The sequence below is a fragment of the Pistacia vera genome, unplaced genomic scaffold, assembly GCF_008641045.1.
Source record: "Pistacia vera cultivar Batoury unplaced genomic scaffold, PisVer_v2 Contig51, whole genome shotgun sequence".
Taxonomy (NCBI): Eukaryota; Viridiplantae; Streptophyta; class Magnoliopsida; order Sapindales; family Anacardiaceae; genus Pistacia; species Pistacia vera.
Genome location: NW_022196346.1, coordinates 1484248 through 1550527, shown reverse-complemented (window position 1 = coordinate 1550527; position 66280 = coordinate 1484248). Strand labels below are relative to the sequence as shown.

At 34.4% G+C, this 66280-nt stretch overlaps 2 protein-coding genes, 2 long non-coding RNA genes and 1 pseudogene across 6 annotated transcripts; 3 read left to right on the top strand and 2 right to left on the bottom strand.

Moving 5' to 3' along the window:
* Positions 1-9040: 9040 nt before the first annotated feature.
* On the top strand, positions 9041-9738 carry LOC116106153. The gene is made up of 3 exons (XM_031392498.1): positions 9041-9190; positions 9270-9455; positions 9547-9738. The coding sequence occupies exons 1-3, from the start codon at positions 9041-9043 to the stop codon at positions 9736-9738; spliced, it is 528 nt and encodes a 175-aa protein (XP_031248358.1).
* Positions 9739-14953: 5215 nt separating this feature from the next.
* On the bottom strand, positions 14954-16950 carry LOC116106087. 3 transcript variants are annotated; one of them, XR_004124257.1, is made up of 4 exons: positions 16694-16950; positions 16247-16490; positions 15774-16167; positions 14954-15576 (listed from the first exon to the last, which is right to left on the bottom strand). It is a non-coding gene; the product is annotated as an uncharacterized LOC116106087 (long non-coding RNA). The 3 variants fall into 3 exon arrangements; XR_004124256.1 differs by having other exon boundaries at positions 14955-15576; positions 15774-16153; XR_004124258.1 differs by having other exon boundaries at positions 14956-15576; positions 15774-16149.
* A 7924-nt stretch (positions 16951-24874) lies between these two features.
* LOC116106101 lies at positions 24875-25607 on the bottom strand. The gene is made up of 2 exons (XR_004124283.1): positions 25519-25607; positions 24875-25356 (listed from the first exon to the last, which is right to left on the bottom strand). It is a non-coding gene; the product is annotated as an uncharacterized LOC116106101 (long non-coding RNA).
* A 17769-nt stretch (positions 25608-43376) lies between these two features.
* Positions 43377-48522, top strand: LOC116106152 (receptor-like protein 13). Its single transcript, XM_031392496.1, has 10 exons — positions 43377-43476; positions 43961-44035; positions 44239-44391; positions 45103-45255; positions 45471-46653; positions 46838-46914; positions 47142-47164; positions 47515-47534; positions 48035-48095; positions 48421-48522. Exons 1-10 carry the CDS (start codon positions 43377-43379, stop codon positions 48520-48522), a joined length of 1947 nt encoding a protein of 648 aa, XP_031248356.1.
* Positions 48523-58651: 10129 nt separating this feature from the next.
* On the top strand, positions 58652-63908 carry LOC116106202 (annotated as a pseudogene).
* Positions 63909-66280: the final 2372 nt, after the last annotated feature.

Below are 66280 nucleotides of genomic sequence, written 5' to 3'. Positions count from 1 at the left end.
GGAAGTTCTCAGTAAACAGAGTGATGAAAGATTTGATAATAAAGGGGCTGGCACTGCTAAAATAACTCACCCAAAAAAAGCATTCAATTGACTGGCACATTTCATGTCTATGTAGTACATGTAGTTTCAGACTTGTCACATCTTGTTGCCATATGGTATATATTTCCTCCAGAAGATATTGTGCGGTCGTGAGATAACATGACAGAACTTTAGAAGGAGATTACAAGTATCATACAGAAAAATCAAAATATCTTGTATTTGAAGCAACACAATTTTTGCGACTATGGAAACGTGATCTGAAATATATCTACAAAAATGCAAACATGAAATTAATTTCTACTTTCAAACGAAGGACTTGAAAGTTTCATTCTTTATGGAAACAGAGAATATGATTAACTAATAAAACTTATAGAGCAAGTTTATTGTCATATATACAGTGATTTCTCATGAAAAAGATTCAGGATCATTGTTCATCAATGTGTAGTACAACATTGAAACGAAGTACCTAGGCAGGATTCTGCAAATAATCATTCATAGAACTCTTCATACAGGCAACCCTTGTTGAGTAGGTTGAAATTCTGGACTGAGTGCTTAATTGGATACACCTTGGTTACATCCACAAAAGGTTGATATATAAATCATCAAAACCAGATAGAAAAGATGATAGAATCCAAAAAGATTAAAATATGTTTCTATTTCCAATGAGCAACATGAAATTTCATTCAAATTTCTTTATCAGTGAATTCACAATAACAACTAACTGCGTTACTACTTCTCTTACCTACTTGCAAGTCTCCTATCTCATTCATGCTTTTGCACTCCATGGTCTGCTAGAAAAACCTGAGTATGTATCTCAAGCATAGTATCTTAAAGCAGAATTGACTGTCCCTGACTATGAGCAAAACAATTGAAAGGTGAAATACCTAAACATAGTCAGAAGTCATTGACAGGTCCTTTAATGCAACCAGAACTCCGAATGAAATTCAGGGTTAAGATGCATTGATAACTTATTGATTGCATTTATCTTCCCAAGAAATACAAGGACTAATGATTTCAACAAATCTGGACTAGGCTGTCATAATTTATCTATAGCCGCACAATCAAGAAAGAGAAAGGCTGCACACTTAGATACACACACTACCTATATGATAAAGCAATAGCCAATGTAGTTAATACCTTCAGTTGCAAAGCATGGCCAAAGCAGTGTAACCTTTAAGCCAATTTTGACACTCTACAGAACAATGACTGTGATCCATCAAAACAACTCCCCGGAAAACGTCCCACATAAGGCATCAGCGATTCTGCCAAAACCCTCTCCGTCACATAAGAGTAAGCAACTATTTACAAAGCACACCCTTGCAATAACTTAGATTCCTAATATACCAATCTCGAGCCACAATCAATCCATAGAGACTATGCTTCTCCACATAAAATAGCCAGCACTTGCATATGCTTATAAGAGAAAAAGCCAACATGTATTTAATGAAGAATTACAAATTTGAGCCAATATTCAACCACTTCTCGGTTTCGTGACACAATTTAAGCAATATCTGTAAGTTACGATCCCTCTTTAACAAATATTAATCACCACAGCTAATGCTAAGGTACCTTGTTTTCTCTTTAAAATGTATTGTTATCTTATCTTCACCATACATCAAACTCTTGACGACATACAACATCAATGTGGTCAAACTGAATAGTTAATTTTCAAGAGCATCTTGTCACCAAAACAACAACAAAGAAAGGACCTGTTGACAAACGCCATTGTGTAGACAAAAGGAAAAAGGAGCTAATTCTACCAAGCTTGTGTGGTACACCATTGCTTGACATTGACTCTTGAAGAAATCATTACATGTTGAACTTGCTTTGCTGCATCAAGTGTGAGATATCAAAAAGGTTTCAATTATAGGAAAAAAGCCATCCAATAACTTAATAACCAAGGATATTTGGAACAAACCATCATTAGCATAAAAGAATTCTACTTACTAGGAAGGAGGAGCTAGACTATCATAATCGGCAGAAGGGTCAGCAATAAGTTGAAGTCTAATTATAAAATGTTTATCATCTCAAAGTTGCTCTGTTCCAAATGATTTTCAAAAAATAATAATAATAATTTAAATCTCTCACTATAAGTTGGTCGATTATTGCGATTTAGGAGTTGTTTATGACAAATTTAATAATTCATGAAACTACAGTTTGTCATGTAAATTTGTGATGTAAAACATGCTGATCAAGTAAATTAATTGCAGAAGAGCAGCTAAAGATCTTACTCTTACTTTAAAAGTGACACCTCTAATCACTTGTTCTTTTTTGCTTTCATGTCACAAACGCTAAATCTGTCACAAATCAAGTAACTACTCCTGTAACATTATTGTGATACTTAGGAAGAATAACAAAAATTTAAATGCTGGTTATATAAATACCATTAGCCCAATTCTCACATCAACATATAAAGAGTCGCTTGAGAAAACCATGCTAGAGAGCTAATGGACTTTGCACACCTGCTTGCATGAGTCAAGAACAGAACATATCATGAGATAATCCCAAAGGATAATAATAAAGGAATGGTGACACCATGAAAAAAGAAATGTAATATGCTGTTAATAATACTGAACTTTTCTTTCAAGGTAGTTGTATGGAAAAAGATTTGAAAGTTTTTGAGCAAACGAAGATTTATTTAATGAAAGAAAATGCTACTTGGAATTAAATTTCAATCTAGTGCTGCTAGTTCGTAGCATGTTTTTAATTATTCCAAATCTCTAACAGCAATTTCTGAACTCATGTATAGTTTTGTGCATGTTAACTGCTTGGAGAAAAGCTATTTTTGTTTGAATCTGATGGCACCATTCCTGCTGTAGCTTAGTTTCCGGCATCAAAAACCATGAGCTACATCCTGATCAAGCTAAAAAAGCCCATGTAATATACTAGTTAGAATACTATAAAATGCAAAAACTGTTGAGTTTGCATTCCACAACAAGAAGCTGAAGAGAAAATTGTTGCACTGACTGATGAAAAGAAACTAGGAGGTGCTATGAGAAATTTTGGTTTTGGTGGTAGAAAGTGATGCTGACATAGACAAAAAAGAGATGATAAAATGGTCTAGATTCAAGATTTTATAAGAATTCCTATGGCCTTATTACCTGGTCCAATTCAGATCCAACAGCAAACAATAACAATTACTTAAAACTCTGCAATTGTGCCGAATATTCAGCACTTCTTTCACAAGATGTCTCCAGTGCATGATTTCCTGATTGCTGCAGCTTGAAAAAAAAAAGAACTTTAGCATGTGTCACTTCAAAAGAACAACTTTAAAGAACAACACAAAGTCCACTTAATGAAAATGAAGAAATAATTATCATTCTCTTGAAATAGGATGTAAGACCATTATAAGTTAAAATTTCCATACTGTGCAGGGGATGTTAAAAACTGATCAATTTTTATGGTCAAGAAAGACCAAAGGTATCTTTCACTTGGTGAGAGCAATAGCTTGGTTTGATAAATCAACGAATGGAGGAGCATAATGGACCGTATACTTCAGAAAAATTGAAGCTAAGACTTGAGAGATGTTGTCAAAACTGGAGGTTTGACCTATAAGGAGAGAAAATTACCAGTGGATTGATCACGACTGTAGCATTTTGAGAATTCAAAGGATGTCTTTTTGCAAAATCAAAGTTAAGTTAAGACTTGAGAAATGTTGGTCAAAATTGGAGGAGATGATGATGAGCTATCATTTATCAATTCACTCAAGTTCTTTCGGTAACATAACACCACTAATTCTGATTCAAAACAAACAAATTAAAAGGGAAAAGAGAGGAGATTACCTGTGTTTTGAAGGAAAATCATTGTTGAGTTGATAATTTTAGAGAACTTAATCAGAGGAAGATGACGATCAGCTATTGGTTCTCTGTTCTTTGAGAAGAGGACATCTCCCTATTACCTTCTTCAACTGTCATCTGATGAAGATGGTTCGGTAGAGACTTCAATTTGGGGCAGTAATGGAGTTCCAACGTCTCAAGAGATGGCATGACGGCAATATCTTTATCTCCTCTCTTTGTACTCCCGTAATTCACTCTTCCCATTTTTCCATGTACCGGAATGTTAGAAATTTCAGTTTGGGAAACGCAATAATGGATGAAGATGGTGACGTGGCACCATTCTCTACCCAAAAAGTCATTACCCAGTCTTTTCACACTCTTCATTCTTATTAGGAAAGAACTTCAAGAGATATACTTACCCAAAGGAGGTAGATGTTCACAGTTTACACAACCCAAAAGAATTAACCTTCTCAATTTGGTCAATGACATCATCCAATTAGAGAAATATTGTTGCCCCTATAATTAGCTAGCGCTAATAACTCTAAAGTTGGATGTGGTTGCAACTCCTCAAAAGTTGTTGATTTTGCTCCTCATCATCCGCCCCTCAAAGTCTACATCCAAACACGCAAGTTCTTCTTATGTTTTAATTCTATTCCCTTAACTTCATCCACATCCCTCAAATTTCCCAATCCTTTTATTACAAATACTCGAAGGTGTTTGAAGTTTTTTAGACATTCAATACGACATTCTTCACTATCATATTGCCCTCACTTAACAAAATCTTTCTAATGTTCGAAGATCAGTTATCTCTCCAAACTTTTTGGCATGTAACGTATCTATCGTCCCCCAATTTAACAAATGTCTCAAGTTGATTAAGTTTCCAATCCCTTGAGGCAGTTTTTTGATATTTTCAAAAATCTTATGTCTAAGGTTTTAGATTATATAATCCACACAGTGTCTCAGGCAATTCTTTTATATTTTTATTCCAAGACAAGTCAAGGTACCTCAAGTGTATTAATTTTTTTATTTCTACTGGAATTTCTTTAATTGAGCACCCAATCCAAGATAATACCTTAGACATGTAATTGATCAACTATTTGGACAAATCTATCTCAGATTCAGTCCTGAACTACAATCAACCACAAGCTACGTAGAAAAGTATTTCAGTATAAATAGAGCTAGGAATAAGGCCCCTCCTTGAATCTCTATCATTGAATGTCTAACTTTATCATAAGAAGATTCTAATTCAATTTCTCCTTTACCATCACCTCTATTGTATAACATTCATTTTGGGAAGAAAATTGAGCAAAATCATGTTACTAACGTGCATCTTACAAACGTATATCAATATCATATTCCCTTTTTGAAAATCTTGGAAGAATATGCATTGCTAACGTTTCAAAATACTCCTCACCAACTAACTCCATATCCTTATTTGCCTCTGACCTTAGTAACCTGGTGCCATCCATAACTTGATCATACATCTTTCTTTTTTATAATCCTTTGGAAAATAGCACAATTGAGAAACACTTCTTCAGTCTAGGGGACAAATCATAGTAGCTAAATAATAGAGGTGGAAAAATCTTCTGTTCTACCTCTTTAATTCCCATATTTCACTTTTAAGACACTTTCCCACTCTTCAGATGTTCTTTTAAAGCGCAAAAGACTACCTAAAGTCTTTACAGCAAGAGGCAAACCTTTACACTTTTCACAATTTTTTTACCGATTTCTTCAAACTCTTCATTGGTTTTTCCCGAAAATGCAAGTTGACAAAACAAGGACCAACATTCCTTCTCAGGAGTATCCCTAGTGAGATTATGTTGGTGGTTCCAATGGCATTTGCAACATTCTCCTTACTGTTGGTCACTAAAATTCTACTTTCTAATGATCCCACTTTAGTGTACATTTTAATTTTCCCAATTTTCAGAATTTTCGGTCCATATACATCTAAGACAAGAAGAACCTTCTTCCCTTCAATTTGTTGACTATGTTTTGCATTACAGTTTCTAGTTCAACTAATTGGGATGGACTATTTGTGAGAGATTCAGGATTGCCTTTGCAATCCTAAGCTCATCAAAAGGCTCAGAAACACACACCCATATTTTTATCAAAATGGTTATTCACCTTATAATCATTAAAAGCTAATCGAGCAAGAGTTGTCTTGCCGATTCCTCCCATCCCTACTATAGAGATTATAGAGGAACTTTGTGTTGACTACTTGACTCAAAGTAAACCGAGTAATGAATTCTTATCTTTATCTCTTCCATGAACCTTTGTGAAATCAATAGCAGAGGTGATTTTTGCCGTTCTACTTCTTTGCTACTCTCGTTGATTGTTCTAAAGTTGAACCTCTCTCTGCACAGCAATAATACCAGTTTCTATCAAGATCTTTATCTTGACGCCAATGTCATAACGCATACCAATGGCCTACACTGAGTAGTGAAGAATGAAGGAACATACCGTTTTCAGAGAATTAGAAGCATCTTCAGCTTTCTTATCTTCAATTTCTGAAGCTTGGTGTTCCACTCATCCAACACATCATCAATGTCATAGGACACGTCTTTCAGCTCGGCTAACCATGCTCTCACAATATTTTCCTTCACCTGGCGGTTCTCAGCATCAGCCAGCACAGCTTGAATTGCCCGAAATTGATTTGAAGGTTCTGAACTTCTTGCTTAGCACCTGCAATCAAACTTATCCTTTCTCTCTCCTGTTGACGAATGATTGAAACAAATTGTTGCAACACAACCTCCACAACGCTTCAGCCATAGTGAAAGATTCGTAATTGATGAAAACAGAGATTGAGAAATTGAAATGGTTGTGTGTTTTTATTTCTGGTAACTGATCAATGTTTATAGTTAGAGAAAGACCAAAGGGATCTTGACTTCAACAATTTTGGTGAGAGCAATAACCGGTTTGATAATAATCACAAATGGAGGGCCCTCCACTTCTGAAAAATTTATACAAATTTTGGCTCACCCTGTACTTTTGACTAGCAGGTCATTTATTAACTCTTGCATTTATGACTAATGAATTATTATACACGTCGTGGGGACCCTTTGAGTAGAAAATATCTTTATGTGGTGGCGTTTTTCAAAATATTGAACGGTGATGACGCATTAATGGTGGTAACTGAGATCACAGCCACTTGTTCGTTACAATTTTGGAATTCAAGTGAGGTGAAGAATATCGTATTCAATTATTAAGATGAGAAAAAACACACAGCTAGCAATAAAGAATATGGGTGAACGTTGCCATCACTGAAAACCACTCAAATAATTCCAATTTAATTACAACCACCCCTTGAATCAAGTGAGAACATTAACATATTAATATAATTGAGGCAATGATGCCTTAATGGAGTACAATTGCGGGATCACAACCATTTGATCAAACTTTCACTTTTAACAACTTTTTTTTGTGAGAGCAATAATTTGGTGGTGGGGACCCATGTGTGGAAAAATATTTTTTATGCGTTGGCGTTTTCTAAAATAATTGAGGTGATGATGGTGATATCACAGCCATTTGTTTTGTTACAAGTTTGCAATTAAATGGGTGACATTGTAGCCTGAATGCGTGTTGACGTAAGCTTAGAATTGCACGAAACTTTCATGACAAATCTAGTTAATGACAACACGCAATTGGGAATCATATGAATTTCCTAAATATAATTTCTCTAAATCTAGAGGTGATTGCATTAATAAATAATAAATTTAGCTTAGGGCATTAATTTTCCTTATACAAGTCAGAAAAGGCCGGAGCAAAATGGGCTGCGGATTTCTAGTTTTTAAGGCCCAATCCCATCATCTTTTTTTTTTTTTTTTTTTAAATTTCTTGGGAAAAAAAATCTTAAACTTTTTATTTTTTAAATAACAAATATTGCTTGAATTTCGAAATAAAGATTTTCTCCTTAGGTAATTTTTATAGGTTGGAATTTTTCAATTAATTTGTATTAAGTCATGAAGAGTGACTAGTTGACCGTGTTTTGCTAAATATAAATGAAGGTGAAGATGTAAGTGTTTTTCAACTTTGTTTTCTGAAAAAAATTTAAGATTCTAAGTTTGATTAAAATTAGTTACCTTAAGAACATAAAGTAGTATGATTTTTTGTCACGTAAACTTTTATGTAAATGTATATAAAATTATTTCGATTCAAATACTTCTTATTTAAATGAGTTTTAATTCTTTGATGCTCATAATATTTTGTTTGTTCTTGGTTGAACAATATTTCATAGCTCATTTGTTGATTGACTAAAGGGCTTTTTTTTTTTTTTTTTTTTTTTTTTTTTGGTTAATCTTTAAGTCAATGTAAATAATTTTAATAGATTAAGATGTTTTAGGTTTGTTTTTTTTTTTTTTTTTAACTTATGTCTTATTTTCATATATATATAAGTAAAAAAACTAAATATTTTGTTTTTATCTAAATACAAAAACATCTTAATCAATAATTTTTTCATTGTCAACAATATCCCTATTTAATTTATAAATTATGTATTTTTGTTCTTCTATTAACTTTTTTTTAGGTATTACATTAAACAATTAGGTATTTATATTTATATAATTTTTTTTTATTTCACATGTTTGATAATTTAAAAAAATAAATTAAACATGTAAAATATAAAATTACATTATATTTAATAAGGATAAATGTGTCAAAACCACCATATTGTTTGATAATTTTTATTTTTTATTATTTTACTTATGAGGTAGGGGTATTAAGTCTTTTATCTACTATTAATTATAGTAAATAGCATTATGATTTAAAATTCATAACATATTGCTCACTATTATTATAGGGGTATTATTGCCATTTACTGCCTATGTCTATCCCTCATGCACGTTTCTCCTTTGTACCGCTATCTTCTTCATGCTTATATATATTTTTCATGCATATTTTTTCTCCAAAATCTATTCAGATTAACTGGAATAACACTTCTTCTTCTTCCTCTTCATGCGGATAGTGTTTTGATGGTATGCTTTCATTCTATATATATAATCCATTAAATAATCAAAATTTAAGCACAAATTCAAATATAAAAACAAAAAATACAAATCAATTGGCAACTTTTGGGAGCTCAGAATTAGTGCCATACTAAAAGGATGTAACAAATTGCAAATGCTAGATGGTTCCGATCTTGAATATCCAGAAGTGTATATAAATGTTAGTAAAATAATTAATGTCAATTTACATTTTTTTAGGTGCGGTGCTGCAGTTGTTCACACGTTATGGAAGCTGATGTGGGCAGTCATAATAGTTTCCTGGGCATTTTTTATCCCAATGACAGCTCGTATGCCAATGACGACCTTACTGATCGGGAGAGGGAGACATTCAAGGGGCTCGCTTCGGAAGAGTGCCGCTTTTCTTTTGCCGACCATGTAAGTTATTAATAATAAGAACGTTTTGATATTAGTTATATCTAATAATATTTTACTTTGTTTTCGGTTTGATTTGTAGTGTTTAGTCTCCTATCGAGTGATGTTGATTGTGTGGTATGCTATGGGTCCGCCGCTTGCGACACAAGGCGGAGATGGAGAGTCGACTGGTGACGGTCAACTGATAATGCTTTATATGCATGGTATGGAACCATCTGAAGATGATTACGACTTGTCTAAGATATCGCAATGGAAAGTTGAGAGGACGGTAAGAAGTTCTTTTGATCCTAAGACTTTATCACGTCAATATTATGATAAAGTTTCTTTCTTAATCTTTCAAACTTTTTTGATTAATTTAGGTTGATGGTAAACTATTCGATGATATTGTAATTGTCGCAAGCTCCCTTAATGGTGATAATTCTTCTATCAATGCTGCTATCGATGATGATCCTGACAACAATGACAATGGTGGTGGTGGTGGTGACCGTTCATGGGAGATCACATCAACTCGTGCTTATTTTATTAAATTGAATGATTATGATGTGATATAGGTTATACTAGATGTATTAAAAGGTTATTGTTGAATTTCAAGATGAATTTGCTTTTGGGTAGAATCTCTTTGAATAACAATCAAATGGTACTATTTTGATGATATCCAAAATCATACAATGCCAAAATTACAGGGGCATGAAGTTTGAGCGAACAGCACTTAAATTCCTAGCTTCCCTTCCATCTCTGGTGCACAATAACACCACAACTTCTCAGAAAATTTTCATGCACGACTTAACTATGGCATGTTACATGTTGCCCATCTATTCACTTTGTCGCGATCATGCAAATCCTCTCGACTGTTGCATATTCGAGTGAGACGCCACAAACAGCAGGACTCAGCAATTAACAACACAACCCATATCATAAAACAACACAAAACGCAATTCCTTAAACTATTCATTATGTTTTGGAGCAGAAGAACACCATTACCTTGAACTGGACCCTTGAGAAGGTCAGAAACTGAGAGGTCTTTCCGCTTAGTTAAAGTGACATGTCGAACGTTTAGTTGGGTCAGTGTTAGTGTTAACGTTGTCGCTCTTGAGTTTTCTTGGAGCGTTGGGGTTGTAAGAAAGTCTCCGTTGGGTGTCGTAGGAAGCTCTCAATCTTAGTAACGGAGAAGAAACAGAACACTACTCGGCATTTTTGTTCGTGCTGTTGCAGCCCTGGTGGGATTTGTGAGAGAAGATTTTATGAAGAAATAAATGTGATAATTCTTGAAGACGGTCAATTTCAGAATGGTTTCTTCTGAAAATTTGTAATTTGGAAATTGATAATTGTAAATATTTAAACAATACTAGACCTATATGTAGTAATTTATTTTAAATGGTTATTACCGAAATTTGAGATTTTCATGGCCTATTTTTTGAAATATAAATATCACCTAGACCCCTAGCGTGCTTCTATGATATTATCCAAATAGGGTCGTATCAAATATTATCCATTTTCGTGAGGTAAATATTATTTAGAACCATGTTATTTACGTTTTTATCCTTTAACCTCTACTTGTATACAATATCCTATTGACCCCTATTCTTTATATCGTTTTATCATAATTTTATTGTTTCTTAGACCCTGTAAGTTTCAACGATATTAAATAAGCCCAAGGTGTTCTAGGATCTAATTTTCCCCTTTTAGCAAAAATTATACTCTGATTTATTGAATCTCTTTCATATCAACCATGAAAGAAACCAATTAATTATTTCTTTGATATCAACCATGAAAGAAACCAATTAGTTATTATAATCATTAACTTAAGGTCTAAAACGAAATGACATAATCAGCCCCTAGATAAAGTGGCTTGATAAACAATCAACAATTTATATAAGCAAAGAAAATAAATAAAACAGATAAAAGTAAATGAGGCACAACGATTTATGTAGTTTATCCATTTGGGCTATGTCCATGGTAATAGTATGACAGAGATTTTTCACTATAAATCAAAAGAATAGAATGATACAATCTCTAACAAAGTTAGACATATAATAATATGAAAAAGCTGTTGACTGAGATAAGTAGCCAAAGTTGGAGAGATTATTGCTTCAATTGAGAGATGAAATGAAACAAAGAAACTGATGGTCACATATACCTCATTCCATTTTCAGCAGTATCCACTAGAGATGATTAATTAAAGTGACACTAGATTCCTGGTATGTTCTTCCATCACCTGACCGAGAGCCATCAATAGATAAAACTGTAGTTTCTTCTTTTGACCAAAATGCATAGTTACGTGTTGAAGCAAATGACTATTGAAAAACAAAACTGTAGTTTTAAATTGCAAAATACACTATTATTTCAGTGAAAAAAGCATTTGCATTTGCTGACTGAGAATACTTTAAACTTGAGAATGAAGTGAAAAAAGCATCAATAGATGAAGATCATGTTGACTGAGACTGAGTTGCATTTGCAATCGATTTTTGCTTTAAGCAATACTATGCCTATAGATGAGTTATACAACTGAATCATACAAACAGATAAAAAATAAAAGACAGATTAGTCATTTTACATAAATTTTGTGCAATTTTTATCTGTTCGTATGACTCAGTTGTTAGCAAATCATTATTGTTTTGTTTTTGACATGCGGAACGATCCCGCTTAGGATAAATTACCTTACATTCTAACATCATGTACGTGGCCCATATCCAATTGTTAAAAGAAGAGTTGCAAATCTGATAACGGGCCAGCCTTAGAAAGCCCAAAAATTCTTTATAAGGGCCCGATTCTCAATTACAAGGGCCCAATTTCTTGTTCCCATTAGATGTGACATGCAATTGATTTTACTTCTCTTATATGGGTGAATGTGATGCCTAATTAACAAGTTAAAGAATAGGTATAATGTTCATATATTAGCTAATTGCTCAAAACTTTGTGGCATGTAACCTACACCATTATGCCTATTTAACAAATGTCTCAAGTTGATTAAGTTTCGCATCATAAGTTCTAATTTTTTGATATTTTCACAACAACAGATATATAACTCACATAGGAACAGTTAAAACATTATCTATACGAAGTAAAACAGTTAAAAAGATTAAGCAACATTTTAACTAGAGTTTGTGAGTATAGAAGGCCAATAAAAGGCAATACTTTGAGTGATTTATGTTAGGAGAAGATCTTTACTCAAAGAATAACTTTTTATTTCTTTTTTTTTTTTTTTACACTTTTCGCTTTACGCATATTTAAATGATAACTATTGATCAAACAGAGATTGAGAAATTAAGATGCGTGGGGTGCTCCAAACATAAATGCCAAGCAGCCGCCAAAATCGATATCAGAAATCAGAAATCTTTTCTCACTAACATAAAAATTGCATTTTCCAGGAGAGTAAAAAACGGAGTGATAACGCTATAAAAATGCTCTTGCTGAAGTAAAAAACAGAGTGAGAATGTTATGAAAATGCTCTTGCTGGGAGCGCCATAAACAAGGAGAATGTTAGAAGATCTTTGCAGAATTGTTCATTGAAATCAAATTTAAATATTTGATCAATAGTCATCATTCAAATATGGCATTAATAATATTTGGCTGAGATGAGAGCATTCATGTTCTTTAATACATCCACGGTTATTGTAACCTTTAGATCATATTTGATATCTTCTAAAGAGCTACTGATTTTTCTGTTTATTAACTGTTAGAGTCATGAAAATGACTCCATTTTGGTGATAAAAAGATCTCATATGTAATTGAATTGAAGTTATATTGAGACTATTAAGAGAAATTATGAATTTATGTATAAAAATCATATTTTGAGTTTTTCTTACTAATTTAGCATATTTGGGATAAATTTGGAAATTGTGTGAGTTGATATTAGGTTGTGGTTTATGGATTATGGGTGATTTTGTCTCATTTATGCTGTTCAGGGGGTAAAATATCATGTTTCAAGGGGCTGATTTTGTCAGGTTTCAATCATGCAGGGACCAAATTGAAATTTGCCAAATTTTGTATAAAACTACAGTGCAAGTTCGTAGATTGGGTGGCTGCCACCCACCAAACTCTTCACCTTCTCCGATCAAGCTCTGGCGACCCTTCAGCTCCTTTTCCGATGACGTTTCGGCTTCCCCTTGCTCCGGTCACCATCATCCCTTCATCACCACCGTGAAACACGCACACCACCGTGAGCTTCATCTTCCCACCACGATGTTTCATCTTCCCGGCCAGATGTGGCCATTTTCCGGTGACGTTTCAGTTCCCCAAGAATCGATCTCCCTTCCCCACGGCTGGATCTAGCATTTCCAAGCTTCAGCCGCCGCAAAAACCAATCCGCGATTTTGCCGCCGCGCCTCTTCATCTTCCAGCCCAGATCCTGCTCATTTCTGGCAACTTTCACCTCCCCAGGACCAGATCTGAACTCCCCATCACCAGAGCTTTCCATCGGTATCATCGGATCTCATTTCCGCCACCGTTTCCCGGAAGACCCGTCGGAAAATTAATGTTTTCTGGCGAGTGCAGCTGTTCGTATTCCGGGCTATCCGTTGGTCGTTTTCGCCCCTTTTTCGCATTATATCGTTGTTAGTTACCTCCTCTCTACCATGATCAGCTTCGTTCCCACCGTTTTAGCCTCCGTCATCACCACCATGAGCGGCTGAGTTCCCGGTTGTCTGTTACGGTGTAGGCGAGATCGAGATTGACTCCATTGATCTCCTCATCAGCTCTTGACTAGTTGGATGAGCCCGAATGTTGGACATTGGTTAAGTTTCTTGTATTCAGATTATATTTGTTTTCGTTTTAGTTTGTTTGTGATGCTTTACTATTATTCTGATGCTCGACGTGTTGAATTGATAATGTCCATTGAGAACGTTTATTGATATATAACTTTTCAGATAATTGAATGTCGGTTTGAGATTATTGAATGTTGATTATAACTTTAAATTGCTTCGATACTGATTGCAATCAAGTTGTAGTAGCGTTTAATATCATTTCTACTAGGATGCATTTGTTGTATAATTAGTTAATTGGATGATACAGGTTGATAGATTGTACTTGTTAACGTTGTACCAACTAGTGGTGTTTAAGGGTTTAGCGTTTTTCGGTTAGTTGATAATAGTCTTTAACCAATCGATCTGTAACTAAGACGACGGGGAGACATGATAGATTATACCTAGATTGCCGGAAGTCATTTTATTTATTTGTCTAACCTTATAGGTTTAGAAAATTGAAGAGCGAGGAGAGGAATTGTGAGAGTTGGTCTTGAGTCAAACCGAACCCGTAGCGACAACGCTTTTAATATTGTGTTTTAGTTAGCAATTTATTTGATGCTTTTAATTTCCTGCAAGTAATTAGTTTCCTTAGTTTTAATCAATCATTTTGCCAACTTCTCTTTCGTTAACTCCAATATACATTAAGTTATTAGTCTTACTCTCTGTGGATTCGATCATGCTTACCGCTAACTACGGTATTTAGGTTTAATTTTGTGACCGTGACAACCGGTTCAACATTAACTCCCATGTTTCTTCTCTGTTTCATGAGGACTAGGTGGAATGATAATGAATGAAGGAATTCCTAAAAATTGAGGTGAAAAATCAATGAAAAAACCCATTTGTAAAAACTTTATAACTAGTATCAAAACAACATAAAGTTTCAATGTCAATTCAACTTAAAATTCAAATGAAATTAATTCATTGGTGTCTCTCAATCTTTCTTTTACCAATGTGTTAATCAACCCAAAAGGAGCAAGAAATTTCGATTCAACATTCGGTTCACTGTTGCATGACTAAAAAGGAACATGGCTTCCAACAATTCCTTTTCTTTCTTAAGTGAATATAATCAAAAGCTACAAATATTTGCAGAAAATTAAAGATCAATGACACCCAAATTTTTACGTGGAAAACCTCCCCGATGTGAGGAGTAAAAACCACGGGACCGTAGTCCGATTAAAGTCTTTCACTATCATCAAAAATGGGAATACAGAGTCTTCTCCTGTGCAAACTAGAGGCATACAAACATCATAAACTTCAAAAATCCATCACAAACAATCTCAGCAAAAACAAGTTCAAAATATCACGATTTATGGAGAGAATAATCCCGAAAGACACAAAAAACTGCAGTTTCGGGTTTACCCACAATTAATTGCCTTACAGTTCTTGGATTTCAATCTCCACCATTCAGAAAGTAGAATTGAGTTTCATGAACAACATATCCAAAAATCAGGACAATCGGACGGCAAATGAGCTCTAGATCACGATTTGATGATGTACTGTTCACAGACTCAAAAACTCATATTTCCTCTCCGTTTCTCTTTGTTTTTCCCTCTCCCTCAAACATATATGGTGGTGGAAAAAGGCTGGATGGTGGCTGGCGTAGAATGGACAGCAGCTGGAGTAGAACACACTTCTCGTTTTTTGCTCCTACATGATGAAAAAGAAGATGAATGGGTTTTAGTTTGCAAACACATCATGGGCCTTATATCACACCCTCATATGGGAGGAAACGAAGTAAAGCCCAACCCAACATGTTGTACAGTTTTCAATCCATGTTAATTAGGGGAAATTAATTGCTTTAAACAGCTCTGAGGATATATATATATATATATATATATACGCACCATTCAATCACTGAATGCCGATAGAGATGACAAGGAGGTGTCTTTTTTCATTGAGGCCGATAATTGCACTTACTCTTGCTACGAGTAACCACTTTCCTTTGATATTGGATTCTCCATCTTATATGTTCAACTATTGTTCGTTTGCATTCAGGATATGCTGTCCCAGAAGCAGATTGAGATGAGGGACAATGATCGATGATAGAAAGGAAGAGATACGGAAAGCTCAATGTCAAGCAGCTAGCTGAGTTTAAGATAGGATACACTCTGCCCATTCGAGACTGCTGTTGCTATAAATCATAACTTTCATCCCATTTGACTCTCCATCTGCATGCATTACCACCTCTCTCTGGATTTATATCATTGCAAGACCAAGTTCCTGTCTATGCAGTAGACGCTGTTTAGGAAGTTCTCAGTAAAAAAAGTGATGAAAGATTTGATAAAATAAAGGGGCTGGCACTGCTAAAATAACTCACCCAAAAAAAAGCATTCAATTTGACTGGGCACATGTTCATGTCTATGTAGTACATGTAGTTTCGAGACTTGTCACATCTTGTTGCCATATGGTATATATTTCCTCCAGAAGATATTGTGCGGTCGTGAGATAACATGACAGAACTTTAGAAGGAGATTAACAAGTATCATGATAGAAAAATCAAAATATCTTGTATTTGAAGCAACACAATTTTTGCGACTATGGAAACGTGATCTGAAATATATCTACAAAAATGCAAACATGAAATTAATTTCTACTTTCAAACAAAGGACTTGAAAGTTTCATTCTTTATGGGAAACAGAAGAATATGATTAACTAATAAAACTTATAGAGCAAGTTTATTGTCATATATAACAGTGATTTCTCATGAAAAGAAGATTCAGGATCATTGTTCATCAATGTGTAGTACAACATTGAAACGAAGTACCTAGGCAAAAGGATTCTGCCAAATAATCATTCATAGAACTCTTCATACAGGCAACCCTTGTTGATGATAGGTTGAAATTCTGGGCTGAGATGCTTAATTGGATAACACCTTGGTTACATCCACAAAAGGTTGAATATATATAATCAGTCAAAAACCAGATAGAAAAGATGATAGAATCCAAAAAGATTAAAATATGTTTCTATTTCCAATGAGCAACATGAAATTTCATTCAAAAATTTCTTTATCAGTGAATTACAAATAACTCGATTCACCGTTGCATGACTAAAAAGGAACCTGCTTCAACAATTCCTTTTCTTCTCGAGTGAAATAATCAAAAGCTACAAATATTTGCAGAAAATTAAAGATCAATGACACCCAAATTTTTACGTGGAAAACCTCCCATGTGAGGAGTAAAAACCACGGGACCGTAGTCCATTAAAGTCTTTCACTATATCAAAAATGGGATACAAAGTCTTCTCTAGTGCAAACTAGAGCATACAACATCAAAACTTCACAAATCCATCACCAACAATCTCAGCAAAACAGGAACAAAATAACAATTTTGGAGAGAATAATCCCAAAAGACACAAAAACTGCAGTTTCGGGTTTACCCACAATTAATGCCTTACAGTGCGGATTTCAATCTCCACCATGTAGAGTTGTGTTCATTAACAACATATACAAAAATAGAACAATCAGACAGCAATCGAGCTCCATATCACGATTTGATGATATCTTCTGCATGCTTTACCACCATCTCTAGATTTAAATCATTGCAAGACAGGTTCCTATCTATGTAGTAGATGCTGTTGATATCTTCTAAGAACTACTGATTTTTCTGTTTATTAACTCACCTGTTTCTTCTCTGTTTCATGAGGACTAAGTGGAATGATAATGAATGAAGGAATTCCTAAAAATTGAGGGAAAAGTCCATGAAAAACCCATTTGTAAAAACTTTATAGCTAGTATTACAAAACAAAATAAAGTTTCAATGTCAATTCAACTAAAATTCAAATGAAATTAATTCATGGGTCTCTCAATCTTTCTTTTACCAATGTGTTAATCAACCCAAAAGGAGCAAGAAATTTCAATTCAACATCCGATTCACCGTTGCATGACTAAAAAGGAACCTGGCTTCCAACCATTGTTTTAAAAACCGAACCGAAGGGCAAACCGCTTTGATGGTCAGTCACGGTTCAACCGGTCCAATCGGTTGAACCACTGATTGGACCGATAACATCATCACACATCATGATGACATCAACACATTTTTAAAAAAACATTTTTTTTTTTTAGATTTCTATTTTTCAATAAGACAATAACAACTTAATTACTGTCCAACATGATTCAAAGTTCAAATTCAACAACAATCCTAACATAATTTTAGTATTAACAACAATTCAAAGTCCAAATCCAAACATGATGTTGTATTTACATATCAAATGACAAAATAATAATTAATAAAAAAACATTTGATACAAGTGTTTTTTCTTTGATCCGTCTCTATGTTGAATGAGCTTCACACACTAGACATCAAAATTCATCACCATCATCACCATCATCATCATTTAACCATCACCACCATCTACGCAAATTTCAGAAAAAATAAAAATCATACGTTAAAACTGTAATTTAATTAAATAAAGATACTAAGTTGCTTAAATAATTGAAACCAACCGTACTACAGCTTAATTATTAGGGAAGCAAAGAGCTGATCACAGAAAGTTATTTGAATCAATCAGTTTTCCTGAGAACTTCATATCAACGATGCAACTCAAACTCTCCCATAAAGAAAATATGAAACCTAAGAAGAAGAAATATAGTAAAAAACCATGAATTGTCCAAAATAACAGAAAAAAAAAATCAGAATAGAACATGGCAATGGAATCACAGAGATTTCAATTCAGAATCCAAGATGAATAATTAAAGTTTCAGCAGCACATAAAAAGGAAACTCACCAAAAAGAGAAGAAAGACAAACAAATACCATATAATCCATTGTCACAGAGAGATATACCTACAAGAAGCTTTCAAGGTTTTGGAAAGAACAGCATACTCCACATTAAATTTGTCAACACAAGCACATTTCAAAAACACAATGGAACACATTGGGCAGTGACCACAAAAAGAGGGACCTTCAGCGTTTAATCCAGCTGTGTGCTCAATCCAATGAAGATGGTCCAATGGATATCAAATCCCACCCCAATTTGAGTAATACTAAAAACAAAAATGACAGGTTTGAATGCTGCCTATGCAAGCAATGATAGTATGAGATCTTACACGAGAAAAGATTTATCAAGCTGTGCCAATTACTTTAGAAAATTAAGAATGTGGTCACAGTTAAACAAATTTCACCACAATGTGGGACGTGGGGCTACAAACAAAGGAGCTAAAAATCAACACATAAATCAATCCAACACAAACAAGATTCAAGAAATCAAACTTGCCGAATCAGAGCAATGTTAACCCAGCCTAATCACTCAATAACTCTCTATAACCTGCAAGAAATCAGAGACCTATCCTAGCCTCAAGAAGGAAACGCAACCCTCTCACAAATCTGCCCAGATTACAACGAGAAAGACCCCAGCAAAAAGCCCAAATCATTGCTCATTCAACACACAAGAACCCTAACAATTTCAGACTAAAAAACCCGATAGCTATAACCTTCTAGCTAGGTTTGCCTTTAGGTTCCGTTTGGGGCCAACCCAATACATAGTGACCCTTCCTTTCATCAACAACAAAAAGCACTTTGAAAGACAACTGATTCTTAAAATTGAACAGCATTACAATACGAGTTGTGAACCTGGTGAGACTCAACTCAACTCATTTTAATTCCATGACTCAACAAATTTGGATAGTGCAACAGATTGAAAAATGTAAAAGGTGTTAACTTAAATGTAAAGAGAGCGAGGAATGGTGTTACCTAGATCGAGGAATGGAGCTATCGTCAACGAATGAAGTTGTCGCCGTCGATTTCCAGCGAGGAACGGAGCGTCGTCGTCGATTTCCGGCAAGGGAGGAAGACGTCATCGATTTCAAAGAGTTCAAGTGCGATTTGGGTGGGATTTCAGAGAGAACAGAAGACAGAGCCGAAACCGTGACAATTTTCGTAGAGAATAGAGTGTTGCTTATTTCGTGAGAAAAAGGAGAAAGATGAAAGAGAAGAACTGAAGATTGAAGAAGACGAGAAAGGGGCGTGACTGCGTCGCGTTAGGATTTAGGGATTGTTAATATGTGGACCGGTTTTCTGTCGATCCAGTTGGACCGACGGTTTACTGATATTATCCGGTTTTTAACCAGTTAAAACGGCTCAATGCATAGTAATGGTTTTGAGAGTGAACCGAATCGAACACGTAACCGGTTCACTGTCCAACCAGTTGGACCGACCGTCGGTCCGGTTTTTAAAACAGTTCTTTACAATTGGAACCCGAAACGGTTCTCAAGAAACGGAAACTGCTGAATGGTCAGTGGGAGGTATTAATTCAGTGGAAAGGGTTGCCCTCTTATGAAAATACGTGGGAAGATGCAGACATTATTCAGCAACAATTTCCTTCTTTTCACCTTGAGGACAAGGTGATTCTCCTTGGGGAGGGTAATGATGAGCACCCAATAAAGATAGTGTACCACAGGAAGCATGGGAATAGGCAGTAGAGGAACATGGCCAATTATCTGCAAGGCTGGAAGTTAGGATCTGTTTTGAGTTTGTTTTAACAAGAATATTGATAGGACAGATGGCAGGTGATGGGGAACGTAGGTGGAAATTAGTTAGAATAAAGGATGACAGGAGAGAATAAAAGGAGGGGAATGAAATAGGAAAAGGCAGTTTTTGAGAGTAAAGTAAAAAGGGAGGCTACTGACCCTCGAAGTCAGTAATTGGGAGGTGTCTGACCCTCGAAGTCAGTCTTGTGATTTTCTTTTCTGATAGTATTTTTGCATTCTGTTTTTCTGAGTTATTTGCTTGAAATTGAGGATAGGACTAGTGGACTCTGACGTGTGGCTTAATCTGTAATGCTTGTTGAGGTTCAATACACTGGATTCTATTTCTATTTTGGGTAAACTTAACTTGTGAGTGCAGATTGTTGTGGTGTTTTGTTTGAGTTACAGGTCAGGTCTTATCATGCTCCAAACATAAATGCCATATAAAAATGAATTTTATGACCATGCCAAGTAGCCGCCAAAATCGAAATCAGAAATCAGAAATCTCACTAACATAAAAGATTGCATTTTCCGGGAGAGCAAAAAACAGAGTAATAATGCTATAAAAATGCTCTTGCTGAAGTCAAAAACAGAGTGAGAATGTTATGAAAATGCTCTTGCTGGGAGCGCCATAAACAAGGAGAATGTTATGAAGATGGTTGCGGAATTGTTAATTCAAATCAAATTTAAATATATGATCAATAGTCATCATTCAAATATGGCATTAATAATATTTGGCTAAGATGAGAGCATTCATTTTCTTTAATACATCCACGGTTATTGTAACCTTCAGATCATATTTGATATCTTCTAAGAGCTACTGATTTTTTTGTTTATTAACTCCCCTGTTTCTTCTCTGTTTCATGAGGACTAAGTGGAATGATAATGAATGAAGGAATTCCTAAAAATTGAGGAGAAAAATCCATGAAAAAACCCATTTGTAGAAACGTTATAGCTAGTATCAAAACAACATAAAGTTTCAATGTCAATTCAACTTAAAATTCAAATGAAATTAATTCATTGGTGTCTCTCAATCTTTCTTTTACCAATGTGTTAATCAACCCAAAAGGAGAAAGAAATTGTGCAATTCCACCATCGATTCACCGTTGCATGCCTAAAACGGAACCTTACTTACAACACTTTCCTTTTCCTTCTCGAGTGAATATAATCAAAAGCTAAAATATTGCCGAAATAAAGATCAATTGACCCCAAAACATTCTTTACGTGGAAAACCCCTCAATGTGAGAGGTAAAAAACCAGACGGACCGTAGTCCAGGCATTAAAAGTCTTTCCACTATAATAAAAATGGGATACAAGTCTTCTCTAGTGCAAACTAGAAGCATACAACATCATAACTTCCACAATCCATCCACCAACAATCCTCAGCAAAAACAGAAGCGCTGGGGCGAGGTTCGTCCAATTTGTGGAGGAGAAGAATCCCAAAAGACAAAAGAACGTGCAGTTGGTACGGTTTAGCCACAATTAACTGCATTACATGCTGGGATTTCAATCTCCCCATGTAAGGTTGTGTCTCAATTACACCATATACAAAACATCATACACTCGCTACAGCATCGCGCCCATATCACTATTTTAGATATCCTCTGCAGTCTTTCCACACCTCTTAGATTTAATCATTGCAAGCCAGGTTCATCTATCTAGGTAGTAGATGCTGTGTTGGATATCTTCTAAGACTACATGATGTTTTGTTTATTAAACTCACCGTTTCTTCTCTGTTTCAATGAGGACAAGTGGAATTTATAATGAGATGAAGGAATTCCCTAAAAATTGAGGCGAACAGTCCATTCCAAAACCCATTTGTAAAAAAACTTTTATAGCTTTATCAAACAACATAAAGGTTTCAATGTCCATTCAACTTACATTCGAAATGAAATTTAATTCATTGGTGTCCTCTCAATCTTCTTTTATAAACCAATGTTGAATCAACCCAAAAGGGCGAAGAAATTTTCAATCAACATCCAGTCCACACCGTTGCAGAACGAAAGAAGGAACCTGGCTTCCAACATGGTTTAAAAACGAACCGCAGGGCAAACCGCTTGATGGGTCAAGTCACGGTCAAACCGGTCCATCGGTTGAACCACTGATTGGAACCGATAACTCATCACACATCATTCTGACTCACACATTTTTAAAAAAACAATTTTTTTTTTTCGATTTCTATTTTCATAAGACAAATAACAACTTATTACTGTCCAAAGGCATGAATTCAAAGTTCAAATTCACAACAACTAACATACTTTTTAGTATTTACACATTCAAAGTCCAAATCCAAACATGAGGTTGTATTGTTACATATCAAATGACAGAAAAAAAAAAACACTACATAAAATTAATAAAAAAACCATTGATCCAAGTGGTTTTTTCTTTGATCCGCGTCTTGTGTTGAATGAGCTTTCATCACACTAGCAAGAATTCAACACCACTCCCACATCAGCATCATAAGACCACACCACCCACTGACCAAATTCATACAAAAATAGAAAATCATACGGTGAAAACGGGAGGTAATTTACAAGAACTGAAGTCTAGAAAGAACCACCTAGTACTTACAGCTTAATTATTAGGAATGCAAAGAGCTGATCACATGAAAGTTATTTGATCAAATCAGTTTTCCTGAGAACGTCATATCAACGACTAGCAACGTCAACATCTCCCATAAAGAATATAAACCTAGAAAAGAAATTAGTAAAAAACCATGAATTGTCCACAATCCAGAAAAAAAAAAATCAAGATAGAACATGGCAATGGAATCACAGAATTTCAATTCATGAATCCAAGATGAATAACTAACAGTTTCAGGCAGCACATAAAGGAAAACTCACGCAAAAGAGAAGAAAGACAAACAAATACCATAGATCCCATTGTCAAGAGAGATCTAACCTCCAAGAAGCTTTCAAGTTTTTGAAAGCACAGCATACTCCACATTAAATTTGTCAACACAAGCACATTTCAAAACACAATGAACAGCATTGTGCCATGACGCACAAATAAAGAGGGACCATTCAGCTGTTTAACTCAGACTGTGGTGCTCATCCAATGAAGATGTCCAATGGATATCAAATCCCCACCCCAATTGATTAATACTAAACATCAAAAATGTGACAGGTTTGTGAATGCTGCCCTATGCAAGCAATGATAGCATATGAAGATCTTTAGCCGAAAAAAGATTTATCAAGCTTTGCCAATTACTTTAGAAATATAGAATGATGAGGTCACAGTTAAAAAAACATTTCACCCACAATCGTGTGACGTGGCCCTACAAACAAAGTGAGGTCTAAACTAACTCAACCATAATCAATCCAACACAAACAAGATTCAAGAAATCAACGATTCTGCCGAATCATAGCAATGCTTTAACCCAAGCCTAATCACTCAATAACTCTCTATAACCTGCAAGAAATCAGAGACCTATCCTAGCCTCAAGAAGGAAACGCAACCCTCTCACAAATCTGCCCAGATTACAACGAGAAAGACCCCAGCAAAAAGCCCCAAATCAATTGCTCATTCAACACACAAGAACCCTAACAATTTCAGACTAAAAAACCCGATAGCTATACACCTTCTAGCTATGGTTTGCCTTTAGGTTCCGTTTGGGGCCAACCCAATACATAGTGACCCTACTTCCTTTCATCAACAACCAAAAAGCACTTTGAAATGACAACTGACTTTCATAAATTGAACCCAGCATTACAATACGAGTTGTGAACCTGGTGAGACTCAACTCAACTCATTTTAACTTCCATGACTCAACAAATTTGGATAGTGCAACAGATTGAAAAATGTAAAAGGTGTTAACTTAAATGTAAAGAGAGCGAGGAATGGTGTTACCTAGATCGAGGAATGGAGCTATCGTCAACGAATGAAGTTGTCGCCGTCGATTTCCAGCGAGGAACGGAGCTGTCGTCGTCGATTTCCGGCAAGGGAGGAAGACGTCATCGATTTCAAAGAGTTCAAGTGCGATTTGGGTGGGATTTCAGAGAGAACAGAAGACAGAGCCGAAACCGTGACAATTTTCGTAGAGAATAGAGTGTTTGCTTATTTCGTGAGAAAAACGGAGAAAGATTGAAAGAGAAGAACTGAAGATTGAAGAAGACGAGAAAGGGGCGTGACTGCGTCGCGTTTAGGATTTAGGGATTGTTAATATGTGGACCGGTTTTTCTGTCGATCCAGTTGGACCGACGGTTTACTGATATTATCCGGTTTTTAACCAGTTTAAAACGGCTCAATGCATAGTAATGGTTTTGAGAGTGAACCGAATCGAACACGTAACCGGTTCACTGTCCAACCAGTTGGACCGACCGGTCCGGTCCGGTTTTTAAAACAGTGCTTCCAACAATACATTTTCTTTCTCGAGTGAATATAATCAAAAACTACAAATATTTGCAGAAAATTAAAGATCAATAACACCCAAATTTTTACGTGGAAAACCTCCCTGATGTGAGGAGTAAAAACCACGGGACCATAGTCCGATTAAAGTCTTTCACTATCATCGAAAATGGGAATACAAAGTCTTCTCTAGTGCAAACTAGAGCCATACAAATGTCATAAACTTCACAAATCCATCACCAACAATCTCAGCAAAAACAGGTTTAAAATATCACAATTTATGGAGAGAACAATCCCAAAAGACACAAAAACTGCAGTTTCGGATTTACCCACAATTAATTGCCTTACAGTACTTGGATTTCAATCTCCACCATTCAGAAAGTAGAATTGACTCTCATGAACAACATATCCAAAAATCAGAACAATCGGAGGGCAAACAAGCTCCAGAACACGATTTGATGATGCACTGTTCACAGACTCAAAAACTCATATTTCCTCTCCGTTTCTCTTTGTTTTTCCCTCTCTCTTCAAAACATATATGGTGGTGAAAAAAAACTGGATGGTGGCTGGCGTGGAAGGGACAGCAGCTGGAGTAGAACACAACTCTCTCGTCTTTTGCTACTACATGATGAAAAGAAGCGAATGGGTTTGTTGCAGGCTCATATCACACCTTCATATGGGAGGAACGAGTAAGGCAACCAACATGTTGTACAATTTTCAATTCATGTAAATTAGGGGAATTAATGCTTTAAACAGCTTTGAGGAATAAATATATATACGCACCATTCAATCACTGAATGCCGATAGAAATGACTAGGAGGTGTCTTTTTTCATTGAGGCGATAATTGCACTTACTCTTGCTACGAGTAACCACTTTCCTTGATATTGGATTCTCCATCTTATATGCTCAACTTTGTTCATTTGCATTCAGGATATGTGTCCCAGAAGCAGATTGAGATGAGGACATGATCGATGATGAAAGTAAGAGATACGGAGCTCAATGTCAAGCAGCTAGCTGAGTTTGAGATAGGATACACCTGCCCATTCGAGACCGCTGTTGCTATAATCATAACTTTCATCCCATTGACTCTCCATCTGCATGCTTACCACCTCTCTCTGGATTTATATCATTGCAAGACCAAGTTCCTGTCTATGCAGTAGATGCGTTTAGGAAGTTTTCAGTAAACAGAGTGATGAAAGATTTGATAAAATAAAGGGGTGGCACTGCTAAATAACTCACCAAAAAAAAGCATTCAATTGACTGGGCACATTTTCATGTCTATGTAGAACATGTAGTTTCAAGACTTGTCACATCTTGTTGCCATATGGTATATATTTCTCCAGAAGATATTGTGCGGTCGTGAGATAACATGACAGAACTTTAGAAGGAGATTAACAAGATAATGATAGAAAAATAAAATATCTTGTATTTGAAGCAACCCGATTTTTGCGACTATGGAAACGTGATCTAAATATATCTACAAAAATGCAAACATGAAATTAATTTCTACTTTCAACAAAGGACTTGAAAGCTTCATTCTTTATGGGAAACAGAAGAATATGATTAACTAATAAAACTTATAGAGCAGTTTGTATTATAACAGTGATTTCTCATAAAAAAAGATTCAGGATCATTGTTCATCAATATGTAGTACAACATTGAAATGAAGTACCTCGGCAAAAGGATTCTGCCAAATAATCATTCATAGAACTATTCATACAGGCAACCCTGGTGATGATAGTTAGGTGAAATTCTGGGCTGAGATGCTAAATTGGATAACACCTTGGTTACATCCACAAAAGGTTGAATATATATAATCAGTCAAAAACCAGATAGAAAAGATGGTAGAATCCAAAAAGATTAAATATGTTTCTATTTCCAATGAGCAACATGAAATTTCATTCAAAAATTTCTTATCAGTGAATTACAAATAACAACTAATGCGTTAACTACTTCTTTACCTACTTGCAATTCTCTATCTCATTCATGCTTTTGCACTCCATGGTCTGCTAGAAAAACCGAGTATGAATATCTCAAGATAGGTATTCTTAAAGCAGAATTGACTGTCCCTTACTATGAGCAAAACAATTGAAAGTGAAATAAAACATAGTCAGGAAGTCATCGAAGGTCCTTTGATGCAGCCAGAAACTCCAGATATGAAATTCAGGGTTAAGATGCACTGATAACTTGTTGATTGCATTTATAGCTCCCAAGAAATACAAGGACTAATGATTTCAACAAATCTGGACTAGGCTGTTTAATTAATCTATAGCCTGCAACAATCAGAGAAAGAGAAAGGTTGGGCCACACTTAGATAACCAACACCAAATATATGATAAAGCAATAGCCAATGTAGTTTAATACCTTCAGTTCAAAGTAATGGCCAAAGCAGTGTAACCTTTAAGCCAATTTTGACACTCTACAAGAACAATGACTGTGATCCATCAAAACAACTCACGGGAAAACATCCCCCATAAGGCATCAGCGATTCTGCCAAAACCTCTCCGTCACATAAGAGTAAGCAACTATTTACAAAGCACACCCCTTGCAATAACTTAGATTCCTAAATATATCCAATCTCGAGCCACAATCAATCCTATAGAGACTATGCATTTCTCCACATAAAATAAGCCAGCACCTTGCATATGCTTATAAAGAGAAAAAGCCAACATGTATTTAATGAAGAATTAGTCAAATTTGAGCCAATATTAACCACTTCTCGGTTCATGACACAATTTAAGCAATATCTGTAAGTTAACGATCCCTCTTTAACAAATATTAATCACCACAAGCTAATGCTAAGGTACCTGTTTTCTCTTTAAAATGTAATTGTTATCTTATCTTCACCTACATCAAACTTCTTGATGACATACAACATCAATGTGGTCAAACAAATAGTTAATTTTCAAGAGCATTTGTCACCAAAACAAACAACAAGAAAGGACCTGTTGGACAGACGCCATTGTGTAGACAAAAGGAAAAGGAGCTAATTCTCCCAGCTTGTGTTGTACACCATGTGACATTGACTCTTGAAGAAAATATTACATGTTGAACTTCTTTGCTGCATAAGTGTGAGATATCAAAAAGGTTTCAATTATAGGAAAAAAGCCATCCAATAACTAATAAACAAAGGATATGTGAACAAACCATCTTAGCATAAAAGAATTCTACTACTAGGATAGGAGGAGCTAGATCTATCATAATCTGCAGAAGGGTCAGCAATAAGTTGAAGTCTAATATAAAATGTTTATCATCTCAAAGTTGCTTGTTCCAAATGATTTTCAAAAAAAAAAAAAAAAATTTAAATTCTCTACTATAAGTTGGTCGATTATTGCGATTTAGGAGTTGTTTATGACTAAATTAATAATTCATGAAACTAACAAGTTTGTCATGTAAATTTGTGATGTAAAACATGCTGATCAAGTAAATTAATTGCGGAAGAGCAGTAAAGATCTTACTCTTACCTTTAAAAAGTGAAACCATTAATCACTTGTTCTATTTTGTCTTTCATGTCACAAACAGCTAAATCAGTCAACAAATCAAGTAACTACTCCTGTAACATTTAATTGTGATACTTAGGAAGAATAACAAAAATTTAAACGCTGGTTTATAAAATATCATAGCCCAATTCACACATCAACTAATAAAGAGTCGCTTAAGAAAACCATGCATAGAGAGAATGGAGCTTTGTCACACCTGTTTGCATGAGTCCGAAAACAGAACATATCATGAGATAATCCCAAAGGATATAATGAAAGGATGGTGACACCATGAAAAAGAAATGTAATATGCGTTAATAATACTCAATTTCTTCAAGGTGTTGTATGGAAAGATTTGGAAAGTTTTTGAGCAACACAAGATTTATTAATGAAGAAGAATGCTACTTGGAATTAAATTTCAGTCTAGTGCTGCTAGTTCGTAGCATGTTTTTAAATTATTCCAAATCTCTAATAGCAATTTCTGAACATGTATTGTTTTGTGCACGTTAACTGCTTGGAGAAAAGCTATTCTTGGTTGAATCATGAATGGCACCACTGCTGTAGCTTAGGTTCCGGCATCAAAAACCATGAGCTAACATCCTAATCAAGCTAAAAAAGCCCATGTAATGAGCTAGTTAGAAACTAAAACATGCAAAAACTGTTGAGTTTGCATTCCACAACAAGAAGCTGAAGAGAAAATTGTTGCACTGACTGATGAAAAGAAACTAGGATGTGTATAGAGAAATGGTTTGGTTTTGTGTAGAAAGTGATGCTGACATAGACCAAAAAGATGATAAAATGGTCCAGATTCAAGATTAATAAGAAATCCTATGGCCTTATTACTAGTCCAATTCAGATCCAATAGCAAAACATAACATTACTTAAAACTGCAATTGTGCGAATATTCAGACTTCTTTCACAAGATGTCTCCAGTGCATGATTTCCTGATTGCTACAGCTTGAAAAAAAAAAGAATTTAGCATGGGTCACCTTAAAGAACAACTTTAAAAGAACAACACAAAGTCACATTAATGAAAATGAAGAATAATGATCAAAATTCTCTTGAAATAGGATGTAAGACCAGATTATGAAGTTAAAATTTCCATACTAAGTGCAGGGGATGTTAAAAACTGATCAATTTTTATGGTCAGAGAAAGACCAAAGGTACTTTCACTTGGTGAGAGCAATAGCTGGTTTGATAATATCAGAACGAATGGAGGAGCATAATGGACCGTATACTTCAGAAAATTGAAGCTAAGACTGAGAGATGTTGATCAAACTGGAGGTTTACCTGTAAGGAGAGGAATTGCCTATGGAATGATCACGATGTAGCATTTTGAGAATTCAAAGGATGTCCCTTTGCAGAATCAAGTTGAAGTTAAGACTTGAGAGATGTTGGTCAAAACTGGAGGAGATGATGATGAGTTATCAATTCACTCAAGTTCTTTCGGGAACATAACAACTAATTTCTGATTCAAAACAAATAAATTAAAAGGGAAAAGAGAGGAAATTACCTGTGTTTTAAAGAAAAATCGTGTTGAAGTTGATAATTCAGAGAACTTAATCAGAGGAAGATGACGATCAGCTATGGGTCTCTGTTCTTTAAAGAAGAGGACATCCAGATATTACCTTCTTCAACTCGTCATCTGATGGAGGTGGTTTGGTAGAGAATCAATTTGGGGCAGGCATGGAGTTCCAAGGTCTGAAGAGATGGCATGACTGGAATCTTCGTCTCCTCTCTTTGTACTCCCGTAATTCCACTCCTCCCATTCTTTCATGTCCGAGAAGTATAAAAATTTAGTTTGGGGAACGCAATAATTGACGAAGATGATGACGTGGCATCACTCTTATTCCTAAAAACCATTACCCACTCTTTTCACACTCTTCATTCCTCCATCCAAAGAAATTCAAGAGCTGATAACTTACCCAAATGAGGCAGATGCTCACATTTACACAATCCCAAAGAAATAAGCTTCTCAATTTGGTCAATGACATCATCACATTAGGAGAAATAGGATTACCACTGTAATTTTGTAGCCAATATCTCTAAATTTGGATGTGGTTGCAACTCCTCGAGAAGTTGTTGATTTGCTTCATTCATCCTCCCCCAAAGGTACCCACAACCACGCAAGTTCTTATTGTTTAATTCTATTCTCTTAACCTCATCACATCTCTCAAATTCCCAACCCTTTATTCCAAATTCTCGAAGGTGTTTGAAGTTTTTTAAACATTCACACGACAATTCTTCACTACCATAATTGCCTCACTATAACAAATTTTCTAATGTTCGAAGACCATTAATCTCTCCAAACTTTTTGGCATGTAACTATACTATAAGTCCCCCAATTAACAAATGTCTCAAGTTGATTAAGTTTCCAATCCCTTGAGGTAGTTTTTGATATTTTTACATCTAATAGTCTAAGGTTTGTAGATTATATAACCACACAATGTCTCAGGCAATTCTTTTATGTTTTATTCCAAGACAAATCAAGGTACCTCAAGTGTATTAATTTTTTTATTTCTACAGGAATTTCTTCAATGAGCACTGTCTCAAAGATAATGACCTTAGACATGTAAATTGATCAATTAATTTGGACAAAACTATCTTAAATCAGGATTGTAATTACAATCAACACAAGACTACGTAGAAAATTTTTCTAGTATAATAGAGCTAGGAAGAGGCTCTCCTTGAATCTTTATCATTGAATGTTAACTTTATCATAAGAAGATTCTAATTCAATTTCTCCTCTACCATCAACTCTATTGTATAACATTCATTTGGGTAAGAAATTGAGCAAAATCAGTACTATACATGCATCTTACAAGAATTTAATTAATTTTGAATTCTTTTTGAAAATCTTGAAAGAAAGAACGCATTGCTAACGTTCAAAATATTCCTCACCAACTAACTCATATCTATTTGCCTTGACCTTAAATAACCTTGTGCCATCCATAAATGATTATACACCTTTTTTATCATAAATCCTTTGGGAAATAGCACAATATGAGAAACATTTTTTCAATATAGAGGACAAATCATAGTAGCTAATAACAGAGGTGGAAAAATTCTGTTCTACCTCTTTTAATTCCCATATTTCACTGTTTACAAAACTTTCCCACTCTTCAAATTTTCTTTTAAAGCGCAAAAGACTAACTAAAGTTTACAGCAAGAGGCAAACCTTTACACTTTTTAACAATTTTTTTACGATTCTTCAAACCTCGTATTGGTTTTCCAAAAAATGCAAGTTGACAAAACAAAGACCAACATTCCTTCTCGGGAAGTATCCTAGTGAGATTATGTTGGTGGTTCCAATGGCATTTGCAACATTTCCTTACGTGTGGTCACTAAAATTCTACTTTCTAGAGATCCACACTTGAGAGTACGTTTTAGATTTTCCCAATTTTCAGAATTTTCAGTCCATACATCATCTAAGACAAGAAAAAACTTCTTCTCTCGAATGTTGACCTATATTTGCATTACAGTTTCAATCCAACTAATTGAGATGGACTGTTGTGAGACATTCAAGGATTAGTTTTGCAATCCTAAGCTCATCGAAAGGCTCAGAAACACACACCCATATTTTTTCATCAAAATGGGTGTTCACCTTATCATCATTAAAAACTAATCGAGCAAAGATTGTCTTTGCCGATTCCTCCATCCCTACTATCGAGATTATGGGGAGGACTTGTTGTTGACTACTTTGACTCAAGAGCAAATCGACTAGTAAATTCTTATCTTTCTCTTTCCACGAACCTCTGTTAAATCGATAGCAGAGGTGGCGATTTGCCGTTCTACTTCTTTGCTACTCTGGCGATTGGTCTAAAGTGGAATCTCTTCTCTCACACGCAATAATATCAAGTTTCTATCAAAGTCTTTATTCCTGATGCCAATGTATACGCATAACCAATGGCCTACAACCGAGATAGTGAAGAATGAAGGAACGTACCTTTTTCAGAGGATTGAAGCATCTTCAGCTTTCTTAATCTTCAATTTCTGAAGCTTGGTGTTCCACTCACCAACACATCATCGATGTCATAAGACGTGTCTTTCAACTTGTTAACCAAACTCTCACAGCGTTCTCCTTCACCTGTCGGTTCTCAGCATCAGCAAGCAGAGCTTGAATGGACAGGAAGTTGCTTTGAAGCATCTCAACTTCATGCTCAGCACCTGCAATAAGACTTATCCCTTCTTCCGCCTGTTGACGAATGATTGAAACAAATTGTTCCAACACTATCTCCACAAGGCTTCAGCCATATTGAATGGTGAACGTAATTGATGAAAACAAAGATTGCGAAATTGAAATGGTTGGTGTGTTTATTTGTGGTAATTATCAATTATAGTTAGAGAAAGACCAAAGGAATCTTTCACTTCAACAAACTTTCGGTGAGAGCAAAATTGGGTTGATAATAATCAACGAAGGGAGGAACTCCACTTCAGAAAAATTTATACAAGTTTTGGCTCAGTCCTGTGAATTTTGATTAGCATGTCATATTATAACTCGTGCATTTCTGAGAGATGAAATATTATACGTAGTGGGGACCCTTGAGTAGAAAATATTTAAAGTGGTGGGTTTTCCAAAATAATTGAACGGTAATGATGCATTAATGGTGGTGAGATCACAGCCATTGTTCTTTACAATTTTGAAATTCAAGTGAAGTGATTGAAACGGAGAAATGGTCAATTACTTCAAAATGGCACCAAACTGAATGGTGTTTTGAATTTTTTTCATTATACCGGAAACTTTTTTTTTTTTTTTAATACATGAAGTCAGCCAGGTTTTGCTTTAGTACTAACCGACAGAGGCAGAGGTAATAACTTATAAATTTGCTTAACTTTATAGTGCCCTTTACTTTTTATTTTTCTTTACTTTTGAAATTTTGCTTTAACTTTTTGTAGTTTCCTTTACTTTTTTTTTTTTTTTTATATAACTCATGAATTTAAACATATATTTTTTTATAGGAATTCTAATAAACTTTTGACAAAGAGAGTTAATTGTTGCAAAATTGAAGTGATGATGCATTGATGGAGTACAAATGGTTAGACTACAGCCTTTGTTGTTTACAATTTTGGAATTCAAGTGGGGGTGGTGAATCATGGGTTAAATCCTGTTTATGTAAACGGATTGAAACGTGGATAAATGGTTAATACTCCAAATTACACCAAACTTTTAGAAATCAAATGGATCGCATGGTGCCACATCGTCTGATCATCTAGAAAATTATTTTTATTATATTAACATAATCTTAAACTTTATACCAACCACGATTTAGAAGCTATGTTTGCCAGTTCGAGATTTCTAGTTGAATGACTTCAAAATTGTGATTTCAAGTATTTGTTTCTTAAACTTTCTTTTGTATAGCTTACAAAAATGTATAATATGGTTTGAAATTAGTTATTGTTCACTAACCTATTGTCTAAAAACAAATGAAATAAAACTAATCAATAATATAAAGAAAGACTAAAGAAACCTTACACCTGGTGAGAGCAATAATTGGTTTATATAATCATTAATCAACAATGGAGGAACATAAGGACCCTCCACTGGTGAAAATATTATAGTTACAAAGGACCAAAACTTTTTATAGTATCAAAGCAAAACTAGTCAACAAAGGCAGGCTCAAGGGTGTCTCTGGCCCCGTCTTCCATAATTTCGCTATAACTTTTGAGAGTACGCCTTAATTTTCGGAAACTGGGTTCCCACTGTCCCCACTGTCGGCCACCTTAAAGAAAAACTATGGAGAGCCCTGTTTTCTCTTTTATTATGAGATGGAAAAGATGTAGGCTCGTTGGATATATTTAGTGATTATGATCCTTAACTTAATTACTCTAAAACAGGTCTCGTATTGCTGAATGTTGGACTTTCAATAGTATTGGGACAACATATGGCCGTTTATCAAGAGTTATTTTAAATTCCAAATGCATGTTCCGAGGACTTTTTCCTGTATTTTTACTTATACATAGTAACATTCATAAGCTGATATATTTCAACGGCGGTTATGATAAATTAATTTTCAGCATCGATCAGCAAGCAGAGCTTGAATGGACAGGAAGTTGCTTGAAACTTCTCAGATTATATACATCTTAAACTTTATAGCAACCCAAGATTTAAAAGTTGTGTTTGCGGGTTTCCAAGATTTCTAATGAATGATACAAATTTGTGATTCCAAAGTATTATTTTTTAAACTTTCTTTTTAATTGCTCACCCAAATGTATGATACTAGTTTGAAATTTAGTTATTATGATCACTAACCTGTGGTTTTAAAAAAAGAAAAAAACTTATTTATCAAGCGGCTTCATAAACAATCAAACTATTATTAAGCAACAAAAATAAAGAAAATGGATAAAAGTAAAAGAAACACAACGATTTATGTGGTTCATTATTTTGATTACCAGTCCATGTAATGAAAATGGCTAACAATGGCTAATTACCTTACGGTGAACTTATTGACGACGAATGAGTGCCACACCATCGGCACCATGAGATCGACAACCGCCGATTCCACAATGATGCCAACTATTTGTCAAAATTAGGTTGTTTTAATCCACCAAAAATTGGAAGAGTTTGGCCTAAACTTTATCAGATTTATGCGGTATAACAATGCCATATTACAATAAACCTCTGACACCATTGCGTTAGATAGTCAATTGGAGGTCCTAATGGTGCCGAGGACGTAAACTCACTTGCTGGAAGCTGGCTGGCGTCTCCATAGGTCAGTTCATGTATTTCTATATTTTATTAATCTAATTTATAGATGATTAGAATTTGTATTTAATTTTAGGGTATTTTGGTAATTGTCTTTCTAAAAGCTGATTTTGAATTCCAAAAGCTATAAATACCTACTTTTAAATTCATTCAATCAATGAAAAAAGTAAATTGTTCAAAAATCATTTTTGAAATGTGTTTATCAAATACATATTGGATTATTGTTTAAGAAATAAGTGATTATGAGAGAAGCTACAACAATCTCAAATTAAACCTAAAACTATTTTATGTATTATTTATTCATTCTTGTTGTTGTGTAAGAGTTTCGTCAATGAAACAAAAGCCATAACGTATGTATATGTACAGACATTTTTGCTGCAATTCTCCCTCATCTAAGGTAGACCCTCTGATTCACCCGTTCACTTCGATCACTGATTTTTACCTGCTTAAGAATTCATAGAAAAACATACCGAACTTAAGAGCCATTTCAATTATAAACGACCGAAAAAAAAAAAAAAAAAAAGGGGTTTCAAAAGTAAATACATGCGAATTATGAAAACATCTTTGAAACCATGACTAAGAGAGTATCACTTGTATGCATATATAATGGAATGTATAATTTAACTATTTCAACAAAGGCAGGCTTAAAGGTTTCCCTGGCCCCGTCTTCCAAAAATTCGCTACAACTTTTAAAGAGTGTTAGAGAATCTTCATCTCTTTCTCCCCAAACTCAAGTGGTTCAGCAGCAGTTGTTTCAACAAACTCACGATTCTGCCTTGTCTCCACAGATCTCCTCTAATTAGTTTAACATTCAAAAGTTTGTTCGATCTCTTCCTTGTATTTAGGCATCTCTGTTTTAGTAAAAGAGTTCAGCATCAAATATACAATCAATATTTTATACTCTCTCCTTGTTAGAGAGTACCCCTTCATTTTCGGAAACTGTGGTTCCCTTGTTCCTACTGTCGGCCACATTTAAATAAAAGACTATGGAAAACCCCTGTTTTCTCCTTTATTATGAGACTTGGAAAAGATGTAGGGTCGGTGGATTAATTTAGTGATTATGATCATTAACTTACTCTTAAACAGGTCTCGATATTGCTGAATGTTTGGGCTTTTCAATAGTTTCCAAATTCAAGTTCCGAGGTCTTTTCTCCTGTATTTTTACTTGTACATGGTAACATGCATAAGCAAGCAGGTATATTTCAACGGACTGTTATGATAAATTAAAGTTCAGCATCAGCAAGCAGAGCTTGAATGGACAGCAAGTTGCTTTAAAGCTTCTCAACTTCTCGCTCAGCACCTGCAATAAGACTTATCCCTTCTTCTGTCTGTTGACAAATGGTTGAAATAAATTGTTCCAACACTATCTCCGCAAGCGCTTCAGCCATATTTAATGGTGATACGTAATTGATGAAAACAGAGATTGAGAAATTTTCTTTTAATTTGGGCTACGTTCATGTTAATGGCTGAGATCACAGCCGTTTGTTCTTTACAGTTTTGCAATTAAGTGGGGTGAAATCATCGCGTGAATCCGTGTTGATATAAGCTTTACAAATTGCATGAAACCCTGGTTTGGAATTTCTAGTCAAATACAAGCAAAGAAAATAAAGAAAATGGATAAAAGTGAAAGAGGCACAATCGGTTCACCCATTTAGGCTACGACCTTGTTAATAAGATGACACATATTTTTCATTATAAATCAAAACAGTAGAATGATTCAATCTCTGATCTATGTAGCATTAGTTGAGGTGATGATGCATTAATGGAGTACAAATGGTTAGATCAGAGCCTTTTGTTCTTTACAATTTTGAAATTCAAGTGGGGTGGTATCATGGGCAAATTCCTTATCAACCTAAGCTGATTAAAACGTGAGAAATGGTCAATTGCTCCAAATTGCACCAAACTTTGAGAAAATCGCATGGTGCCACTGTTGTCTGCCATCATCTACAAAATTATTTCCATTATATTATATACATCTTAAACTTTATAGCAACACAAGATTTAGAAGCTGTGTTTGCGAGTTTCCAAGATTTCTAATCGAATGACTACAAATTTGTTGATTCCCAAAGTACTTATTTTTTAAACTTTCTTTTGAATTGATTACCCAAATGTATGATACGGGTCTGAAATTTAGTTATTAAGATCACTAATCTATGGTCTAAAAAGAAATGAAATAATTATTTAATCGGCCACTTGATCAAGCGGCTTCATAAACAATCAAATTATTATATAATCAATAAAAATAAAGAAAATGAATAAAAATAAAAGAAACACAACGATTCATATGGTTTGCCAATTTTGGCTACTACGTCCATGTAATGACGTGAAAAAGATTTTTCACTATTAAACAAAAGAGTAGAATGATCCAATCTTTCTCACAAAGTTATTAGAAAATCAACATTTATAGGGTTTTGAAGTTAGATGTGTAAAGGTAATAGATAAAGTTAAGTCATAAGAGATGTTTGTTAAACTTTGAACTTGACAATGAATGAACATTGAACTACGTCCATGCGAAGTTGGATGAACTTTGAAAATGAATGCCAAACTTCACAGCTCAAATCACCTGAGTCAGAACCATTAGTAACTATTATCTTCTTAAAACTTTGAACTTGACAATGAATGAAATTCTTGAAACAGAGCACTTCCTTCATGCCAATCAATATCTACAATACAATCTGGCTGGCTAGTTATTCAGAACCGATTTCTACAGTTCATTCTCTCACAAAGGTATTAGAAAATAGGTATTCATGGGGGTGTAACGTCTGTAAACCTGATGAACTTGAATCATAAAACATGTTTTTTTAACTGATTCCCATCAAAAAAGAAACTTCAAAGTCATCAAACAACTTTTGGATAATCTGACTTGTTTCTGCTGTAGCTACGACTCTGGGAGCGACTCCCACTCTGGAATTTGACGGCTTGGGTGAAAAATCCACGAGCTGACTCAACAAAAATTCTACTATTCTATTCTTCTCTTCATCTCTTCCATAAACCTCTGTTACATCAATGGTAGATGTGGTCATTTTCTATGCTACTTCTTTCCTACCCTTAGTAACTGATCTAATGTTGAACCTCCCTTTCTCTACAGCAATCATGCCTAGTTTTTATATCTAGATCTTTTATCTTGACAGCAATGACATAACGCAAAACCAATGGTCTACCACTGAGATAGTAAAGAATGAGAAACCTTACCTTTTTCAAAGGCTTGGACGCATTTTGAGCTTTCTTAATTCGTAATTTCAGAAGCTTTGAGTTCCACACATCCAACACATCGTCTATGAGCTTGTCTAACCAAACTCTCACAGCGTTATGCTTCACTTGGCGGTCCTCAGCATCAGCAAGCAGAGCTTGAATGGCCAGGAAATTGGTCTGAAGCTTCTCAACTTCTGGTCCAGCTCCTGAAATCAACCTTATCCCTTCTTCCGCCTGTTGAACAGTGATTGAAGCCAGTTGTTTTAAGAGAATGGAAACAATTTAACTATTAAAATTTGACATCATTAAACTTAATTTAATTATTAAATACATAATTAAGAAAAGAAAATAGAGTTGATAATGCATCCAATTCAATAAAATTATCTTGAATACTAATACACGAGTCAAAGGCCCATTTTAGACATTTGAACGGCTGCAACTTTAAACCCTTGATCTCAAGTTCCCTCTCCTTGCTTCTTACAGATAAACCCTGGTTTCATTACTGGTCTGGATGGTGACGAACTTTACTGTGCTGATTTTCATGTCGGTAGGGTGAACCTGCATAATAACGGCAAATTGTAAAGCGATTTGGCAATGGGAGAAGCAGTTTGATAAAAAGTCTTCACAATCTTGGTATGTCTTCATCTTTTAACGCTGACGGATCTTCAATATGAACGTTTTTGTTGTCTATTTTACTCCACAGTAAACGTTAAAATCCGTCTGTTCCGTTTTGACTAACTCCGTCCACAAGAACTCGTCATTACGTCACGTCCGTTAGTAACGCCGATACTAATAGAAGTTATTTAACGTCTAACACTAACGACTTTTTTCATTTTTTTTTATTACAATTCAATAATTTCATAAAAAAGATGAAAATTAACTATTGAATGATATTATATCTGTACGGACTTTCATATTACAAGAAACTGATTAAATATTATAAAGTTATATGATTTCTTGTATGTAAACTTTGTTATATACACTGTCACAAGAAATCTTAAAATTTTCGTCTAATTTTATCTTATGTGATGTTGATATAATATTAAATCACTTCAACTCTATATCTATTCTTCAAAATCATAAAAAAGGATATATCATTTGGGATGAAAATTTTCATTAATTTTTGTAACTTACAAGCAATTTCGTGAAATTTATGAAAGCGAAATTGATTGATAACAGGTAGTTATTTAGGATATGAAGCCAAATTAAAGTTATACTAAAGACAATCTTTGAATTAATTTGTACACATGTTGGGACTCATATGAAAGAAAAATATTTGTATGTGCTAGCTTTTTCAAAAAATAATTGAATGTGATGATGCATTGATGGAGTACAAATTGCTGAGATCAAGAGCCACTGTGTACTTACAATTTCGCTTTCAAGTGGCTAAAACCGTGCTTACATAAACTGATTGAACCATCAGAAAATGGTCAATTTAACTCCGAATTGCACCAAATTTCAGAAAATGGTGAATTTATTATTTATGTGAGATGGGATACAAAACTATATAACATATTCATAAAATTATCAAGTCAACGTACAATTTTAAGACCGAAAATATGAGACAATCTTGCAATGTTATCTTATGACGATAAACAAGCTACAGCAGCTAGGGATCTTACCATGAAACAATTATTTCTGATCCTATTTTCACCATGTAAGACAACTTCAAGAGTGCTTGGCAAAGAAGATGCTCTGCTATTAGTATCAGTTCTCTGTTTTTCAAGAAAGGGGACATTCATCAATTTCTATCTTTAACGTTGTCATCTGATGAAGTTGGTTAGACAAAGACTTCAATTTGGGGCAAAATTGAAGGAATGACATCCTACCCAAAGGAAGAAGGTGCTCACATCCTACTAGTTAATAACAACACCCAATTAGGGATCATAGTGAATTTCCTAAACATAATGTCTTTAAATTTAGAGGTGGTTGCATTAATAATATTTGGCTTAGAGCATTAATTTTCTTTAATACAGGTCAGAAAGGGCCGGAGCAAAATGGGCTGTGGATTTCTAGTCTTTAAGGGGCCCAATCCCATCATTTTTTCTTATTTTAAATTTTCTTGGGGAAAAAAATCCTAAACTTTTTATTTTTTAAATAACTAAATATTGCTTAAATTTTGAAATAAAGATTGTGTCCTTAAGGTAATTTTTATAAATTATAGATATAATAAGCTTTATTTATATAAATGCTATAATAAATGTTAATTGTTTAACAATTGAACAAATATAAAACCATAGTATTAATCGTGTGCATAGATATGAGTAATATCTATATTGAATTACATAGTTTTAATAATTAAATAAGATAAAATGATTATGTCAAAACCTATTCTTATGTTGGATTTGTTTTCATGAAATTGACGTCTTTGAACAGTGATAATTGATTTTTCCAACCTTTCTTCCACAACTTGGCCCTAAATTAAATAAATTTTGGGTAGACTTCTTGCCCTATTGGAAAATCAAGTATGGAAATTGCATTACATTTCAGGAGTTAGGATGCTTGAGTCAGTCTTTATAAAATAGATGTTTATGAGTCGTGACAATTGGTTTTACAATTTTGAGATTCAGAATTTACGATGTGTACCATTTTGTTTTTTTTTTTTAAAAAAAAAAAGATCTGAAACTAAGGAAATTTATGAAAGTTAAAAAAGAGATTAGTTTTTTGATACTCATACACAACTCGTATTCGTCTTTTGAGTCTTAAATGAACACCTAGATTCTATCAGATAGAGAAGGTTGGGATGAGTCATGTCAATATATTGTTTACTTGAAGCATTTTATAAATTATAGATATAATAAGCTTTATTTATATAAATGATATAGTAAATGTTATTTAACAATTGAACAAATATAAAACTATATTATTCATCATGTGCATATAAATGAGTAATATCTATATTAAATTACATAGTTTTAATAATTAAAATAAGATAAAATAATTATGTCAAAGTTTATTCTCATGGTGGATTTGCTTTCATGAAATTGATGTCTTTCAACTGTGATAATTGGTTTTTCCAACCTTTCTTCCACAACTTAGCCCTACATCAAATAAATTTTGGGTAGACTTCTTGGCTCATTGAAAAATAAAGTATGAAAATTGCATTAAGTTTCAAGAGTCATGATATTTGAGTAAGTCTTCATGAAATAGATGTTATAAGTTGTAACAATTGGTTTTTTCATAACTTGAACATTTTTTCCAGAACATGGCCCTACACGAATAAAAAACCATTTAGAAATTGAAAATTATAAGAGCCAATACCCAAAAGAACAAAAAGCCATAAAATTAAGCAAGAGAGAATAAGATAATTTAAGCTTACTTCATACACAATGGAAACAAGTGTATAAACTTATAATAAATCTTTGAAAAAAATAAGCGAAAGATCTCATGAACACTAATATGTCTAATTTAATAGGATTAAAAACCTATATTGAATTTTTCATCAATTATAATTGAAGAAAACGTAGAAAAGACTTCTAGCAATAATATATAAAGATTCTAAGAAACTTGTTACTTTGGTTGTGCTTGACTCATAAAAAATATTACCCAGCATTATTTTCGTAATTTATCTTCAAAAGTAATTAATAATTAACTTCATTTAAAAAATCGTACGACATAATTTTTTTATTATAAATCAAAAGGATAGAATGATTCAAGTGGGGGTGATATTATGGGCTGAATCTGTGTTTACGTAAGCCGATTAAAATGTGATAAATGATCAATTGATCCAAATTACACAAACTTTGTGAAAATCGAATGGATTGCATGTTGCCACGTCGTCTGCATCATCTAGAAAATTATTTCCATTATATTATGTACATCTTAAACTTTATACCAACCCCAGATTTGGAAGCCGTAGATGATGAGCAAGGGATGATTAATTTATATACGTGGTGGCATTTTCCAAGATAATTGAGGCAATGATGCATTAATGGAGTACAATTGGCGAGTTCACAGCCATTTGATCAATCTTTGCACTGTTAACAAATATGTGTGGAAAAATATTGTTTATGCGTTGCCGTTTTCCAAAATAATTGAGGTGATGATGGTGCGATCACAGCCATTTGTTTTGTTGCAAGTTTANCTTCCACAACAGTGGGGGCCAGCATTAATTTTGCCCTTATTGACCTCTTCTATGTCCTACAACAAATGAAGTGGGAATTTTCCTTCCACAACAATGGGGACCAGCATTAATTTTGCCCTTATTGACCTCTTCTATGTCCTACACCAAATGAAGTTGGTAGTTATGGTAGAGGAAGCAGTCTCAAACCGCGTAATTTGATTTTTCCAAGCTAGTTGCAGTCAATGGGAATTTTCCTTCCACAACAGTGGGGACCAGCATTAATTTTGCCCTTATTGACCTCTTCTATGTCCTACAACAAATGAAGTTGTTCACTGAAAAGGCAATACTTCTATGTTTTTAGTCTATACAATATTGAGATCCAATAATATTATAAATAGCACAAAGCTAATCTCTTAGTAGTCACAGAAGCAGTGCAATTAGTGTGCTATTAAAAGATGGGGTTAAAAAGTGTGATGATGTGGCTGATGTTGATTTTGATGTTTATTTCTTTACAAGGATGGAGGATTGAGGGGTGTTTGAAGCAAGAGAGATCTGCTCTCTTTCAACTTAAACATTTCTTCAATGATCCTACTCGTCTTCCAAATTGGTTTGAGGGAAATGGAAATTCAAACTGTTGTCATTGGGAACGTGTTATTTGCAATAACACAACGGGTAGAGTGATCTCTCTTGATCTTGAATCTACAAGAAATCAAGAATTAGGAGAGTGGTATCTAAATGTTTCTTTGTTTTCTCCATTCCAAGAACTAGAGACACTTTACTTAAGTGACAATCTCATAGTCGGTTGCGTTGAGAATGAAGGTTATTCCATCCTCACTTTTAAATAATGAAATTTTACTTCCATGTCTTTATTAACAAGAATTGTTTTGTAGGTTTTGAAAGATTATCACACTTGACTAATCTCGTGGGTCTCTACCTCAGTTCCAATATGTTTCATGACAGTCGCATTTTATCAGCTTTGAGCCAACATTCATCTCTCAAGAATTTAAGTCTAGAGTATAATCAGTTTAGAGAACTAAACCATTTTAATGGTAATGTTCTTTTATGTGACATAACTTTTATTATCACTTTTATATTTAGATTGATACACAAAACTATGTGCGGTTATTATTATTACTATTATTATATGTGCCGATTTCAGTTTCAAGGTTGAGTAACTTGGAGTTTCTGGGCTTAAGCGGTAACATGTTCAACAATAGCATATTATCACATGTGTCTACTTTCTCATCATTAAAGGGAATATATCTGAATAACATCGGATTAAAAGGCGTCGTTGATCTTCAAGGTAAGCTTGTTTCTCATTTTAATTTCTCTAATGTATAACATTTTATTCTATATTGAAGGTTCTCTCTCTTTGCTTTGTCGAGTAAATTAAAAGCTCTAAATAAGATTCTTTCGGAAACTTCAGTTTACTCAGTCCAAACATCTTCTTCATTTTCTCATGGTTTTAGTTGACTGTATAATTAAACTCTTTGAACAACACAAAAAAGGTAGAGTAGTTGAGCATAATGAGATTTTCAAAAAGGGATAAAACTTATATTCATTTAGGAAGACAATATTGAAGGCTATGGATATCTAGAAGTAATTAATGTTGACTTAAGGAAAGTTGTTAATTAAGTTTTGATGATAAAATTGTTTTAATAGCATCTTATCATATCTCTAGTTTGTCTTTCCTCATTAAAAGACTTTCTCATTGTCTTCAACGAAATTAAAAGTCTTCTTAAATGCTCTTTGATTAGTTTTAATCTCTCTATTTTAACTCTTGCCAGAATTGGACTCCTTGAGCAACTTAGAGGAGTTGTACATGGGTGGAAATGAGATTAAAAAAATTGTATTCTCCAAAGGTATTTATTGATGGTTAATAATATTTAAACTTACATTTCTCATCCCTTACCAATATTTCTCAGCTTTATGAGACGCATAATAGCACACACGTACTAGGTATTTTTATTCTAATTATTAAATCAAATAAATTTAAAGAACTTTGTTTTTCAATACGAGAAAGCATTGAAAATATTTGTGTTTGAATATTTTCACAAACTCACAGGTGAAACAAGTTGGAGGAAGTTGACTTGGCTTGGACTAAGCAATATGAGTATTAGTGATGGAAATAGTCTCTTACAGACATTGGGCTTATTCCCATCCCTAAAGTCTTTTGAATTCTATGATACCAACTTTAGTGGAGCAGTTATTACTAATGGTAAGTTTCAATAATATTGAAAGTAGGTACATTAATTTGTTTTGCCTTTAAATTATTGTCATAATTACACAATAACTTTTCTTAAATTTGTTCTGCTTTTCAACAGAGTAGTAGACTTCAGCTTCTATTATTCTACTTTCCATAAAAACTTTCTTCGAAGCATGGGAGCATTTACGTCACCTGAAAGTTTGCATAATTTGTAAATGATGATCAAGAAAACTGAAAAGTAGAATTAAAACTCTAGTCTAATTTTCATTGACAAAAGACAATTTTTAGGATTCATTCCATATTATTTACAATTTCCACAAAATAAAATGAAAAAAATTGAATTTTGTTTTTTATTAAAGGATTTGACGAGAATTGATTAGTTGTATGAATTGAAAATTGATTTATAGATTTATAGATCATTCATTTTTTGAAACACTAAGGATGTATTAATTAAAGTTATTTTTTAGTCTAACATTTCTCTCTTTAAACGTACATTTTATTGTTTTCACACTTATTGAACTTAAAACAACTTTATTTCTCTTCTTTCTTTATTAATGTAATTTTATCTTCTTTTATTTTTGTATTTAAGATTTTATTTAACCTTGCTGAATTTTTTTTCTAGTTTAGCCCCTATACCATATTGAATATTCTTTTCAATTTAGAATATTAAATAATTGGTGTAGATTATTGAACAATATTTTATCTACTTTTGTTCTTTTGTAGAGTTACCTTCGTTCAAGAATCTGACACATTTAACTATTTCCGACACTGTTTTTAACAACAAATTTCTTCAAATGATTGAGGGTATGACTTCTCTTCAATCTATTGAAATTTCAAGTAGTAACCTCAACATCAGCGACACTCTATTTGACAAAGGTTAGTAGCTTTTCTCTCTCCTTACAAGTAAAATTTATAATTTATGTATATAATTCTATTAAAAAGAAAAAAAAGAAATAGCACACATAGCTAGTATATTTATTAAATTTGTGCACTACAATAATTATTAAGCATATTGATTAAGTAACATTTGCATGACTATTATTACCCTTGTGCTTCATATAGTAACTATTAAGGAACATTTTTTATTTCAGGAATTTGTAAGATGCTTCATCTTCAGCACTTAGACATGTGGGACAATGATTTTATGGGTACCTTGCCTTGTTGTCTTGCAAACTTGACTTCCCTTCAACACCTAGATATCTCATCAAATCATTTTACGGGTACCTTGCCTTGTTTTCTAGCAAACTTGACTTCCCTTCTATATCTAGATATCTCATCAAATAATTTTACGGGAAATATCTCCTTATCTCCCCTTAAGGTACTGACATCCATCCAAGACTTACGGCTTTCAGACAATCATTTTCAAATCCCTGTTTCCCTTGAACCATTTTTTAACCACTCAAAGCTTAAGAAGTTCTATGGTTATGGTAATGAAATATATGCAGGAATTGAGTCACAATATCTGGCCCCAAAATTTCAATTAAATGACATCTCATTATCCAATTGTGGATATAATGGTTCATTTCCCAAATTTCTCTACAGTCAGCATGACTTACAAGTGGTTGATCTCTCTGACTTTAATTCGAAGGGAAAGTTTCCAGTTTGGTTGTTAAACAACAATACCAAGCTAGAAGAACTTTATCTAGTTAATAATTCTCTTTCAGGGCCTTTGCAATTACCAATTCATCCTCACATGTCTTTGCAAGAATTAGATATATCCATCAATTCCTTCCATGGGCATATTCCAACGGAATTTGGAGCTTATCTACCAATGCTACAAACTTTAAACATTTCTAGAAATGCTTTAAATGGTAGCATTCCCTCTTCGTTTGGTGACATGAAGTTGCTAGAGTATTTGGATCTGTCTTACAATTTGTTGACAGGAGGAATACCTGAGCATTTGGCCATGGATTGCGTCTCATTAGAAGTCCTTGCATTGTCAAACAATAGTTTGCAAGGTCAGATATTCCCTACAAATTTTAACTTGAAAAGCTTGTTATATTTACAATTGGATAACAATAATTTCATTGGAAAGATCCCAGATGGTTTGTCCAATTGCTCCTTGGAAGGGTTGTATATAAGTGGTAACCATCTTGTTGGCACATTACCGAGGTGGTTAGGAAATCAGTCATCTTTGGAGGAAATTATCATGTCAAAGAATCATCTTGAAGGTCCAATCGTCGTGATTCAATTTTTAAGTTCAGGTGAATGTTTCTATTTCATTGAGCAACAATTACTGCATCGAGGTTGTTCTTCGCTGGTTGGCAGTATAGGGTGATGGCTTCGGGTCTGATGACCTAAATGATGGTGGCATTCTTGTACTGTTGATGGCAGCTGGCTTTATAAGTAAAGAATACTACTGAGCTACATTTCTGGCAAGCATGCATGTGGTTGCAACTGTGCTTGTTTTGTGATGGTATTATTTAAGTGCTTATTGAACTTGTTATCATTTATGCAGGGGAGCTTGTTCGGTTTCCAACCGTGGAGTTACAACGGAGATTGTTCGATTGAATGCCTGGTATTCAAGTGAAGATGGTTCTTTGGAAGGCCCAGCACAGCTATATTATACGGGGACTTTGTTGTAGTGTGCTGTCTCTCTTCATTCTATGCAAGTACAGCTTTTTCACTCAAAGAAGTCCCTTATTTTATGTGTGTATTTGACTAGTTTAATATATAGAAACATTTTCATAAATTATATAATATATTTTTTTTTTTAATTTCTTTCTGCAACTTTAGCATTTTGATTATTCACTCTCTTGCAGGTTTCTGTTCACTTGTGGATTCGGTAATGACCTGAACGCCAGATATTGATTGAACTAGTTTTGCTTCCTCTGAGACCGGGTTTCTGCTTTGTTTAGTCAGCAACAATTGCAGGTAACAATATTAGTTCTATTATTTGTGCACTCACAACCAAAGAAAAAAAATTTCAGCTTGAGGTTTTTGACAAAGCTAACTTTGTCCTACATTGACATACTGTTTACTTTGTTTTGTCTGATTACTGATGGAGCAGTGTTTTCCAATTTGTCAGCCACCATCTAAATCTTTACCTGCATCCTGTAGATTAGTTCCTTCTTATTAGCTAGCATGCCCATCAAGATGCATGCTTAACTTTTTCCTTAACTGTTGTGTGTACAGATCCCCGAACCTGTTGCCGGGTTTGTGAAAGGATGACCCCAAAATTATAAGAGCTGACAATGCTGAGTGTCCTTTCCTCATTTTTCAGGAGTTTTTGTTGTTCGATAGGGAGTATGCAATATGCAAAATGAATCTCAGGGAAGAAACCTTCTTTTTGAATCATTCTACATTTCGGAAACAGAATCTCCAATGCCTTCTTTGAGTGCTTAACTCTTTCCCGGCTTAATTTGAATATTGATGAAGAGCTGCATATCTGCTTTCCTTTTCTCTTCTTGGAAGCATTTTGTTTTGTTTAAAAGCTGTAAATGATGAAAAAAAAAAAAAAAAGAAAGTAATTTTATGTTTTTCTTTATGAGGTACATTTGTCATATTCTCACCTCTCTTGTAAGGACTTATCTGTAATTGAATTTGGAGCAATTTATGACTTCTATGACTTGATACTTTGAGAAATAGTGAATCCCCCGAAAATAATGATGTATTAATATGAGAGTTGTGATTGTCATGAAAATTTTTAATACAGGATAGTGACTTCTATCGACGGAGTTTCGAAGTCCAAGCAAGCTCTCGACTCGGGGCCAGAGGTAACTCTCACTGAAATTGACCAAGTCTTTGAAATTGATTTGAATGAAAGGGACGAAAACAAATATTTCTGTTCAGGATTTACCGCTTTAATTTACTTTTTTTTTTTTTTTTATTTTTTTTTAGATAATACATGTTTCATTTTACTAATGGGTTGTGCCTAACTGCTAATTTTATGCCCTTTTTTTTTTATATGGGGATGGTGCGTTTCCACATTGTTTTATTGTCCTATTTATTTTGGCATACTTATTGAATTCTACATAGTTATTTGTTTATATGTTTCTTCGAATCATGAGCATTAGATGTCACGATTGTGTTCTACCACAGCTGGAACGCAGTGACTTCTCCTTTTGTGCTGCAAGTGTAGACGATGTATCAACTGCTCCAAAGCATGGTCCAATTGAACCACCCGGAAATTCTCCAATTTAATGGATAATGGAGACTATGCAAGCCTCTGAAGAAAATATTTGGGTACAAGATTAGATTTAAAATTCGCATTGGGTTCTTTGGAGAACAGTGGAGATATAGTCTTGGATTTGTTATACATATTTGACTTTTGGCTACAGGTGGAAGTTCCGGATGTTGAAGTTCTACCACCCCCAATTGGGAAGCTTTCTTACTAATGGTTTGACTTGCCTTTAAACAGGTTGAGACAAACCAATAGATTTTTGGGCAGAAATGCACTAGGTTTCCTCAGGCCTGACCTTTCGGAATAAGTTGTACCCAAGAATCCAAGCAAAACAAATTTTGTTTATCCAAGTTAAGACTTGCTGCAGGATATATCCTTTATTTGTGAATTTTGTATCAATTCAATTTAAAAAGATAGGTTGATGATTTCTCATCGAAACCTAATTTATTGTGCTCAAAATCTATTAGTTGTCTCAACATGTTTATTGATGATGACTTTTAAAGCATTGGATTACTTATGATGGCGTATGAATATTTGAAAGTCTTTAGTTTCAATTTTGTAAACGTCGAAATGTAGTTTCTTTAACTCAGCTTTAGTCGATATCGAGCTCTGAGCTCGAGCTCGAGTATCTTGCGTGTGGAGGTCGAGCCAAGTTTTGAGGCCTAATAATATCTTGATTTGGAGCAGTTTTGCAAACTTATTTGAGCAGCTCACGAACTTACTGCAAATTTACATATTATATACTATTTTAATTTTATATTAATATTATATACATAAATTAAATAATTAAACTAAAATTTCAGACCCCAAATTCCTAATTGACATTTTCTGTTTCACATTTTACCTCGATATAACCGATTGAGCTCAGCTTGATTTTGACTCGGTTATAATCGTTGAGCTTGAAGCCGATCAATTTATTGAGCTCTGCTTAGCTTGACATTGAAGTTCAATTGACTCAAGCTTGAGCTTCAACGTCTTTCAACCTAGTTGAGCTCGAGCTTCTCAATTCTCGACTCGTTTGCAATCCTGTTCTTACTCATAGCATTGCTATTCATCCTAGAGCTACAAGGTGTAACCATCACAATTTGTTTATAAGCTTTGACAGTTCTAAGGCCTTGGATCATCATATGGGTTTAATATCTACATTTAATAGTTTAGGCTCTCTATTTCAATGCTATCTCTCATCACAATTGATTTGAAATAACAAAAGAGATTGTGTTGCGCAAGGAAGGCTGTTGGATTCCACATATGTAGTTCAACAGATTGCATGTTCCGCAAAGGAAGGTTTCTTTGTTTCTTTCTTTTGTTTTCTTTACTTGTTTTCTACTATTAGCATCCTATTCTGTCTTGTAAATGGAGAAGTATTCTATGCATCAGTCTTTAGCAATCAATGAATTCATGTAAGGAAATATCATTTTAAAAATCACTAATCAGATAGTTTATTACAAACAAAAGAGAAATAATGTGTTACGGATTTGAATATATTCATTTGTCTTAACAAGTGAACACCCTCTGTTTGCTTATGTTGGAGCCAAGATGGCTGATAAAGCTAAGGAAGCTTGAGCTTTGTAACAGCATGGCCAAATACCAAAGTGGAAGCTCCCACGTAACCAAGAAGCCAGTGTAAAGACGCGGGCACTAAGTCCTTCAAGCACAGGCAATTCATCAGCCACTTCTCTGTGGAGTTTTCTTAAACAGAAGAGAAATCAAGGCAAGTGATCCCACTTACAACTGTATTCATATCATCTTCAATAAAATCACTTATTAGAAGTAAACATTTGTAACGTTAAATCTAATCACTTAAATTTTTAAAGACACATTAATCAAATACCTCATATACCCTATCCACAATAATAAAGCTTATATAAATATTAAATAAGATCTAAAATTTATTTATTTTAAATTTTTATAATCCTTGGATAATGCAGACACAATGGCTGGATGGGTCGTGGAACCGGTCACCGGTGCTAAAATCCGGTTGCCAAATTTTTTTCAACATGATATGTAACAATAAATAGTATAAAAGTGTTGTCTTTAAACGCTTTATCTATTTATTAATTTTTAAGACAAAAGATTTTTCTGTTTTGTTAGTACGTAATTAATCTCAACCCCCTATAGTATTGATAATGACTCTCAACTCTCTCCAGTCAGTGTCTTCTTGTTACTTTTAAACCATGAAATCAGAATTTTGATTAAATCTGTTTAGGGTGATTAAGCAAATTATGAATTTTGTTGGGTGTAAAAGTAAAGTTTTATAAATTTCGAGTGAATTATTAAAATTTGGTTAAGAGAAAAAAAACGATTAGTACAAATAGTATTACTGTTTGTTTTATAGTAAGAAACAAACTCAGCCACTGGCAAGAGGAGCCTAGCGACTAACCTAACGAGTGCACTGGGCATGGTGGCTACTGGCTAGCACTCCTCATGTTAGGATGTTGAAGAATGAGAAATTTTCCGCCGTTGAATAACATATTCACCTTATTTGTTGTGCTCTTTTAAAAATTTTAAACTAAAATTAAATAAAAAAAAAAATATGTGAAAGAGTCAATTATTTAATAGATCAAGCGGTTTATAAAATGAAAATATACTACTAATTATAAAATTAAACTCAAAACCATGCATTTAAAAAGGTTAGGAGAAATTCGAGAACTCTATTACCAAAACTCAATTAATTTGTTTTCCAAAGAAAGGAGCTTACTGTGTGTCATTGTTCTTACTTACAAACCTCAATCTTGTCACTTACAAATGTAGAAGCACACTTCTTATCTTCTATTTTCTCAAAAACACAGTTTTGAAACAACGTTTTGATTTAAATACTAATTCTGTAGTTTATCAGAGTAATTCGTGGGGATTTATGATTTCTTTTTATCAATTAGTTTGGTAAATTAAATTAACTATTATCGGGAATAAATTTGATCCAATTTATATCGATAGCTTACTGAATATTAAAATAACTCTTTGAATGCTTACCATAACTCTATAAAATGCATTTCAAAAACAAATTTATTCAGAGTAATTTTTTGCTGGGCCTTTCATCAGAAAACTAGGCCCCTGGATGCCACGCCGTTTTGTTATGGCTGGGTCGACAGTGCGTTTTGTTAAAGAGCAAGCACTGTTGCCGCCGTTTCGGTTGTCATCTTCTTTTAGAAATAACGAAACCCCCCGCCAAAGCTTTAGGCTTTTCCAGGGTTTAAGCTGACCAGTACAACACTGTTACAGGGTTTTGAAAACTCTGAAATGCTGTTGTGTTCATCAAGGCGAAATGGAGGTTGAAACGGAGACCTTTTCTAGCTTCCTGGACCCGGAAGATCTCTCCATCAGAAAACTGTTTTGCATGGCAACATATTGTAGAATTGTTTTCTGGAAACGTATGGCATTTGTTTTTGAAAAACAAAGATTGCAGCATTTTATTTTCGAAACCTGTTTTAAGTGTCATAACTTGATTTAATTTTATTTGAAATCTTTTATAAATTTTTGAAATAATCATTTAATTATAGTTTGATACTTAATCTAGTACTTAGAGTGAAAATCCTACTTTTAAGACACTTTTACCCATGATGTTTAATAATTTTGTGTTCTCATTCTCTCATAAATAAGAGTGGAAACAATGTTTTTCTAAAACACTCTACCCAAGATGTTTTAATAACCCTTATCCCTTACATCAATATTTGCTCTCACATCTTTTCATAACCTTAATTGGTTTTCATACTTATATTTATAGCAATATAGAGATATTTATTTTTAATAAATTCATATTTAATTCCTAATAGACTTTTATAATTTTATTCTTATTTATAATTGATTATTTGTAAATAGTTTTTTCCTAAGAAACATATAATTTTACATGAGAACAATATAAAAAGACCCATATCCCACAATTGGAGTGTAAGTTTGGGTTCCATAGCATTGTAAAATGCTTTGATCAAGCTCTATCTCCCAATTCCAAGTCATGAAGTCAAAATGACAGAAGTTTTACTCAAGAGTAATTTTGAAATAAACTATGTGAGTTTTTGATATAATATTGGTGGTTTTTTGGCGCAAGAGTTGAAGTTTCCGGATGCTGCTCAGAAAATGGTTGGAGTCGTTGGGATACTTTCTGGAATGATCGGTTTTCAATACTTAGAATGGGTTGAGAAGCCATCCTTTAGTCAACAAGGGAATTTCATGACCGTTTTCAGTACATTTGATAAAGTCATGATGAACTTCACCAAATATATATATCATTAATCAACGAAGACCAATACATCTATATTATGGACCTGAGCCCATCACTTTCTCCAGTAAAAACATTAAACTTAAATTGTAAGAAAGAAGTCCTGAGCCCACCAGCTCTGACTAAATTGCAGATATTAGCGAAGGGATTACACGGACCACGACTTCTTTTTAGAGTCTCCTACTGATAACAAAACCAACAGACAGAAAAGAGAAACGGAATCGAGAATCCATGGCTATTGAAGCAACCATTTGGCTGCGGTAACAACCTACAATGATCATGGACATATTCTACTTTGCCAATTGGTCCTATAGCCGATACAGCATTGAGACTGTTCATGGATAGCTACAAGATTCTCTGAAATCTTAGAAGGTTCAGAGGATGACAAAGGAAGGCTCTCACAGTTGATATGGGAAGATCAAGCTTCTGCAAGCTGTTTATTTGGCAGAGGACGCCATGAAAGCCTTCTTCCTAACTAAAGAATGCAGAAACAGAAGATTTTCATCAAGTTTTTTTCCGCTTTTCTTGAGGTCATCAAATATGCAATTTCGTTTCAGCAACGAGATGAAAAATGTACGGGTCAGCTAACCGATCCATGCCCGTTGAGTTGCGCACAAGAGCTTCTGATGAAATCGCTTGCACACAAGTTAAATTGGTTAATGGCCAACTATGATATCAAATAAATTTTCTGAAGTTCTAAATGAAAGCACCACTCTTGCAAACATCTTCTCATCATTTCTATGGTAAAGATATTGTAGGTTTCCATTATGAGTTTCGGAATTAAGTAGATTAATTTTGACTAGTGACAAACTTCTTATATCAGTGTTTGTGTGGCAGGCTCTGGCAAGACAACTCTAGTGAAAGAGTTTACAACCATTCAGAGAAAAGAAAATTTTCCACAACCGTGCTTGGGTTGTGTTTCTCCAGATTTTAAAGAGAAAAATCTTTTAGTTCAGATATTGAAGCAGTGACTGAGGTTAAGATGAAGAGAAATTGCCACTGGAGAATTGCAGGAGAAGCTTCGTAATTTATTAAACACGCAGAAGTTCTTAATGTCTTGGATGATATCCAGCACCTGCTATATGGGAGAAACTCCAAGTGGTCTTTCCAAACTCATCGAATGGAAGCAGGGTGATCCTAACCATACGTGATCCTGATGTAGCCAACCATATTGATCCAACCATTCCTCTTCTCCGTGTAAGTCTACTAACCGAGATGAAGTTGGAGTTTGTTTTTGAAAAAGGTCAGAAGAGACCCCAGAACCAAGTATTTTCTGATCAGGGACAGATTCGGAGAAAATCTTGCAAAAATGTGGGGTCTGCCTGTTGCAATATGTGTGCTGGCTGGCTTTCTGTCTATTATAAAATTTAGCATTGATGCTTGGTTAGGGTGATTGAGGATACAGAGCAGAAGGAAAATGAAGAGAAAGAGTGGTTATGATGATAGCGGGGAAATAAAACAAATAGCTGGTGGAATGAGTGGCAACTCAGCATGGAACTGATGCAACAGGGGAAGAAAGTCACTCAGCTTCCTTAGATGACCCCATCCTTCAAATATTATGGCTTTGGCCTATCATGGCCTACCTTCTCCTCTAAGGCCATGTCTCATATATTTATGTCTTTTCCCCATCATATGAATCCCCATTAAAGGTTGCTTCTACTATGGATTGCTGAGGGATTGATGAGACCGCTTGAAGGCCTATATGCGAATCCTGAAGATCCGGTGGGAATCGATCTTGATCCTGAAGATCTGGCTGAAAGTTTGTCTTAAAGAGCTATGGATAGGAACTTGATCGAGGTAGCAAGTTGGAGGTTAGATGGAAGCCCTAAAACATGTTTTGTGACAAGTACTCTGTATGATACTCTCTTTCCAATTGCTGAGAGAATGGGATATTTTTCATGTCCATTCTAGCTCATATTCTACGCCGAGATCACCCTACTTTAACATCCGGAGGCTTATAGAATGTGTAGACATTGAGAAGAATTCTTTTTCAGAAAGAGAAACTCAACATCTATGTTCTTATATATCCTTTAACCAAGAAAAGAAAGATAAACCTTCAGATGCAGTAGGAAAGTTCCTCAACAAGGTAACCACTAGAGGTTTTGGATTGCTCACAGTGCTTGATCTTGAAGGTGATCAAGGTACGTTGGTCTGAGACGAACTTTCCTAAACTCAATTCCAAAGTCAGTAGGTGATCTTCGCTGCCTAAGAGTTTAGATGTGAAGCACACTTTAATACCCACTTTGCCTAATTCCATCTGGAAGGCAAAGAACCTTCGGCATCTCTATATGAACGGCATTTTTCTGAAATTGCGATAACTGACAATGAGTTTCCATCTAAACCTTCAAATCTTATCGGGCTTTCTCATAGGCATAGCAGGCGCACAATCAACTGGTTGAATAGATTGAGGGGTCTTAGGAAATTGGGACTGACATGCACACAAACTCAATTACAAAAAACTCACTGGATTTCGAAACTGACCAGTCTTCACTCTTTGCGTTGAAATCATCGATGACATAATACCCCTTCAACCTCCATCTTCCATCCAGTTGAATCACACAATGCGTCAACTGTATTTGTGATCAATCGACTTGACATAGTAAACTTAACCGAAATCTCATAATACTTACATTGTGAGGGTCACAACTATCAGAAGACCCAATGCAGCCACTAGAAGGGTTGGAACACCTGAAAGTCTTCAGGCTTTTCGCTAATCTCTACTCAGGGAAAAAAATATATTGTCATGCATTTCCCAAACTCCAGGTTTTGAAGTTATGGATGCTAACGGAGTTGATAGAATGGACTATCGACAAAGGAGCCATCCTGCCTTACAAATTAGAGATTAGATGCTGCAAACGTCTAGACATCCCAATTTGGTTGGAGTGTGACTTCCTTGAAGGAATTGACCTTTACCTAGTATGAGAAGGATTTCGTAGATGGAATTAAAAGAAGCGTTGGCCAAAAAACGTAGTCGTTATTGAAAGCGACCGGAACTTTCAACCTCTTTTTGTGAGCAATTTTCATAGTTTTCATCTTTTAAAGTTTATTGCCTTGTTCATCTAACATTGTTCATATTATTGCCTTAATCTTTGTTGTCCATTTTCTCTTCATTTCTGAAAACCGAAGTGAGTTTCTGATTTTCTTGTTTCCCTCTCAGGATTAAACAATCACAATGTGAAGAGTCTCGGTCGAAATGCAATCATGTGGAAGCCCATTTTAGTTGTGTAAGGCATATTTTTCAAATTAATTTGTTTCTATTAATATTTGTTCTTTTATGAATTTATTTTCCTGTAAGGTAGCCTGTTTTTTCTTTTTTCTATAGAAAGCAGAGTTGTCTAAAGGAATGACTTAGACCAATCATCTCCAAAAAGTCATCGGTCAACGACTCCACCCATTTTCTGAGCAGGGCGAGAGAAACTTCAACTCTTCTGCCAAAAAACAGTATAAATTTTTATAAGAAAAAAGAGGGAACTAAAAAAAAAAAAAAAAAAGCTGGTTCACCTGATAATTAATGTTTGAAATGAAGCCAATGGTTCACGATTTCATATATAGGCATTGTACATAAACTTTCTTTATCTCTCCTGAAAACTAGTTCAAGAACCGAAATCTCTCCGATGAAACTCACAGGTGCGTGTTAACGATCTTCTACTTCCTTTTCCTTTTTATTTTTCTATATATATTAACTTTGCCATGACATTGTACACATTTTAATTAATTTTCATGTATATTTTCAGTTGTTAGCGGCTTGATCTTGATGAAGAAGAGGATGATGATGGAGGTTTTTCCTCCAGGAATAAGAAAAGTGTGGAAGGATGTGAGCTAAGTCATTGGTTTTCCTCAGCCTCGCCTCACAAATGCTTCTATTTTTCTGGGCAACCGCAGGAAGTACGTTTCCCAAAACTTGGATTAAAGTTGTGGTTTGGTCTGCCTACTTGAAAAACAAAAGATTGCAGCATTTTATTTTCTAAAACCTTTTTAAGTGTCATAACTGATTTAATTTTATTTGAAATCTTTTATAAATTTTCTGCAAATAATCATTAATTATAAGCTTGATGCTCAATCTAGTACTTAGTATGGAAACAATCTTAGTTTCTAATACACTTTTACCCATGAGTTTAATAATTTTGTTTTCTCATTCTCTCATAATCTAAGAGTGGAAACAAATCAGTTTCTAAAATACTTTTTCCCATGATGTTTAATACTTTTAGTCCTTTACGTCAAATACTTTGTGCTCTCACGTCTTTTTATAACCTTGAATTGATTTTCATCTTTATATTTATAAACAATATAAGAGACAATTTATTTTTAATAAGATTCTATTTCAATTCTTAATAAGACTGTTATAATTTTATTTTTATTTACAATTGTATTCTTTATTAAATAGTTTTTTTCTTAAAAACTATAATTTTACATGAAAACCAATGATAAAAAAGAGCCACAATATCCCGACAACTAAGACTCTAAAGTTGGGCTCTAGAGCAATGTGGTAGACAAAAATGCTTTGATCAAGCTCTATCTCCCAATTCCAAGTCACAAGTCAAAATGACAGAATTAATTATTTAAAATTTTAATATTATAATAGAATTTATGTGATTGGAAACCACCGTCAGTAGTAGCCAGAATCTATACAACGCTCCTGACGACCATAAATGGCTGGAAGTTCACTGATCTAGCCTTTTTCGACCGTCGATGGTCACGACAAGCCTTAGATCTACTCCCTTTTCAGGTTAGATCCGTGGTGGATCTGGCGGAAAATGCCATAACGCGGCGTTATGACACAAATCCGACCAGTCTGTGTCGTAACGTAATTTTTCAACCAGATTCCGACAGTAGTGGCCAGAATCTAGCACTGCAGGTGGTGGGGTATTTTTGTCATTTTATATGTTAGGTATTTATTAATTAGCAAACTTAAGGAGTTTTTTTATAATTTTTAAATTTTACCTCGAATACTCTCATATTCAATTATCCATACTATCCCCAAAATCCTATCCAAAAGAATAAACCAAACGAACCACCAAATTGTTATTAAGTCTATAATTTACAAATTATAAAAATTCAAGTTACAAAGGGCCCAGATTCGTAAACTTACCTCTCCAGGGAAAAACGGTGCGTTTTTATATAGAAGAACCAGCTTTAAACGCTGTCGTTTGAGTTCATCGTCTTCTTTTAGCCTTTTGCTCAAATGCTAATAAACGAAACCCCCGGCAAGAGCTCTTTAAGCTTTCCTATAGGGTTTAAGTTGAAGTTACAGTCGGGGTTTTTTCGAAACTCTGAGACGCTGTCTTTTCGTCACGGCGTAATGGAGTTGATATGGAGACTCTTCTAGCTTCCTGGACCCGGAAGATCTCTCCATCAGGAAAAGTTTTCGTCGTTACGGGTAAAATTTTTTAATAATTTTTTTTTTTTTTTTTTTTTTGAGAGTGTAGATTATTTTTTTGAGTTGAGTTGTATGAAATTTAAGTTCGTTCAGCTGTGAAGTAAACAACGTTCGCGGTTTCAGCTTTATGTTCTACTTCTTCTTTGCTTCGATCACCATGGACTGTTCCTTTGTCATAACACTTTTAAAGAAGGCAAAGGATGAAAGTTGAAACCTTTAAGAGTGATAATTGGAAAACCGGAACGAAATCCTCAAATTGAAGCGATCGAATAGAAAAAAAAAAAGGAATGGTTGAAATCGGCGCATGATTTATGGGAAAATGTTTATTTTTTGCATTGTCTCAGCTTCTTCTTGTGTTGTCTTGTAGTATGTGCTGTGATTTGTCATTTTCTTTTCCTAGTATATTCCATATTTTGTTTGGTCTCTTTCTTTCTTTGACTGTTCTATAATTGTTCAGGGGAAGAGTGGAATTTTTGAGGATTAGAATTTAAAAAGTTTTTCTTAACTCTCTGTACTTTGTTTTGTAATCATTTTCAAGCATGCCGCATGTGCAGGAAAAGGCACTCAGCTTCAAGCATATCCCCTCATCAACAACGTGCATTTTGAAGATCAATGAACCCACGCTGTTGTATGATGGGACAATATCCACAGTCCACTAACACTGCATTGATTCTTGAAAATATTAAGCAAGAGGTTCAGAGCGTTGACTATGGAGGAACACCGGTTAAAATGCAATCTGCTAGTAAAGGAGTCGTCAATTGATAGCCATGGCATCTTTGATACTGATGTTGGTCTTTGGTCTTGATTCAATCCACTTAGGAGTCAGTCACTAAAAGCTTGCAAGATTGAGAATGACGCATTGGCAGATAGTGAGAGACAACCTTTGCTCTGTTTGCATCTCTACTGGATTCTGCTCTTCAAGGTGCTTGAAGTAAATTCTGCGTATAGAGTGCATAATGAGATCATTATTTATTTATTTTAAAACTTTGTCATAATGATATATTTATTAAGTAATTATTTTCTTGGGATTTGTTTGAGTGGCCTTATTAATTGATTTTGCTTGTTAGGGAGGTAGGAACTAATAAAGTTAATAGTCTGTTAAACTATTACACTAAAACTTATTTGTGAGTTCTAGGAAATGCTGGACTAATTGCTGAAAATGTTTATGCATGATGACATTTATCTTTTGAGCTTTTTTAGACTGCATATTTTTTTCCTTCTTTTCATAAACATTTTCATGTTGGTCTTCCTTTAATTTTTCTGCGAAAAATCTCTGCAAAACCTTTTTATTTCTGGTTTATTCATTTGTTTTAGGGAGGGGATATTTTATCAACACCAGGCTTTAGATAATTAAAATCCTAATTTCCTGAGGATATATATTTATATCAAGTTTATAAGATCCTGTACTGGTGTTTCTATTTTTGATTGAATGGTAGACAGTTGTAAGAGCATAAGAAATTATTCAAAGAAGCACATTTGTCTTTATGCAGAGATGCTGTGGTTAAAATTATATTCTTTTTGCTCTCAACTGTTTACTTTCACATTTGTTTGTGGTTTTGCACCCTGCCCATAGCTCAGAGTAGCATTTACTTGAATTTGTTTGTGCAGAGCTAATGCCTATACAAGATCTGATTTTAAGGTTTGAATGATCATGCTGGAATGTATCTGAATCGATTAGGTGAGTGCTATTATGCTCTTTCAAGTTCTGTATTTCTTGTATGCATGACATTTGATGTCATGGTATGGACAAAATTACAGTAGCTTACATCTTTTCCTTATTACTAAGGTAGTGTCTGTGATTCTCCCTTTTGTCAAATTGATTTGTTTCCGTGGTTACATAATAAATAACTGGCATTGTAGCAAGTTGGAAATGATTGACCTCATTCATTGCATCTTCTTGTTCATTTTTTAGATATAAATGGAATACTTACTGCTATCTACTTCATGGAGTATATTGATAAAATCTTTAGGTTATTAGGTAATATCAGTGTTTTGGGGGGCCATTTGACTTCATTTTGTTGTTGGCTTTGCAGGTATTGTCCCAACATACAGTTGAGGGTTGTGGAGGACGAGTTGATGAGGCAGAAGGTTCAGCTCTCTGCTTGATAGGCCGCTTCGTGGTCTCTTCTGTGGTACCTATATGGAAAAGGTAATATATCTTTACCTCTAAAACATTTTCAGCTACAATTGATATTTAGTTGATAAATAAGTAATGTCTTAGGCAAGAGTAATATAACACATAATCTTATTCTTTTTCTTCTGCATAATGTAAATCCAGTATTCTTTTTGGTCTTCTTTTTTCTTCCTTGATATAAATTTATTTGCTAAATGTATTTGAAGATATTCATTCCCCTGTATTATCAGCATGGAAATTTCTTCCTGGTTCATGTATGTATGTGTTGGGTGCTATGTCATCCCCTTGATGTTAACTTTCCTCTTCAATTTTTCATGTCTGCAAACCTTGTCGTATGAACTTAGGGTCTTAGTATGACAATTCTGGTTGTTCTTGCAGGGACTGTAGAACCCCCCGAAGATCATATCCTGGTGCGCATATTTTCCTTTTGTCATTAATAGGGACCATCTATCTACTTTTGAAGGTTTTACCCTGATTTAAATCTATTTAATTATAACAGTTACCTTCAACATCACATATAGAGGCTTGCCAGTTTGTTGTGAATGACCATACAACACAATTATGCCTTCGGATTGTTCAATGGCTTGAAGGATTAGCTTCTAAAGCTCTTGAATTGGAAAGCAAGGTGATTAGTTTCTGAAATTCTGCATGTTGGAATATGCATACCTTTTTTAGTGGAATTTTATGTTATATTAGGACTATTGTCTTTAGGGTTTGAGATGTCTTTTTCTGGATGAATATTTAGACATTGGTTGTGATACCAAAGATCTTAAAATTGTCCTCTATTCTGCTTAGCATGCAAATATTTTACTCTGTATCACTGGTTACTCCTCTTCTAGGGCATGAGACTTTGCCACTGAATATTTTTTATCATTTATGAAGAGTGTTAGTCAACTGCATTTTTTTGACAAATTAATTATTATTTCCAGGTTCGAGGATCTCATGTGGGTACCTATCTTCCCAATTCTGGAATTTGGCGCCATACACAACGTTTTCCCAAGAAAGGAGCTTCCAGTTCTAACACTGTGCACCACTTAGATTTTGATGCTCCACACGCGAACAATGCTCACCAGTTACCTGATGACAAGGTACTCTCATAACTGTCTTACATAATCTCTTAAGATTGCTTTCATTTTGACATTGTGCATCATTATATCCAACTGTTGGGTTTATTTTCATATTAGGCTGCTTATAACATGCATAGGAGTTCATATTTCAATGTAAACGAGGACATTATTTTTGAAATCTAACATATTTAGAGTTGCATATTAGTTAAGGGGTACTGTGATACTGAACTCTTGATAGAGTGGAATGTTTAGAGAACAGATCAATGCATGAAAGGATGTTATTAAATACATTAGAGTTTAAGTATGATAACAGTCTCCTGTATGTGAAGAATGAAGCATGTTTTTGCTATTTCACAGGAAGTGGTGTCTTAAACATAAGACATTAGTTCAACCCACATTGTTGCATTATAGAAACTAATGTCCTTTCATGTTTCTGCTGGAAGTACATTGGCAATCAGTTTCTTAAAATGTTTCCGTGCAACCAAAGGATGTGCACCATTTTCATGCTTTTTTTCTAGATCTCAAATTTACTTATAGTTGAACTTGTTGATTTGCAATATACCATGGGTGAGATTTTGTCGTTCCAGTTTGTGACAGAGTATTTCTTAAACATCTAATTCTGGTCTAAGGTAGCATTAACAGTTTTAGGTCTACAGAAGCTGGATGAATCCCTTCTTGAAGATGTCTGGACTCTATTAAGGGGCTGGAAGACTGGAAGAGGCATGTGACCTTTGCCGATCTGCTGGACAGGTATAATTTTTTGAGAAGTTTTGATTGCAGAATTCCTGTTTTATTTCCCTTTTCTGGCATCATAATACTCCAATTTTGGCAGCCATGGCGAGCTGTCACGTTATGCCCGTTCGGAGGAATGGACCTATTTCCATCTGTTGAGCCCTGGTGAAGAATGGAAAAATAGAACTCTTCAAGCCATTGAACTGGAAAGTGGTCTTTGGAAATGGGCTTCCTATTGTACATCAGAGGTAAGCTTGAAACAGCCATCGAAGAGCTTTCTTGTATTATTACGTTGAGTTCTGTAAACATTTAATGCTTATTCCCGTTGCTTGCTGTCCTCTTTATCTGATCATGCTGTTCTTTGTCTCTCTAGAGTAGGCAAGATTTCTGAATTATTTTATAAGGCCTTTGAATTAAATTTTACACACTTTGCTGTGGAAACCCTTGAGAATGTATGCACTGCTTTGTTTTCATAGTAGGAGTTTTACCACCATAAAGATTCTGTGAGTCTTCAGTTTCTTGAACTAACAGAAATTTTTTTCGTAAATTTCATTCAAGATTCAGCTGAGAGATAGCCAGCATAGCTGACCCTTAGCATTCTTACCTTGTGAAACTTTATCTAATTTCATATAATATTTTATCACTTACTATGATGAATCTATTCCGAAATCTAATGCTTCTATTTCTCGAGTCTGCATGCTGGGGCGATGGCAAAGTCATGGCTTGATGTTAAGTGGACCTAGAACTAGCTCATTCACAACCGGGTAGAATGGAACGGTTGAAAAGTTATGAGATGATATTGAGGAAATTTGGGACAAATGAGCAGCACCTCTCAGCCCTTGGTTGGACCAGAAAGTTGGCCACTGCAAGTTCTGAAACAGCAACCACGAGATCTTTCTTCTCTTCTTCAGAAACTCCATTCAGGGTTTGTTGACAATGTGTTTTTCTATTTGAATGTTGTTATCCCCTTTTTGTGCTGCTCATATAGAGCATCTTCATCTTTTCTGCTAAACTTAGAGAAATGGTACATGAGGCTGTTGCTCGAGGGGTGCAAGGAGCAGCAACGACAATTGAGGTTTGTCTCAAGAAGAACTTGTGTTTTTTTATTTTCATTGCCAAGTTACTTTGCCGTACGAATTTCTGGCTGCCTTTATCCTCTGGATTTTATGAAGATTGGTTATGGATTGATGGAAGATGTAAGAGATTGAACTGGACATACTCATCATGTTTCTCCCTGAAGTAATTTAGAAAAAATACCATTTGAGAGACAATGGCAAAGTGGAAGGTTTGCCTTCTAGCATTTGGTTTAATCAGATTGTGATTGTTTTCTTTGCAGCTCAAGGGCACTACACTACTTTTATTACATACGTAAGGCAGAACACACAGGTGTAATTGTAAAAAAGACTCATATATTGTTAAAGACTTCGTCGCCTTTTAGTTGCCTTCCATTGTAAAAAAGAGATCTCAACTCAATTTAACTCAAGGATCTTTGATCTCAACTGCATGGATATGCTATTAAATCCTAGTTTTCATATTTTTGGCTTTCCTTTCAATTTTATCCTAAATATTAGATTATGGTTTCTATATGTTGTTTATCTATTGATAATAATGTAGCTTTTCACACTTCATTAAACTTATGGTTTGTTGTCTCTAACTGCACATTGCTCGACAGATGAAGCTTATGTTAGGGAACATACCACATCTTCTGGAACTTCTATGGTCATGGATTGCACCTTCAAGATGATCATATGCCTAGCATAATGATCAGGATATTTCGCTACAATTGTACAGATATGTTTCTTTGAGTTCAGCTGTTAATTTGATTTTATTAATTTAATGGCTTATTGGCTATTTTCGTAGATTGGATGATTTGGTCTCTAGTAAAGTATTGTTTTAATGATATTTCTATATGAAGGATGCTTTGGATTTCTGTCATGCAATGTTCAAGTTCTGGATGTAACTGCGTTTATTATTATTAATTATTAGTTACAGATTAAAGTTCCTAGGGAACAAAAAAGGGATTTGCTTACTTAATGATGGATCAGCACAACCTTAATGTGATGTCTTCTTAAGTAGGTATTCTAGAGAAAATAATAGGAAAATCAATTTAATGAGAATAAGAGGGCAAGAATGAATGTTTATTTTTATTTATATTGTTTATGTATCATTTTTCTGGAAGTCTACTTCATGATATATTTCCCTTTGTGCGTGATTAAATTTTTGTTTCAGGTGATTGTTTTTATTTCATCGACAACAATTACTGCATGGAGCAACAATATCTTGGCCCTACATTGCTGGATTTGCTTTCATGAAATTGATGTCTTTGAGTCGTGATAATTGGTTTTTCCAATCTTTTTCCATAACTTGGCCCTACATTAAATAAATTTTGGGTAGACTTTGCCCCTTTGGAAAATCAAGTATGGAAATTGTATTAAGTTTCAAGAGTTATGATATTTGACAAGTCTTCATGAAATAGATGTTATGACCAGTGACAATTGGTTTTTCCACCACTTGAACATTTTTTTTCACAACTTGGTCCTACAAGAATAAAAACCATTTAGAAATTGAAAATGTTAAGAGCCAATACCCACAAGAACAAAAAGCTATAAATTAAGTAAGAGAGGATAAGATAATTTGAGCTTACTTCATACACAATGGAAACAAGGATATAAATTTATAATAAACCTTTGGAAAAAGGAGCGAAAGATCTCATGAACACTAATGTGTCCAATGTATAGTGATTAAAAACAAATTGAATTGTTCATCAATTATAATTGAAGAAAACAATTGGGTGGAAAATGACTTCCCGCAATAATGTATAGAGAGATCTAAGAAACTTGTTACTTTGGTTGACCTTGACTCATAAAAAATATTACCAATTATTGTTTTTGTAATTTACTTAAAAGTGATTAATAATTAACTTCATTTCAAAAGTGGTTATGCGCCTATACCTTTTCACATATACCGCGTAATGGAAGAGTCTCAAATTGCGTAATCTGATTTTTCTAAGCTAGTTGCAGTCAATGGGAATTTTCCTTCCACAACAGTGGGGGCACCTCTTCCATGTCCTACAGCAAATGAAGTTGCTAGTTATGATAGGGAAGGCAGTCTCGAACCGTGTAATGGAAGCAATCTCAAACCACGTAATTTGATTTTTCCAAGCTAGTTGCAATCAATGGGAATTTTCCTTCCACAACATGGGGACCAGCATTAATTTTGCCCTTATTGACCTCTTTTATGTCCTACAGCAAATGAAGTTGTTATTTTATGGTAAAGAAGCACTCTCAAACCGGCGAATGGAAGCACTCTCAAACCGCCTAATTTGATTTTTCCAAGCTATTTGCAATCAATGGGAATTTTCCTTCCACAATAGTGGGGACCAGCATTAATTTTGCCCTTATTGACCTCTCTATGTCCTACAGCAAATGAAGTTGTTCACTGTAAAGACAATACTTCTATTGTTTTTAGTCTATACAATATTGAGATCCAATAATATTACAAATAGCACAAAACTAATCTCTTTGGAAAATCAAGTATGAAAATTGCATTAAGTTTCAAGAGTCATGATATTTGAGTAAGTCTTCATGAAATAAATGTTATGACCTATGACAATTGGTTTTTCTTATTGATATTCTCAAGTGGGTGAGTGAGGCTTGGCGGTGCAAAGGTGGCTTTCAAATTGGGGCAATAGCAAAGACAAAATGGGTCATGTTTCATATGCTGAGCTTTTTGTTTTAGCTTTGAGTCCAAAGAGTCAAAAAGGTTTGAGGCCCATTTATTGTTATTCTAATACTTAAAAAACACTTTGATTATGCTCTTTGGCTAATGCAATGTTAAATGTTAATTATTAACTTTAAATCCCAAGAAGATATCGTTCAAGCATGAAGATTTTGTATGCTTAACAACTTACAAACAAAAGTATTGTATTGGGTTTTGGGTCGGTGTTTAAAATACCCTTCGTTATTCCAAGGTCATGTGGCATCATAGAAATTTGGAATTTTGGTTAGAAGCTCTAAGTTGATCCTCTTATCGAAGGTTTTTGGTTAGGAAGGAAATATTAATCTAAATTAATTGTATAACTCTTTTAATCAATTTTTATATTTGGTTGACTGAAATATTAATGTTGATTTATTAATATAAGTCTCGGGTCGATTTTTCATCAGATTTATTATTCTTTAAAATTGGATTCACTTTCACATGAGATGACCTTTAGACTTAAATATTAATGTTAAACATTTTTCTAATAGTTTAAACT

Coding starts and splice junctions, on each gene's coding strand:
- LOC116106153 (XM_031392498.1), top strand. CDS start 9,041: ATGGAAGCTGATGTGGGCAGTCATAATAGTTTCCTGGGCATTTTTTAT. Junction 9,191..9,269: donor GCTTTTCTTTTGCCGACCAT/GTAAGTTATTAA, acceptor TTTGATTTGTAG/TGTTTAGTCTCCTATCGAGT. Junction 9,456..9,546: donor AATGGAAAGTTGAGAGGACG/GTAAGAAGTTCT, acceptor TGATTAATTTAG/GTTGATGGTAAACTATTCGA.
- LOC116106152 (XM_031392496.1), top strand. CDS start 43,377: ATGTTCAACAATAGCATATTATCACATGTGTCTACTTTCTCATCATTA. Junction 45,256..45,470: donor CGACACTCTATTTGACAAAG/GTTAGTAGCTTT, acceptor TTTTTATTTCAG/GAATTTGTAAGATGCTTCAT. Junction 46,654..46,837: donor TCGCTGGTTGGCAGTATAGG/GTGATGGCTTCG, acceptor TCATTTATGCAG/GGGAGCTTGTTCGGTTTCCA.